This window comes from Petromyzon marinus, chromosome 23 (assembly GCF_048934315.1).
Source record: "Petromyzon marinus isolate PM22_M1 ecotype Great Lakes invasive population chromosome 23, UKy_Petmar_22M1.pri1.0, whole genome shotgun sequence".
NCBI lineage: Eukaryota > Metazoa > Chordata > Hyperoartia > Petromyzontiformes > Petromyzontidae > Petromyzon > Petromyzon marinus.
The window spans coordinates 14,351,262-14,423,350 of NC_133689.1; the positions used below are offsets into that span (position 1 = coordinate 14,351,262).

At 47.1% G+C, this 72,089-nt stretch overlaps 1 protein-coding gene across 1 annotated transcript; it reads right to left on the reverse strand.

Moving 5' to 3' along the window:
* Nucleotides 1-8,304: 8,304 nt before the first annotated feature.
* LOC116945306 (E3 ubiquitin-protein ligase TRIM17-like) lies at nt 8,305-45,278 on the reverse strand. Its single transcript, XM_076069066.1, has 6 exons — nt 43,944-45,278; nt 41,449-41,544; nt 40,818-41,051; nt 38,560-38,582; nt 13,594-13,709; nt 8,305-10,144 (listed from the first exon to the last, which is right to left on the reverse strand). Exons 1-6 carry the CDS (start codon nt 44,499-44,501, stop codon nt 9,537-9,539), a joined length of 1,635 nt encoding a protein of 544 aa, XP_075925181.1. The 5' UTR covers nt 44,502-45,278; the 3' UTR covers nt 8,305-9,536.
* Between the last annotated feature and the right edge of the window lie 26,811 nt (nt 45,279-72,089).

Below are 72,089 nucleotides of genomic sequence, written 5' to 3' on the forward strand. Positions count from 1 at the left end.
TGGAGCCCCCCCCTTTTCTTGACAGGCACCAAGGTGTGGCTACACACCCCTCGCGTCGGGGCCGGACAGGTGGGGAAGCTGACCACCTACTGGCGGGGACCCTGGACCGTGGTACGGCAGATCTCTCCCTGGACGGTATTAATCCAGGGTGGAGAGAGGGGCCGAGAAACGGTGGTTAACGTCCGCCGCTTAAAACCATGGAGGGCAGCCCCGGCGGGGGAGAACCTCGCTGCCCGAGTACCGCAAAATCCCGGTGCCCCTGCGCCACCCGTTCTCGGGGGCCTCGCGCACTACATGGGCCCCACCGGGCCCCCAGCCCCGAGGCGTCCCGGCCCCGCCAGAGGACGGCGGGGACGCCGCCCCTTAAACCCCGCTGCCGCGGAGTTTGTTCCCCAGCCCCCAGGTGCCGAGGGACAGGAGGAGCCACTGGAGTGGAGAAGGAGACCGCTGCAGGAAACCCCGAGGACGGAGCCACCTCCCCCGAGGCCAGCCACGAGATCCGGGCGGATCCCCCGGACCCCGCAGCGCTACCTCGTGGGCGCGGCCCAGGCGAGGTGCTCCAGTCAACCCGGGACGGGGACTGGCACCTCGGGGGACTATGTGATGCCGCCGCCACGGAGCCGATCGGCGGGTGGCCCACCTGCGATCTCGCCGCCGCGAGCGGCGAGGCCGACATTGCTCCACCCCACCACCTCCCCACCCCCCCCACCGGAACACACACGCACGCACTCCCCCCACCATTAGAGCGCGTGGGGAGACACCCTGGCCGACAGGTTTTCACCCAGAAGCCCTCGTAAAGGGATAATCTTCACGGTTTCCTGCGGCCAGGGAATTGGACGGTCTCCTCCAACGCTAACACACACCGTGGTGCCGTGACTTGAGTAGAAATGACATGTTCACGGTGGGGCTGCCCCGCCACCATGGTTAGTACGCACCTCACGCACACGGGTCGGCAGGGCAGGCAGGTAGGAGGGCAGAGCCACGAGCGGCGGGAAAGCAGGGTCGCCCTCCGGCTGGAGGGCCGCTGAGCAGGTAAATTTAGATGCGGACGTCGCTGAAAGCAACGGCCCGGGGGATGCTGGGATACAGATGGGCCTACCGATTGGCGGGTGATCCCAGCGAGCTGATTGGCCCGCGAGTCGGCACCAGGTAGCACCTTTGATGTAGAAAGAATAAAGCGGGTCAGGGCGAAGGGAAAAGGCTCTCTGGCTACTCGAGTCAACCCCAGGCCCGTCAACTCCCGAGTCCAGCCGCGCGAACGTCCGTCGGACGTATCGATGCGCCGAGAGGACCAGCCAGCAGTGACGACGAATCGTGAGTAAGAGAGAGAGAAAGAGGGAGTTGGGCCTTAGCTTAAGAGGAAAACCGGAGAGGGTAAAGGGGAGAAGGACAGGTAGAGTGTAGTGCCGACTATCGAGAGATAGATTGGTCCTGCCCCGCTGATCCCGACTGACTCGGTTAAATAAGGGCTCGCCGACGCGGTGGAATAAATCGTCGGCGGTTACATAACGGACTGGTGTGGTTTTTGCGAGGGTGTGGAAAGAGAGTGGAAGCGTGGGTGCGCTTGCTGTTCTCGGCGGTCGCCGCATGTGTGGAGCGGCGCCGCGTGGAGTGTGTGCGCTACCAACCGTCGGCTGCGGACTCCCACGTTGCGAGCGGATACCCATCTCGCACGCCTGCCCATCGCATAGCCCTTTAAACCCGTTTAATCCAATCCCCCCCAATCGTCGGAGTGAGCACGAACGACGTCGCTTACCCTCCGACCTTTAACCCCCCTGTTACCCGCGTGTGATTGGTGCGTGGGACTGCGCGGGCGGGGAGCGTCGCGTTTGGGTGCCGGCGAAGCGCTAGCGGGTCCCAGGGCGGTCGAGGGTGATGCCTCACCGGCAGGAAACCCGGACTCGGGGGGGGGCAGCACAGGGGGGGGAACAGGAGCGCGACGACCTTTCCCCGCCCGGGGAGGAGTGCGGCGGCGGCAGCTCCCACACTAGTGGAGAGTCTGGGAGCGTCGGTACTTCGCGGACAGGGTCGCAGACAGGAGAGATCCCGGGGGCCGGCGACCCCAACACCTCAACAGTCTGTTAAGGCTACACGGGGGATCTTTGTCGTTGTCTATGCTAGTCTGAGCTGTGCTGCCATCGAGTGATACAAAAAGATCGATGTAAGTTGTTTTTTACCGCCTTCAATACAAACAGCTGATTAATACAGAGGCTGGTTGCTATGGAAACGCGGGCCACAGTCGCTATGCATAGGGACGTGCGTGGTGACGTCACCACGCACAGCACGTGACAATTAGTGACTATCTTCTTTATTATTTCGGTAAAGTCACGTAGAATGTCTAAATCGTAGCGTGAGAGAGCAGACAGACGCCAAGCAATAATTTCAGCACCTGCGTTGACAAGGCTGGGAAAATGTAGATAACGCTCCCCCACCGCAGCTAGGATAAGACACCACACGGGCAAGCCAAGAGGAGGGAACAGAGAGAGATGCCTTGAAATTCTTTGCTAACGAAGGCATCAGCAGACCTCAGCAAACAAAGTAAGTTAAAGAAATTACAAGACAGTCACACCGAACATTGATACTAACACTATTCACCTTAAAATGACGAGGCCTGGATAGCGGGGTGAATCACAACCTGGTCGAACATAAAACTACATGATACTTGAGCGATGTTAAACCGGGGGCCAGGGAAAAAGAGAGTCTCTCGGCTGCCTTTATCTTCCTGCAGCACATGATAAGAATATGCATACGCTCAAGAGAGCACCTTCCCTTGAAATAAAATCAAACACCACGATGGGAAACTAATACAACCGACCTCGAGCCACATACAGAATCATAACTGTAAGACTATGGTGGAATAAAATGTGAACTTAAAAAAAAACCTTAACGAACGTGGACTCACGGGGAAGGTCGCACCGGAGGGAATATCGCCCCTCCCTCCAGGTTGTGCAACACAGACAGAGACGCCTGTGAGACGATTTGTAACACCTGTTGTTATGGTTTGTGGAAAGAGGAGGGCAACAGAACTGTGCCGTAAATGACGCACACAAGGACACACATACGAACGGACGCAGATACGGACACACACTCCAGACCACGACACACAGCTAAATCAATAGAAGCTCCACCTTGTGGGGAAGAGCCAAGAGGAGGGATTTTGGCATAAAAGAGGACACTACAACATTGAAACCTCAGTTCGTCAGGAACTCAGCTGAGTTCGTCCGGAACTCAGCTGAGCTACCATCAGGAGCTCAGCTGAGCTAATCAGCTGAGTTCATCAGCTCATCGGGGCTCAGCATCAGCGGAGCTCAGCTCATCAGCTGAGTTCACCAGCTTGGCTCAGCTCATCAGCAAGGAGCTCATCAGCTCAGCTGAGCTTGCCAGCTTGGCTCATCCCTGTGTGGGATCGGCCTCTGCCAATGCGGAGGAGGTCTCTGCCGCCCGCCGGAGTGGCGAGGGTCGCTGTTTAGCGACGAGGCTACGTGGTGCGAGTCGGCATCATCAAAAGTAGCATTGCAACGAACGTGTATCAACAGCCAGCAACATCACCACACGCTACCAGCAAGCTGCGTGCGCCATCTACCGACAGGTCATCACAACTACAACAACCGGTGTCAACAGCCAGCGACACCACCGCACGCTACCAGTGAGCTGCGTGCGCCATCTACCGACGGTTCATCGCAACAACAACAGCATGTCGGCTCATCAGCTCGGCTCAGCCGAGCCGAGAGAAGAATCGACCGATACGTATGACGCGCACCGCCCCCACCACACAACAGGCCAGGCGTCTTTTTGACGCAAAGAATCAACTCCGAACACTGACTATTCAACACAATTTATATCCCTCACCATACACGAGTCAGGAACCAAAAGCCAATCCCAAAACGTGAACGATCTGTGGCCGTGGAAGCATCGCTACAGATCGGGTGATAACAGTCCGTCGTTTATAAGCATATTCATAATTTTCCTCCTTAAAATTTTGTTTTGGGTTGTACTTCTAATCGCATAAATTACCAACCGATCCATCTATACGAATTAATCCTTGACCCCTTCGCCACGGAGCTACGCTCACGTGGGGGAATAGCGTATCCAACTGGCTTTCTTATCAGGCAAACTGGTCCATAATTAATTAAACGTTGGCCCAAGATAAGGATATCAGGGGAGAGAACGCCCCCCACCGCACACCCTCACTCTAAGCCATTTCGGTAATCATATAATCTGTCCGATGGATCTGTTGATATATTTGTGCCTTTGGGAATAATAACTGTTTTGATCGCCTTTTCGTATGAATATCGTCATATAATCTTTAAGTACCTTTCGTTACTGATCGCCGCACGTACTCGCATACTCTACAGAATACTCTACCGTTCCGTGACCCAATGTGCTAACAACGTGATAAGGGTTGCATATGATGAATAATGAGTGCGGTACTGCGTGAACAATTCAAGTATAATCATTTATTATAAAGTTAAGGTTTTATTTAGATTAGAATATGCATGTTTTAACGACTCTCTCTCACCAACCGAGCTCGCGTTACGCGGCAGAATTAACCATAGGTGCTGTTGTCAAAGTGAAACAACCCAGTCATTGATGAGACTGTGTTGATACTGTGTTGTAATTCCAAGCCGAGAGTTGTATCTTTTAGAGTAAAGGTTTAAATAGAAATAAATTGATTAATGCAGAAGTGGCCGTGTGATTCTTTCCTGAAATCTATGCATAAGAACTGGTTCTCGGTTGAGATATGAACTTGGTGACCTAAAATATAAACATACAAATCCACTCAATAAACGTTAAAGTGAGAATAATTGTATTATACTGATCGATAATACGAAGTTAAACAGCGAAGCCGAGTTGGCTCTGGCATACCGCATCATACTAACATAACTGCATACGATTAATTGTATTGTCCCGATTGATAACCGACCCTCGACAATGAGGCGGGGTCTGATTATCATAAAGGCTGTCATTAACATAACCAAACCCACTCGCATAAATTAATACGATTATGACTCGAATTAGCATAATTTTTATGCATAATTACACAAATTTACATAATTTCGGATAAATTATGCACATTTCAAATTTCATTTATGTTTCTTATTTCATCAAATTTTTATAACCCACACAAATACAACAGCGTCACGTGGCACCGTCTAGCTACTGTCACTACCACACCGCTGTCATCACACCAGCACCACGGTGCGTCACGTGGCACCGTCTAGCTACTGTCACTACCACACCGCTGTCATCACACCAGCACCACGGTGCGTCACGTGGCACCGTCTAGCTACTGTCACTACCGCACCGCTGTCATCACACCAGCACCACGTTGTGTCACGTGGCACCATCTAGCTACTACCACTACCACACCGCTGTCATCACACCAGCACCACGGTGCGTCACGTGGCACCGTCTAGCTACTACCACTACCACACCGCTGTCATCACACCAGCACCACGGTGTGTCACGTGGCACCATCTAGCTACTACCACTACCACACCGCTGTCATCATACCAGCACCACGGTGTGTCACGTGGCACCGTCTAGTTACTACCACTACCACACCGCTGTCATCGCACCATCACCACGGTGCGTCACGTGGCACTGTCTAGTTACCAACACGACCACACCGCTGTGATCGCACCAGCACCATGGTGCGTCACGTGGCACCGTCTAGCTACTAACACTACCACACCGCTTGTCATTACACTAGACCATATTTATTTATAAATATATATTTATATTTTTGATATTATTTTTCTCATATATTTAGTTATGAATTTATATAAATATAAATTAATGTATAAAAATATATATATACGTGAAAAATATATATAAATTGTTATAGGTATATTTATGTATATACATATACACATGTATTTATATTTTATATACATATTTAAACGTGTTCGTTTTTTGTTATATAATCATATCATTATATATGTTTTATATAAATGTTCATTCATATATAAATATATTTCGAAATATATATTTACATATACATTAATTTTCATACCTAAATATAAGCATTAAATGAAAACATAATATACAGTGAATATGCACAGATATAAATATGTATTACATAATTTGTGTGCGGCGTGTTGACAAAAAGCCTGGGGACGACTTTTATTTTTCGTTCCCAGTCCCTGTCACTGTAAAAAGTTCACACGTGGTGGTTGTGGTGGTGGTTATTATGGTGTTTGTTGTGGTGGTTGTTGTGGTGGTTGCGGTGGTGGCTGTTGTGATGGTGGTAGTGGTGGTTGTTGTGGTTGTGGTGGTTGTTGTGGTGGTTGTGGTGGTAGTGGTGTGTGGTGCCACAATAGCGAAGCCGCTCCGTCGAAACCGGGGCCGTCGCTGTGCTGCTGCGACCGAGAAGCCACCCGGCTCCCATCACAGCACTTCCTCCGCCCCCCCCCCCCAACTAAACACACACACTCAAGTAGGGCCTCATGGGGAGGAGAGGGGGGCACCTGCCCTGAGTTTTAACCCGAGAGGCCCCCTCGTGGGGGTGCTCCACGGTTTCTCAGTGTCAGGGAATTGGCACTGCGGCGCCGCGGCTTAATTAGAATTAAATGACCACGGCGAACTCACTGAGAACCGCAGTGAGGAGATGCTCAAGACACACACGGACCAGCAGACAGGTGGGGAGCGGGGCAGCGTGGGATAAGCGTCTCCACCCATGGTGCACCGCGGGCTAGCGTCTCTACCCATGATGCACCGCGGATTAACGGCCCTACCCATGATGCACCGCGGATTAACGGCCCTACCCATGATGCACCGCGGATTAACGGCCTGACCCGTGATGCACCGCGGATGGGCGCTGCGAGGGCTTTGAAAGGAGCATAAAAAGGGACGCTTTGGGGAAGCAAGGGGCCATTATTTTTTGACTGGAGATCAACAGGAGGGAGGGATCGCGGAGCCGTCACCTGACTGTTACTCGCACGTCCGTGAGACGGGGCAGAGAACAGCCAGATGCTGGTTACAGCATCATCTATCCGCGACCTCCATAGCTGCGAGGCCGGACCGTAAGTACGAGGGAGAGAGGTAAGACAAAGGGACGAAATTCGGAGAGAAAATAGAGGGCAGAGAGGTCCATTAAGTATCAGGCAGTAGCGAGATAAGTTAGACCTGTCCTGCTGGTCCGTACTGACACACACAGTCTAGTTCGATACTCGCGGGGAATAAAACCGCTAATAGGATAAAGCTGTGTCGTGGTCACTGTGAATGTGAGGAGGGCGACGGAGTGTTTGGTGTTCGCATACCGGTACGAGTGTGTACAGAGTGTTTTGTGTTCGCGCGCATACGCGGCTGTTTGCAGCGAATAAGGGAGTAGAACATGCTTAGTGTCCGTACCGGTACGATTGTTTACAGTATTGTTCAGCGCGCGCGTACCTACACGAATATCTTCGGTGGTGCCCAGCGCTCGCGTACCTGCGCAATAGCCTACAGTAGCGCTTTGCGCTCGCGCGCCTGTGTGACGGGGTGGTGGGGTGGCGGGCGCGCACTCGCGCGATTGTCTAATAGCGAATACGCAGCTGTGTAAACAGCCCGTTAAATCGGAGCAAAGTAATCGCGGCGTGTTTGTTTTTGCTTAAGCGCGTGGAGCGTGGGTGGGAGGGAATCCCACGGAGGCGCGACGCGCCTGTTTATTCCCGTGCAGGACGGGGTTTTACTTTGCGAGCGCGCTCACCGCGACACGCCGCCGTTGCACAGGGTAGCGCATCGCGAGCGCAAAGCGTACGAGCCGCTAATTAGGCTACGCAAACGCGGTCGACATCCCAGGCAGAGGTACAGGAGGGCGAGGCATTAGGGGTTGGTAGTCTGGACCTGACAGAGCAGCCGGGGGGGTAGCGGTATTAATGGAAAAGGGGGCGTCGGTGGGCAACGGCTCCGACAATTCAGTGATGGCGGCGGACGGTAGCCCCCACAGGTGGTGGTTGTTGTGGTGGTGGTTGTAGTGGTGGTGATGATTGTTGTGGCGGTGATTGTTGTTGTGGTGGTTGTTTTGGTGGATGGGACGGTGGTTGTGGTGGTGATTGTGGTGGTGGTTGTGTTGGTTGTGATCCACCAACCTCCCCGCCCCTTCTACAGTGCAGGGTCACAGCGAGGCTGCAGGTTGCCCCTCAGTGCCTCTGTTTTGTTTTTGTTGTCGCCAACGCGGGACTCCCCCAGTGGCGGGAATCCAGAATGTCATAATCTGTGTTTGTAGTGCAGCAGAAATCCGATGAGCTGTGAAGCTTTTTGTGTTCACAGATGGTGCAGTGGTGAGGGGCGGACGTGGTGGAAGCGCGTGGGGGGGTGGGGGGAGAGGGGGAGGGGTGACGTGATGACGTCACCGCGTTGGGGGAGCGTGTGTGGTGACGTCACCACGTCCATGACGCAGCAGCATACAACTTGAACAGCTCAGACATTTTTCATATTCTTAGCTCTTTAGGTAAAGTCACGTTGAAGGGAAACAATAAAATAATAAAATATATATAAAACAATCAAAATTCTCACGACGTTTCGACCATAACACAAACGGTCGTCATCAGGTGTGTCGGTTTGCATTCATTTATTTTTAAACGGTGTATTTATTTACTTATATAAAAACGTCAGCGCCACGCACAGCGATTTGGCAGTTTATTTAGGACTAGTCCATCTATGTTCTGAAAAGAGGAGGGGGGAGACGAAAAATTTATGTATGCTGTCTGAAAGCCACTGTAAGCGTGAACCATCAATTAAGACCTGAAATGGTTAATCAAATCTTTCCAATGATTGCTAAGCCAGAATCCATCTTCTCGGTTGAAATTGTCTCTGTGCTTGTATCTATATTTGTAGATATAAATAAATAATTCCACCGTTGAAAAATAACTAAATTATTGCAGACCGACACCTGATGACGACCGTTTGTGTTATGGTCGAAACGTCGTGAAAATTTTTATTGTTTTATATATATATATTATTATTTTATTGTTTCCCTTCAACGTGACTTTACCGAAAGAGCTAAGAATATGAATTACTGCAGTCACGAAAGCTTTCAATCAAAGCTCAGACATTGTTGGCGCCTTTTGTGTTTGTCGCCATCTCTTTATTTGTTTATTAATTTGTAGATTTAATTTGCTTGGCATTGGATTTGTATAGGATTTAGTCCTCGTGTTTAATTAATGAACAGCGTTGCGGGATGCAGTGAGCACGAATGACGCTGTACATAACTACATTGTTGTTGTTTGTTCGGTATTTTTATTGTAGAATGGACGATACAATCGTCACAATGCCACTGTCATACGCGGACATTTATACTTTCAAAAATCAATATTATTATTGTTGCATCTCTCCCACAACCCATGACACCACCAGTGTATAAACACATCCCAGTTCACCATTGCTAATCACCGCACCCCTACACTACAGTCACACTCCTCTGGCAGGGTGAATACATCCACGTTGGCTTCACACCCACACACAGAGCGGTACTTATTTTATCACCCCCCTATGAATGTTGTGAGGATTGTTTACGCTCAGCCCCCCTGTTGTGATGGAGAGCCACGCAACCCCTAGACACCGACAGCCACCAGCCAGTCACGGGCGTGCCACTGCGCGTGACGGTGACGAGGGTGGCGAGTGCCACTCATATCCATAATCCTCGCTGAGGCACCATCATCACACCCCACTGCCAGCCCAGGATGTAGGGGCTGAGCGAAGGTTTGGTGAAACGAATACAACGGCGCCATGGAGTCAGCGCTGTAAAACGACAGCAGCCCCGCGTCCCAGTCCAGGTGAACCCCGATTATCCGCAGAGGCTCCGACACCGACAGTGAGGTCGCTACACCGCCATGCAGGACTGAGAAGCTGTTGTCAAGTTTCTGTAGACACCAGGACACGTCACTCCCTCCCAGGCCGCACTCATCACCACTCCCTCTCCGTGGGATTGTCCCGTACGCGACTCCAACCCGACACTGCCCGGCGCTCCCCACGTCCACCTCCCAGTAGTGCTGACCCGACGAGAAGCTCTCAGAGCACAGGGCTTGGTTCCAGACATCAAAGCGGTTTGGGTGATGGGGACGACCCTGGGGGACACCGCTCCACATCACCGCCCTGAGGTTCGAGGAAATCTGGAGGTGGTCGTAGGCTGAGTTTGTGTCCAGAGTCGGTGAGCGTCCATCTGTGGTGAGGACAGCGACGACGATCGCACAACGGTCACGGCAACATTAGCGGCACGAGCAGTGCACGTGGCGTGTACACACACGCAGGTGTTCTGTTGTCTGTTGTGTTGCTGTGGTCATACCGCAGTACGTGGTACGTTGATACGTAATACAGTGATCATCACGCGTATGACAAATGCATAGAGTACTAGTATTCGTTAGTATTAGAGTACACATACTAATATTCATTAGTATTAGTGTACATATACTAATATTCGTTAGTGTTTGTGTACACATTAATATTCGTTTGTATTAGTTTAAACATACTAATATTCGCTAGTATCTGTGTACACATACTGATAATCACTCGTAAATAATAATTAGTGAATAATAATAATAATTTCACAATAATTAATTATAAATAATAACAATAGTATAACACTAATATGACCATGGGTGTGTGTGCAGTGGTAGTTAACAGGGATGCCAGCAACACGATGTTAACGCCACTTTCACACCGTGTCTCTACAAACAAGATGCCTGTACAATAGCCACCGCAGCCTCGCACACTCACATCCATACACAGACATTTTGTCACTCCGCTGCTGGATGAGCGCCTCCCTGCACCGTGTGCGTCCTGCGGGGGGATTATTTTACCATACTTCACCGCTCTCATCAGTGCGCCTTAGAGTTGGTGGGGATCGTGAACGTAGAAGCGTAGCGGTATAGTACAACAATAGTTAACGCTGCGATGCCCTCTGCTGTCCACCCCATCACAACAGTTAAAAGTTTGTTTAATTTAATTAAATAAATGTTGTTGCCCAAAGATCTGCCAAGTCCTCTGCTTTTTCCCTCGACCAGCATCGAGTCTTTGTCTGCTTCTTTAAATGTCCACACAGTGACGATATCAGCCACTTAGTTGAGCTGTTATTTGTGATTGCCAGGTCCCTTCTGAAAAAGAGCTACACAGCTCAGTGGGGCCATATCTGTTCAAATAAAATGAGTTCAGTCTATGGGTCTCTATGTATCTCTATAAGTCCCTTTTGTATCTTTATTGTTCTCTATGTGTGACTATGGATCTAGTATCTATATGGGTCTCTCTGTATCTCTGTGTCCCTATGCATCTCTATGGGTCTCCAGGTATCTCTATGAGTCTCTATGTATGTGGATGTATCCATATGTATATTTATGTGTGTCTGGATATCTCTATGCGTCTCTATGTATCTCGATATGTTCCTTGTTATATTTATTGTTCTCTATGGTGACATTGGGTCTGATATCTATATGGCTCTAGTATCTATATGGGTCTCTGTATATTTGGCTGCTGATATAAATGTCCACGTGATGACGATGATATCAGCCATTTGGTGGAGCTATCATTTGTGACAGCCAGCTCGCTTCTGAACAAGAGCTACATAGCTCAGTGGGACCCTGCACCTGGTTACGTAAAAATACGTTATATAGGTTAGAGAGCCCCACAGCCTATAGTACCTGCTATGCACGGTGGTCACCCATCCCAGCACTTGCCAAGTTCAACGCTGCTTAGCCAGGAATCGACACCACGTTGTGCAGCACGTCAGCCGCTGCCCCACCGCTCCCCCAGTGTGTACACTAACTCCGAAACATATAAACTAGTTGGTAGGCGAGTGAGTGAGTGCCAATTTAGGTAAATAGATGAGTGAGTGGGTGAGTGGGGGTGTGCGTAGGTGAGTGAGTGAGGTAGTAAAAGTGAGTGGGTGTGGGGAGTGGTAATGTAGCGGTAGGCCCACTGCGCTATGTAGCTCTTTTTCAGAAGCGACCTGGCCACACGTACTCTTTTCTCATCGAAGTGGATTTTCACGTGGAAATGCATAGCAGCCAAATACCCTAAATGCACAATTCTAAATGTGGAGGGGAAAAAACTGGAGGTCCCGGAGAAAAATCCACATATACAGGCATCGCGATTGGGATCGAACCCACGACCTTCTGTATACCAGGCAAGGTACAGTAGTTAACATATACTTAGCCACTGTGGTGTATACAACAGGGCTTGTACTGGAGCGTGTATATTACCATCTGTGTGTATGAGTACACTCGGTCTAGTCACGTGTACTCTTGATGTCATAGCTCTACAGTGCTTAACTCCTCACAGCTATGCTGCAGTGTGGCTCTCTGAGCTTTGGGCATCATTTCCATTTAAAATCGCAGTTTCTGGACGCAAAACGTCGAGCGTGCAGCAACAAGCAGTACAATACAATTTGTTGACTTGGGCGAGGTTCGTGTAGGAGCTTGGGAGCAGAGACGAGGAGGGGGGTCTACCAAGTGCAGTGGAGCGAGGGAAGATGCAGAAAGAAGATTGAGGTGACCTGCAGTGTGGTGAGTGGGTAGATGAGTGAGTGGGTAGGTGAATGAGTGAGGTAATAAGTGTGAGAGAGTGAGGTGGGGCAGTAAGATTGTGAGTGGGTGAGTCAGTGGGTGAGTGAGTATGTGAAGTAGCGAGAGTGCGTCAGTGTTTAGTCAGGGAAGTATTTTGACCGCGATTGCATCGTTTGTTGTGATTGCACTCTGAGAATCCAAAAGCTGCCTTAGTCCGGCTCTCTGAACCTCTTGTGAGTGAGAGTGATCTCGTGCTGGAGCAGTGGGTGCAGCAGCAGTTGTTGTCGTTCACTCGTGTTGCTGTGAACCGAACGACCTCAGTTTGATTACCGGCTGTGGCTAACAACGGGGCCGAGCGACATCAGAACTGGTCCTTGTCCTACCAATTCGCAAAAACACAGACACACAGTGGCCACCGTGGTGAAGTATGGTTAAGCAACCTCCATATTCGACACACTATTGGAGGCCTTCATCCAGCGGTAGTTTGACAAAGGGCTGTAAATGAAGATCTTAGACTGAAACTCTGAGACCCAGTAAATTATTTACATTCCGTTGTTCTTTTCAAGTCCGAGTTGTGAAGGCTGCCATCGCGATGATGAAACAGTTGCAGTCTCCATCCTGCACTTCGTTTTATGTTAACGTTCAATCCCAATTTGCCCGCAGTGAGCGCCCTAAGTACAAAAAGTTACTTATCATTTGGCTTACGTTCATCTTAATTCTAACCTAGCAGCCACTTTCGTCAACCAACCGTGAACCCCCTGCAACCACGCGTGATGGTCAGCATCTAAATGAGCGTGCCAGGACTGGAACGTGCTTCGTCCATAGCTTACAAAGTCGCCCTTTTTCTCTCAAGAAGCGCACTATCACGTTGCTATTGTTGTTTGCAGCTCTTGATGAGTGAGACCCTTCGTGTTGTTGACAATCTTTCACCCAGCACATCGGTACCTGTTCCATGACCTGAATGTACGCAGGTCTTCCTTGCGAAGGGGTCACACTGCATTAATGGACTCAAGCCTGGTTAAAATAAAGAACGCCCTCCAAATAGGTAGGATTTGTCGGCAATCTGGAGTTTGTAATGGAGTCTAAGGAAGATCGTCGTGGCAGAGGGATGTACCGAGAAAAGGCAGAAGTTTGGTTTGGACGCCGCCCACTGAGATGACTTTTGCGAGGTTCAGACCATGGGAGACGGGGGCTGGGTCATCCTGAGTCTCCTGGGAGACGGAGCTCCTCCTGCACTCACAGCACAGGACACACACAGAGTCTAATGAGGGTCCATGTCTCTCTACACACACAGCATGAGACACAAAAAGGTCTAATGAGGGTTCATGTCTCTCTACATATGGACAACACAGGCAGCCCTCGACTTGCGAACGCCCGTACTTACATACCAGCTTCGATTACATTTAAAAAAAGAACTTTGACTTAGAGAGCAAACTCGCAGTTACAAACTGATCCGCAGAACTATTTTGTTCAGAGGAGCGATCCTCCGCCAGATGCAATGAGCCGGCCTCGTGGTGGGAGTGTTTGCGTCTGTACGGACATTGCATTTGTGCGAAAATTGTGTGTGAAAGTGTGGGGGGTACAGCTGGTGCATTTACAAGTCATCTCAATCAGCCAACCCATGGCACCTGGGTCTGTCTCGAGACCTATCAGCGAGCCTTCAATATTTCACGTGGTCTCAAAGTGTACTTCGCCTGGCACAGGCGCCGTGGTGATATCACCGTCACTTAGTGGTGAATAGCGGGTATTAGTATTGGTGTGTGGAGCGGTAGTGTAGCGGTAGTGTAGCGGTGAGTGTGCTACAAACGCAGCGACCCGAGTTCGATTCTTGCTATCAGCCAACACCAGTACTTGGTGTGGGGACTAAACATTGCCACCGGGGAGACAAGCAGTGGGCAGTGACGCTGGCTACCCACCCCCTCGTGTGCCACAGTGGCGGCCATCTTGGGCGCTGCTCGCTGAGAGTACTTTCCCAATACATCCTGTGAAAGCTATACATGGATTGTTGTCGTTGGGGTGTGGGTGTCTTTGTGTGTGTGCATGCGCGCATGCCCGGTGTGTGTGTACAATTGTGGTGACTCATTGGCCCCCTTCCGAAAAACAAGCTAACATCAAAGTAAGTGAACCTAGTACTTTTCCACACTTATGTGACTTTATTTTATATTTTATTATAATATACAGTATTTTTTATTATCGTGTTAGATGAAAATGTACAATATTGCTTTATTATGAGTTTGAAAATGTTTCCGTTTTTGTTGAACCGTAACACATTATATTACAGACCGTGTCGGCATTTAAATACGGTGCATTATTGTTTTCCGTCTTACGATCCGTTCCACTTACAAAGGCTTACACATATGGGATACTAGCTTTACTACCCGGCTTCACCCGGGACTTGGATTCACCACGCCCGTCCGCCTTTGTCTCCCCAGTGGCGATGTTCACACACCACACCAGTTACTCGTTTGAGGTTGAGTCGACCTAGGGGACGTCCAGGACCGGTGGGCGTGAGAGGAAATCGAACTCGGATCGCCGGGTTCGTAGCGCAGCGCGCTAACCACTACACTACAACGAGTTACGCTTCCACATGCGCGGGTCACATGACAGATTTGACGTCACAGCTCACTTACCGTGCAAAAAAGTACATGAGATCCCCCCCCCCCCCCAAAAAAAGTGTATTTTTATAATTTTTCCATGGTGTACAGTCTGAAAAGTACCCACATGGCAAATTTCAAGTTTGTTGCATGTCGGGAAGTACGCTAAACATTTTGAACAGACCGAGAATAAAATAATAAATTGATAAAATAAAATAACACAATAATATTCTCACGACGTTTCGGCCACAACACAAGCGGCCTTCATCAGGTGAAGGGAGCGAGACTGTCTGGTAGGACAGCGCTGGAGTGAGAGAGCCACGTTCAGATCACGGCTTTTAAGCTGTGTGAGAGGAACAAAGAGCCTTAGAGTCGCGGCATCTCTTCAGAAAGGTGAGAGACTCGATTAGTTGAGCCTTCTTATCCCGAAGTCTGTTGAATGATCTTAAGGATGTGTGGAATCCCTCCCCGTAGAGGCGGTTAAATTTCCATTTAAAGCTTTCGTGACTGCAATGATTCATCTTCTTTGGTTCTTTCGGTAAAGTCACGTAGAATGAGAATAAAATAATAAATTGATAAAATAAAATAACACAATAATATTCTCACGACGTTTCGGCCACAACACAAGCGGCCTTCATCAGGTGAAGGGAGCGAGACTGTCTGGTAGGACAGCGCTGGAGTGAGAGAGCCACGTTCAGATCACGGCTTTTAAGCTGTGTGAGAGGAACAAAGAGCCTTAGAGTCGCGGCATCTCTTCAGAAAGGTGAGAGACTCGATTAGTTGAGCCTTCTTATCCCGAAGTCTGTTGAATGATCTTAAGGATGTGTGGAATCCCTCCCCGTAGAGGCGGTTAAATTTCGATTTAAAGCTTTCGTGACTGCAATGATTCATCTTCTTTGGTTCTTTCGGTAAAGTCACGTAGAATGAGAATAAAATAATAAATTGATAAAATAAAATAACACAATAATATTCTCACGACGTTTCGGCCACAACACAAGCGGCCTTCATCAGGTGAAGGGAGCGAGACTGTCTGGTAGGACAGCGCTGGAGTGAGAGAGCCACGTTCAGATCACGGCTTTTAAGCTGTGTGAGAGGAACAAAGAGCCTTAGAGTCGCAGCATCTCTTCAGAAAGGTGAGAGACTCGATTAGTTGAGCCTTCTTATCCCGAAGTCTGTTGAATGATCTTAAGGATGTGTGGAATCCCTCCCCGTAGAGGCGGTTAAATTTCGATTTAAAGCTTTCGTGACTGCAATGATTCATCTTCTTTGGTTCTTTCGGTAAAGTCACGTAGAATGAGAATAAAATAATAAATTGATAAAATAAAATAACACAATAATATTCTCACGACGTTTCGGCCACAACACAAGCGGCCTTCATCAGGTGAAGGGAGCGAGACTGTCTGGTAGGACAGCGCTGGAGTGAGAGAGCCACGTTCAGATCACGGCTTTTAAGCTGTGTGAGAGGAACAAAGAGCCTTAGAGTCGCGGCATCTCTTCAGAAAGGTGAGAGACTCGATTAGTTGAGCCTTCTTATCCCGAAGTCTGTTGAATGATCTTAAGGATGTGTGGAATCCCTCCCCGTAGAGGCGGTTAAATTTCGATTTAAAGCTTTCGTGACTGCAATGATTCATCTTCTTTGGTTCTTTCGGTAAAGTCACGTAGAATGAGAATAAAATAATAAATTGATAAAATAAAATAACACAATAATATTCTCACGACGTTTCGGCCACAACACAAGCGGCCTTCATCAGGTGAAGGGAGCGAGACTGTCTGGTAGGACAGCGCTGGAGTGAGAGAGCCACGTTCAGATCACGGCTTTTAAGCTGTGTGAGAGGAACAAAGAGCCTTAGAGTCGCGGCATCTCTTCAGAAAGGTGAGAGACTCGATTAGTTGAGCCTTCTTATCCCGAAGTCTGTTGAATGATCTTAAGGATGTGTGGAATCCCTCCCCGTAGAGGCAGTTAAATTTCGATTTAAAGCTTTCGTGACTGCAATGATTCATCTTCTTTGGTTCTTTCGGTAAAGTCACGTAGAATGAGAATAAAATAATAAATTGATAAAATAAAATAACACAATAATATTCTCACGACGTTTTGGCCACAACACAAGCGGCCTTCATCAGGTGAAGGGAGCGAGACTGTCTGGTAGGACAGCGCTGGAGTGAGAGAGCCACGTTCAGATCACGGCTTTTAAGCTGTGTGAGAGGAACAAAGAGCCTTAGAGTCGCGGCATCTCTTCAGAAAGGTGAGAGACTCGATTCGTTGAGCCTTCTTATCCCGAAGTCTGTTGAATGATCTTAAGGATGTGTGGAATCCCTCCCCGTAGAGGTGGTTAAATTTCGATTTAAAGCTTTCGTGACTGCAATGATTCATCTTCTTTGGTTCTTTCGGTAAAGTCACGTAGAATGAGAATAAAATAATAAATTGATCAAATAAAATAACACAATAATATTCTCACGACGTTTCGGCCACAACACAAGCGGCCTTCATCAGGTGAAGGGAGCGAGACTGTCTGGTAGGACAGCGCTGGAGTGAGAGCCACGTTCAGATCACGGCTTTTAAGCTGTGTGAGAGGAACAAAGAGCCTTAGAGTCGCGGCATCTCTTCAGAAAGGTGAGAGACTCGATTAGTTGAGCCTTCTTATCCCGAAGTCTGTTGAATGATCTTAAGGATGTGTGGAATCCCTCCCCGTAGAGGCGGTTAAATTTCGATTTAAAGCTTTCGTGACTGCAATGATTCATCTTCTTTGGTTCTTTCGGTAAAGTCACGTAGAATGAGAATAAAATAATAAATTGATAAAATAAAATAACACAATAATATTCTCACGACGTTTCGGCCACAACACAAGCGGCCTTCATCAGGTGAAGGGAGCGAGACTGTCTGGTAGGACAGCGCTGGAGTGAGAGAGCCACGTTCAGATCACGGCTTTTAAGCTGTGTGAGAGGAACAAAGAGCCTTAGAGTCGCGGCATCTCTTCAGAAAGGTGAGAGACTCGATTAGTTGAGCCTTCTTATCCCGAAGTCTGTTGAATGATCTTAAGGATGTGTGGAATCCCTCCCCGTAGAGGCGGTTAAATTTCGATTTAAAGCTTTCGTGACTGCAATGATTCATCTTCTTTGGTTCTTTCGGTAAAGTCACGTAGAATGAGAATAAAATAATAAATTGATAAAATAAAATAACACAATAATATTCTCACGACGTTTCGGCCACAACACAAGCGGCCTTCATCAGGTGAAGGGAGCGAGACTGTCTGGTAGGACAGCGCTGGAGTGAGAGAGCCACGTTCAGATCACGGCTTTTAAGCTGTGTGAGAGGAACAAAGAGCCTTAGAGTCGCGGCATCTCTTCAGAAAGGTGAGAGACTCGATTAGTTGAGCCTTCTTATCCCGAAGTCTGTTGAATGATCTTAAGGATGTGTGGAATCCCTCCCCGTAGAGGCGGTTAAATTTCGATTTAAAGCTTTCGTGACTGCAATGATTCACCTTTCTGAAGAGATGCCACGACTCTAAGGCTCTTTGTTCCTCTCACACAGCTTAAAAGCCGTGATCTGAACGTGGCTCTCTCACTCCAGCGCTGTCCTACCAGACAGTCTCGCTCCCTTCACCTGATGAAGGCCGCTTGTGTTGTGGCCGAAACGTCGTGAGAATATTATTGTGTTATTTTATTTTATCAATTTATTATTTTATTCTCATTCTACGTGACTTTACCGAAAGAACCAAAGAAGATGAATCATTGCAGTCACGAAAGCTTTAAATCGAAATTTAACCGCCTCTACGGGGAGGGATTCCACACATCCTTAAGATCATTCAACAGACTTCGGGATAAGAAGGCTCAACTAATCGAGTCTCTCACCTTTCTGAAGAGATGCCGCGACTCTAAGGCTCTTTGTTCCTCTCACACAGCTTAAAAGCCGTGATCTGAACGTGGCTCTCTCACTCCAGCGCTGTCCTACCAGACAGTCTCGCTCCCTTCACCTGATGAAGGCCGCTTGTGTTGTGGCCGAAACGTCGTGAGAATATTATTGTGTTATTTTATTTTATCAATTTATTATTTTATTCTCATTCTACGTGACTTTACCGAAAGAACCAAAGAAGATGAATCATTGCAGTCACGAAAGCTTTAAATCGAAATTTAACCGCCTCTACGGGGAGGGATTCCACACATCCTTAAGATCATTCAACAGACTTCGGGATAAGAAGGCTCAACTAATCGAGTCTCTCACCTTTCTGAAGAGATGCCGCGACTCTAAGGCTCTTTGTTCCTCTCACACAGCTTAAAAGCCATGATCTGAACGTGGCTCTCTCACTCCAGCGCTGTCCTACCAGACAGTCTCGCTCCCTTCACCTGATGAAGGCCGCTTGTGTTGTGGCCGAAACGTCGTGAGAATATTATTGTGTTATTTTATTTTATCAATTTATTATTTTATTCTCATTCTACGTGACTTTACCGAAAGAACCAAAGAAGATGAATCATTGCAGTCACGAAAGCTTTAAATCGAAATTTAACCGCCTCTACGGGGAAGGATTCCACACATCCTTAAGATCATTCAACAGACTTCGGGATAAGAAGGCTCAACTAATCGAGTCTCTCACCTTTCTGAAGAGATGCCGCGACTCTAAGGCTCTTTGTTCCTCTCACACAGCTTAAAAGCCATGATCTGAACGTGGCTCTCTCACTCCAGCGCTGTCCTACCAGACAGTCTCGCTCCCTTCACCTGATGAAGGCCGCTTGTGTTGTGGCCGAAACGTCGTGAGAATATTATTGTGTTATTTTATTTTATCAATTTATTATTTTATTCTCATTCTACGTGACTTTACCGAAAGAACCAAAGAAGATGAATCATTGCAGTCACGAAAGCTTTAAATCGAAATTTAACCGCCTCTACGGGGAGGGATTCCACACATCCTTAAGATCATTCAACAGACTTCGGGATAAGAAGGCTCAACTAATCGAGTCTCTCACCTTTCTGAAGAGATGCCGCGACTCTAAGGCTCTTTGTTCCTCTCACACAGCTTAAAAGCCATGATCTGAACGTGGCTCTCTCACTCCAGCGCTGTCCTACCAGACAGTCTCGCTCCCTTCACCTGATGAAGGCCGCTTGTGTTGTGGCCGAAACGTCGTGAGAATATTATTGTGTTATTTTATTTTATCAATTTATTATTTTATTCTCATTCTACGTGACTTTACCGAAAGAACCAAAGAAGATGAATCATTGCAGTCACGAAAGCTTTAAATCGAAATTTAACCGCCTCTACGGGGAGGGATTCCACACATCCTTAAGATCATTCAACAGACTTCGGGATAAGAAGGCTCAACTAATCGAGTCTCTCACCTTTCTGAAGAGATGCCGCGACTCTAAGGCTCTTTGTTCCTCTCACACAGCTTAAAAGCCATGATCTGAACGTGGCTCTCTCACTCCAGCGCTGTCCTACCAGACAGTCTCGCTCCCTTCACCTGATGAAGGCCGCTTGTGTTGTGGCCGAAACGTCGTGAGAATATTATTGTGTTATTTTATTTTATCAATTTATTATTTTATTCTCATTCTACGTGACTTTACCGAAAGAACCAAAGAAGATGAATCATTGCAGTCACGAAAGCTTTAAATCGAAATTTAACCGCCTCTACGGGGAGGGATTCCACACATCCTTAAGATCATTCAACAGACTTCGGGATAAGAAGGCTCAACTAATCGAGTCTCTCACCTTTCTGAAGAGATGCCGCGACTCTAAGGCTCTTTGTTCCTCTCACACAGCTTAAAAGCCGTGATCTGAACGTGGCTCTCTCACTCCAGCGCTGTCCTACCAGACAGTCTCGCTCCCTTCACCTGATGAAGGCCGCTTGTGTTGTGGCCGAAACGTCGTGAGAATATTATTGTGTTATTTTATTTTATCAATTTATTATTTTATTCTCATTCTACGTGACTTTACCGAAAGAACCAAAGAAGATGAATCATTGCAGTCACGAAAGCTTTAAATCGAAATTTAACCGCCTCTACGGGGAGGGATTCCACACATCCTTAAGATCATTCAACAGACTTCGGGATAAGAAGGCTCAACTAATCGAGTCTCTCACCTTTCTGAAGAGATGCCGCGACTCTAAGGCTCTTTGTTCCTCTCACACAGCTTAAAAGCCGTGATCTGAACGTGGCTCTCTCACTCCAGCGCTGTCCTACCAGACAGTCTCGCTCCCTTCACCTGATGAAGGCCGCTTGTGTTGTGGCCGAAACGTCGTGAGAATATTATTGTGTTATTTTATTTTATCAATTTATTATTTTATTCTCATTCTACGTGACTTTACCGAAAGAACCAAAGAAGATGAATCATTGCAGTCACGAAAGCTTTAAATCGAAATTTAACCGCCTCTACGGGGAGGGATTCCACACATCCTTAAGATCATTCAACAGACTTCGGGATAAGAAGGCTCAACTAATCGAGTCTCTCACCTTTCTGAAGAGATGCCGCGACTCTAAGGCTCTTTGTTCCTCTCACACAGCTTAAAAGCCATGATCTGAACGTGGCTCTCTCACTCCAGCGCTGTCCTACCAGACAGTCTCGCTCCCTTCACCTGATGAAGGCCGCTTGTGTTGTGGCCGAAACGTCGTGAGAATATTATTGTGTTATTTTATTTTATCAATTTATTATTTTATTCTCATTCTACGTGACTTTACCGAAAGAACCAAAGAAGATGAATCATTGCAGTCACGAAAGCTTTAAATCGAAATTTAACCGCCTCTACGGGGAAGGATTCCACACATCCTTAAGATCATTCAACAGACTTCGGGATAAGAAGGCTCAACTAATCGAGTCTCTCACCTTTCTGAAGAGATGCCGCGACTCTAAGGCTCTTTGTTCCTCTCACACAGCTTAAAAGCCATGATCTGAACGTGGCTCTCTCACTCCAGCGCTGTCCTACCAGACAGTCTCGCTCCCTTCACCTGATGAAGGCCGCTTGTGTTGTGGCCGAAACGTCGTGAGAATATTATTGTGTTATTTTATTTTATCAATTTATTATTTTATTCTCATTCTACGTGACTTTACCGAAAGAACCAAAGAAGATGAATCATTGCAGTCACGAAAGCTTTAAATCGAAATTTAACCGCCTCTACGGGGAGGGATTCCACACATCCTTAAGATCATTCAACAGACTTCGGGATAAGAAGGCTCAACTAATCGAGTCTCTCACCTTTCTGAAGAGATGCCGCGACTCTAAGGCTCTTTGTTCCTCTCACACAGCTTAAAAGCCGTGATCTGAACGTGGCTCTCTCACTCCAGCGCTGTCCTACCAGACAGTCTCGCTCCCTTCACCTGATGAAGGCCGCTTGTGTTGTGGCCGAAACGTCGTGAGAATATTATTGTGTTATTTTATTTTATCAATTTATTATTTTATTCTCATTCTACGTGACTTTACCGAAAGAACCAAAGAAGATGAATCATTGCAGTCACGAAAGCTTTAAATCGAAATTTAACCGCCTCTACGGGGAGGGATTCCACACATCCTTAAGATCATTCAACAGACTTCGGGATAAGAAGGCTCAACTAATCGAGTCTCTCACCTTTCTGAAGAGATGCCGCGACTCTAAGGCTCTTTGTTCCTCTCACACAGCTTAAAAGCCGTGATTTGAACGTGGCTCTCTCACTCCAGCGCTGTCCTACCAGACAGTCTCGCTCCCTTCACCTGATGAAGGCCGCTTGTGTTGTGGCCGAAACGTCGTGAGAATATTATTGTGTTATTTTATTTTATCAATTTATTATTTTATTCTCATTCTACGTGACTTTACCGAAAGAACCAAAGAAGATGAATCATTGCAGTCACGAAAGCTTTAAATCGAAATTTAACCGCCTCTACGGGGAGGGATTCCACACATCCTTAAGATCATTCAACAGACTTCGGGATAAGAAGGCTCAACTAATCGAGTCTCTCACCTTTCTGAAGAGATGCCGCGACTCTAAGGCTCTTTGTTCCTCTCACACAGCTTAAAAGCCGTGATCTGAACGTGGCTCTCTCACTCCAGCGCTGTCCTACCAGACAGTCTCGCTCCCTTCACCTGATGAAGGCCGCTTGTGTTGTGGCCGAAACGTCGTGAGAATATTATTGTGTTATTTTATTTTATCAATTTATTATTTTATTCTCATTCTACGTGACTTTACCGAAAGAACCAAAGAAGATGAATCATTGCAGTCACGAAAGCTTTAAATCGAAATTTAACCGCCTCTACGGGGAGGGATTCCACACATCCTTAAGATCATTCAACAGACTTCGGGATAAGAAGGCTCAACTAATCGAGTCTCTCACCTTTCTGAAGAGATGCCGCGACTCTAAGGCTCTTTGTTCCTCTCACACAGCTTAAAAGCCGTGATCTGAACGTGGCTCTCTCACTCCAGCGCTGTCCTACCAGACAGTCTCGCTCCCTTCACCTGATGAAGGCCGCTTGTGTTGTGGCCGAAACGTCGTGAGAATATTATTGTGTTATTTTATTTTATCAATTTATTATTTTATTCTCATTCTACGTGACTTTACCGAAAGAACCAAAGAAGATGAATCATTGCAGTCACGAAAGCTTTAAATCGAAATTTAACCGCCTCTACGGGGAGGGATTCCACACATCCTTAAGATCATTCAACAGACTTCGGGATAAGAAGGCTCAACTAATCGAGTCTCTCACCTTTCTGAAGAGATGCCGCGACTCTAAGGCTCTTTGTTCCTCTCACACAGCTTAAAAGCCGTGATCTGAACGTGGCTCTCTCACTCCAGCGCTGTCCTACCAGACAGTCTCGCTCCCTTCACCTGATGAAGGCCGCTTGTGTTGTGGCCGAAACGTCGTGAGAATATTATTGTGTTATTTTATTTTATCAATTTATTATTTTATTCTCATTCTACGTGACTTTACCGAAAGAACCAAAGAAGATGAATCATTGCAGTCACGAAAGCTTTAAATCGAAATTTAACCGCCTCTACGGGGAGGGATTCCACACATCCTTAAGATCATTCAACAGACTTCGGGATAAGAAGGCTCAACTAATCGAGTCTCTCACCTTTCTGAAGAGATGCCGCGACTCTAAGGCTCTTTGTTCCTCTCACACAGCTTAAAAGCCGTGATTTGAACGTGGCTCTCTCACTCCAGCGCTGTCCTACCAGACAGTCTCGCTCCCTTCACCTGATGAAGGCCGCTTGTGTTGTGGCCGAAACGTCGTGAGAATATTATTGTGTTATTTTATTTTATCAATTTATTATTTTATTCTCATTCTACGTGACTTTACCGAAAGAACCAAAGAAGATGAATCATTGCAGTCACGAAAGCTTTAAATCGAAATTTAACCGCCTCTACGGGGAGGGATTCCACACATCCTTAAGATCATTCAACAGACTTCGGGATAAGAAGGCTCAACTAATCGAGTCTCTCACCTTTCTGAAGAGATGCCGCGACTCTAAGGCTCTTTGTTCCTCTCACACAGCTTAAAAGCCATGATCTGAACGTGGCTCTCTCACTCCAGCGCTGTCCTACCAGACAGTCTCGCTCCCTTCACCTGATGAAGGCCGCTTGTGTTGTGGCCGAAACGTCGTGAGAATATTATTGTGTTATTTTATTTTATCAATTTATTATTTTATTCTCATTCTACGTGACTTTACCGAAAGAACCAAAGAAGATGAATCATTGCAGTCACGAAAGCTTTAAATCGAAATTTAACCGCCTCTACGGGGAGGGATTCCACACATCCTTAAGATCATTCAACAGACTTCGGGATAAGAAGGCTCAACTAATCGAGTCTCTCACCTTTCTGAAGAGATGCCGCGACTCTAAGGCTCTTTGTTCCTCTCACACAGCTTAAAAGCCGTGATCTGAACGTGGCTCTCTCACTCCAGCGCTGTCCTACCAGACAGTCTCGCTCCCTTCACCTGATGAAGGCCGCTTGTGTTGTGGCCGAAACGTCGTGAGAATATTATTGTGTTATTTTATTTTATCAATTTATTATTTTATTCTCATTCTACGTGACTTTACCGAAAGAACCAAAGAAGATGAATCATTGCAGTCACGAAAGCTTTAAATCGAAATTTTGAACAGACACACAGAATCACAAATTTGCCTTTTATAGATGTAGTGGAGTAGATAATGCGATTAGGAATTGGCCATGTACAGTACATACAGACAGACAAGGAGAACGGGTCACACGAGGACGAACAGGTGGTCGAGTCGCAAGTGCCGTAAACAAACCCAAGTAATTAAGGGAGTCGTGGCACGAGGGCTGTGATTGGTCGAGAGGCTGTTAGCGTTAAGTGGTGGGGTCAGAATGTCTGATGAGGGGGACAAGTGCTGGCTGGCGGGAAACGGCCAGCGAGCCACGTGGCAATTAATTAAGGCTAATGCGAGAGGGGATAAAACGCGAGGTGGTTTGAACGGAGGAGAGTTGCTGTTGGAGAGTTGCTTTTGGAGAGTTGCTGCTGGGAAGTTGTTGCTGGGCAGTTGTTGGCGAGAGGTGAAGAGATACGGAGAAGACAGCTGGAAATGAACATTATGAGACCTCCTTTGCCAGAAACAAGATATAGGAATAGGTTTTACCCTTTTAACTCAAGGCAACTCTGATAATAATAATGTTAATGCTCACCCCGAGCCCTCAATGCTCTGATAGTGCGCTGTTTTTGAGTTGTACGCCTTTTGGCGTCTTCTGGTCCAACACCAATGGAGACTAGGCTCTAAGAAAAGCTGTCTCGGGTGTGGACCAATCAAATTCAAGGACAGTGCATATTATTATCAGAGTTGTCTTTTTTGTTTGCATTTTGACTGCTTGTGTTGTGGTTTTTGAAAACATGATGCCTTGAATAAAGGTGTCAGTTTTTGTGCCAGTTAAAAGGGTAAAACCTATTCCTATATCTTGTTTCTGGCAAATGAGGTCTCATAACGTTAATGCTCACCCCGAGCCCTCAATGCTCTGATAGTGTGCTGTTTTTTAGTTGTACGCCTTTTGGCGTCTTCTGGTCCAACAACAATGGAGACTAGTCTCTAAGAAAAGCTGTCTCGGGTGTGGACTAATCAAATTCAAGGACAGTGCATATTATTATCAGAATTGTCTTTTTTGTTTGCATTTTGACTGCTTGTGTTGTGGTTATTGCAAACATGATGCCTTGAATAATGGTGTCAGTTTTTGTGCCAGTTAAAAGGGTAAAACCTATTCTTATATCTTGTTTCTGGCAAAGGAGGTCTCATAATGTTAATGCTCACCCAGAGCCCTCAATGCTCTGAGAGTGCGCTGTTTTTGAGTTGTACGCCTTTTGGCGTCTTCTGGTCCAACACCAATGGAGACTAGGCTCTAAGAAAAGCTGTCTCGGGTGTGGACCAATCAAATTCAAGGACAGTGCATATTATTATCAGAGTTGTCTTTTTTGTTTGCATTTTGACTGCTTGTGTTGTGGTTATTGCAAACATGATGCCTTGAATAAAGGTGTCAGTTTTTGTGCCAGTTAAAAGGGTAAAACCTATTCCTATAACTTGTTTCTGGCAAAAGGAGGTCTCATAATGTTAATGCTCACCCCGAGCCCTCAATGCTCTGATAGTGCGCTGTTTTTTAGTTGTATGCCTTTTGGCGTCTTCTGGTCCAACACCAATGGAGACTGGGCTCTAAGAAAAGCTGTCTCTAGTGTGGAACAATCAAATTAAAGGACAGGGCATATTATTATCAGAGTTGTCTTTTATGTTTGCATTTTGACTGCTTGTGTTGTGGTTATTGCAAACATGATGCCTTGAATAAAGGTGTCGGTTTTTGTGCCCGTTAAAAGGGTAAAACCTATTCTTATATCTTGTTTCTGGCAAATGAGGTCTCATAATGTTAATGCTCACCCCCCGAGCCCTCAATGCTCTGATAGTGTGCTGTTTTTGAGTTGTACGCCTTTTGGCGTCTTCTGGTCCAACACCAATGGAGACTAGGCTCTAAGAAAAGCTGTCTCGGGTGTGGACCAATCAAATTCAAGGACAGTGCATATTATTATCAAAGTTGTCTTTTTTGTTTGCATTTGACTGCTTGTGTTGTGGTTATTGCAAACATGATGCCTTGAATAAAGGTGTCAGTTTTTGTGCCAGTTAAAAGGGTAAAACCTATTCCTATATCTTGTTTCTGGCAAAGGAGGTCTCATAATGTTAATGCTCACCCCGAGCCCTCAATGCTCTGAGAGTGCGCTGTTTTTGAGTTGTACGCCTTTTGGAGTCTTCTGGTCCAACAACAATGGAGACTAGGCTCTAAGAAAAGCTGTCTCGGGTGTGGACCAATCAAATTCAAGGACTGTGCATATTATTATCAGAGTTGTCTTTTTTGTTTGCATTTTGACTGCTTGTGTTGTGGTTATTGCAAACATGATGCCTTGAATAAAGGTGTCAGTTTTTGTGCCAGTTAAAAGGGTAAAGCCTATTCCTATATCTTGTTTCTGGCAAAGGAGGTCTCATAATGTTAATGCTCACCCCGAGCCCTCAATGCTCTGATAGTGCGCTGTTTTTGAGTTGTACGCCTTTTGGCGTCTTCTGGTCCAACACCAATGGAGACTAGGCTCTAAGAAAAGCTGTCTCGGGTGTGGACCAATCAAATTCAAGGACAGTGCATATTATTATCAGAGTTGTCTTTTTTGTTTGCATTTTGACTGCTTGTGTTGTGGTTATTGCAAACATGATGCCTTGAATAAAGGTGTCAGTTTTTGTGCCAGTTAAAAGGGTAAAACCTATTCCTATATCTTGTTTCTGGCAAAGGAGGTCTCATAAAGATAATGCTCACCCCGAGCCCTCAATGTTCTGATAGTGCGCTGTTTTTGAGTTGTACGCCTTTTGGCGTCTTCTGGTCCAACACCAATGGAGACTAGGCTCTAAGAAAAGCTGTCTCGGGTGTGGACCAATCAAATTCAAGGACAGTGCATATTATTATCAGAATTGTCTTTTTTGTTTGCATTTTGACTGCTTGTGTTGTGGTTATTGCAAACATGATTCCTTGAATAAAGGTGTCAGTTTTTGTGCCAGTTAAAAGGGTAAAACCTATTCTTATATCTTGTTTCTGGCAAAGGAGGTCTCATAATGTTAATGCTCACCCCGAGCCCTCAATGCTCTGAGAGTGCGCTGTTTTTGAGTTGTACGCCTTTTGGAGTCTTCTAGTCCAACAACAATGGAGACTAGGCTCTAAGAAAAGCTGTCTCGGGTGTGGACCAATCAAATTCAAGGACTGTGCATATTAATATCAGCGTTGTCTTTTTTGTTTGCATTTTGACTGCTTGTGTTGTGGTTATTGCAAACATGATGCCTTGAATAAAGGTGTCAGTTTTTGTGCCAGTTAAAAGGGTAAAGCCTATTCCTATATCTTGTTTCTGGCAAAGGAGGTCTCATAATGTTAATGCTCAAGCCGAGCCCTCAATGCTCTGATAGTGCGCTGTTTTAGAGTTGTACGCCTTTTGGCGTCTTCTGGTCCAACACCAATGGAGACTAGGCTCTAAGAAAAGCTGTCTCGGGTGTGGACCAATCAAATTCAAGGACAGTGCATATTATTATCAGAGTTGTCTTTTTTGTTTGCATTTTGACTGCTTGTGTTGTGGTTATTGCAAACATGATGGCTTGAATAAAGGTGTCAGTTTTTGTGCCAATTAAAAGGGTAAAACCTATTCCTATATCTTGTTTCTGGCAAAAGAGGTCTCATAAAGATAATGCTCACCCCGAGCCCTCAATGTTCTGATAGTGCGCTGTTTTTGAGTTGTACGCCTTTTGGCGTCTTCTGGTCCAACAACAATGGAGACTAGGCTCTAAGAAAAGCTGTCTCGGGTGTGGACCAATCAAATTCAAGGACTGTGCATATTATTATCAGAGTTGTCTTTTTTGTTTGCATTTTGACTGCGTGTGTTGTGGTTATTGCAAACATGATGCCTTGAATAAAGGTGTCAGTTTTTGTGCCAGTTAAAAGGGTAAAGCCTATTCCTATATCTTGTTTCTGACAAAGGAGGTCTCATAATGTTAATGCTCACCCCGAGCCCTCAATGCTCTGATAGTGCGCTGTTTTTGAGTTGTACGCCTTTTGGCGTCTTCTGGTCCAACACCAATGGAGACTAGGCTCTAAGAAAAGCTGTCTCGGGTGTGGACCAATCAAATTCAAGGACAGTGCATATTATTATCAGAATTGTCTTTTTTGTTTGCATTTTGACTGCTTGTGTTGTGGTTATTGCAAACATGATTCCTTGAATAAAGGTGTCAGTTTTTGTGCCAGTAAAGAGGGTAAAACCTATTCTTATATCTTGTTTCTGGCAAAGGAGGTCTCATAATGTTAATGCTCACCCCGAGCCCTCAATGCTCTGAGAGTGCGCTGTTTGTGAGTTGTACGCCTTTTGGAGTCTTCTGGTCCAACAACAATGGAGACTAGGCTCTAAGAAAAGCTGTCTCGGGTGTGGACCAATCAAATTCAAGGACTGTGCATATTATTATCAGAGTTGTCTTTTTTGTTTGCATTTGACTGCTTGTGTTGTGGTTATTGCAAACATGATGCCTTGAATAAAGGTGTCAGTTTTTGTGCCAGTTAAAAGGGTAAAACCTATTCCTATATCTTGTTTCTGGCAAAGGAGGTCTCATAATGTTAATGCTCACCCCCCGAGCCCTCAATGCTCTGATAGTGCGCTGTTTTTGAGTTGTACGCCTTTTGGCGTCTTCTGGTCCAACACCAATGGAGACTAGGCTCTAAGAAAAGCTGTCTCGGGTGTGGACCAATCAAATTCAAGGACAGTGCATATTATTATCAGAATTGTCTTTTTTGTTTGCATTTTGACTGCTTGTGTTGTGGTTATTGCAAACATGATTCCTTGAATAAAGGTGTCAGTTTTTTTGCCAGTTAAAAGGGTAAAACCTATTCTTATATGTTCTTTCTGGCAAAGGAGGTCTCATAATGTTAATGCTCACCCGAGCCCTCAATGCTCTGAGAGTTCGCTGTTTTTGAGTTGTTCGCCTTTTGGAGTCTTCTGGTCCAATAACAATGGAGACTAGGCTCTAAGAAAAGCTGTCTCGGGTGTGGACCAATCAAATTCAAGGACTGTGCATATTATTATCAGAGTTGTCTTTTTTGTTTGCATTTTGACTGCTTGTGTTGTGGTTATTGCAAACATGATGCCTTGAATAAAGGTGTCAGTTTTTGTGCCAGTTAAAAGGGTAAAGCCTATTCCTATATCTTGTTTCTGGCAAAGGAGGTCTCATAATGTTAATGCTCACCCCGAGCCCTCAATGCTCTGATAGTGCGCTGTTTTTGAGTTGTACGCCTTTTGGCGTCTTCTGGTCCAACACCAATGGAGACTAGGCTCTAAGAAAAGCTGTCTCGGGTGTGGACCAATCAAATTCAAGGACAGTGCATATTATTATCAGAATTGTCTTTTTTGTTTGCATTTTGACTGCTTGTGTTGTGGTTATTGCAAACATGATTCCTTGAATAAAGGTGTCAGTTTTTGTGCCAGTAAAAAGGGTAAAACCTATTCTTATATCTTGTTTCTGGCAAAGGAGGTATCATAATGTTAATGCTCACCCCGAGCCCTCAATGCTCTGAGAGTGCGCTGTTTTTGAGTTGTACGCCTTTTGGAGTCTTCTGGTCCAACAACAATGGAGACTAGGCTCTAAGAAAAGCTGTCTCGGGTGTGGACCAATCAAATTCAAGGACTGTGCATATTATTATCAGAGTTGTCTTTTTTGTTTGCATTTGACTGCTTGTGTTGTGGTTATTGCAAACATGATGCCTTGAATAAAGGTGTCAGTTTTTGTGCCAGTTAAAAGGGTAAAACCTATTCCTATATCTTGTTTCTGGCAAAGGAGGTCTCATAATGTTAATGCTCACCCCCCGAGCCCTCAATGCTCTGATAGTGCGCTGTTTTTGAGTTGTACGCCTTTTGGCGTCTTCTGGTCCAACACCAATGGAGACTAGGCTCTAAGAAAAGCTGTCTCGGGTGTGGACCAATCAAATTCAAGGACAGTGCATATTATTATCAGAGTTTTCTTTTTTGTTTGCATTTTGACTGCTTGTGTTGTGGTTATTGCAAAAATGATGCCTTGAATAAAGGTGTCAGTTTTTGTGCCAGTTAAAAGGGTAAAGCCTATTCCTATATCTTGTTTCTGGCAAAGGAGGTCTCATAATGTTAATGCTCACCCCGAGCCCTCAATGCTCTGATAGTGCGCTGTTTTTGAGTTGTCTGCCTTTTGGCGTCGTCTGGTCCAACACCAATGGAGACTAGGCTCTAAGAAAAGCTGTCTCGGGTGTGGACCAATCAAATTCAAGGACAGTGCATATTATTTTCAGAGTTGTCTTTTTTGTTTGCATTTTGACTGCTTGTGTTGTGGTAATTGCAAACATGATGCCTTGAATTAAGGTGTCAGTTTTTGTGCCAGTTAAAAGGGTAAAACCTATTCCTATATCTTTTTTCTGGCAAAGGAGGTCTCATAATGTAAATGCTCACCCTGAGCCCTCAATGCTCTGATAGTGCGCTGTTTTTGAGTTGTACGCCTTTTGGCGTCTTCTGGTCCAACACCAATGGAGACTAGGCTCTAAGAAAAGCTTTCTCGGGTGTGGACCAATCAAATTCAAGGACAGTGCATATTATCAGAGTTGTCTTTATTTTTGCATTTTGACTGCTTGTGTTGTGGTTATTGCAAACATAATGCCTTGAATAAAGGTGTCAGTTTTTGTGCCATTTAAAAGGGTACAACCTATTCCTACAGCTGGAAATGTTAGGGAAGAATAGATAGAGAGCCGGACCCCAAAGACAGTAAATAGCGATAGGGAGAGTCAGCGTTAGCGGAGATAGATAGAGTCACTGTGTGTGAATAGATGGAAGTCACTGCGTGTGAAGAGATAGCGGGGATACTGTGTGTGAGGAGATAGACGACGAACCACTGTGTGTGGAAGAGATAGAAGACGAACCACTGTGTGTGGAAGAGATGAAAGACGAACAACTGTGTGTGGAAAAGATAGAAGACAAACCACTGTTCGTGGAAGGGTAGACACTGTGTGTGAAGAGATAGGCAAAGAAACACTGTGTGTGGAAGGGGATGCACGGACTATGCTGAAGTAAATCGGAGTGTCCGAGTTGGCGGAGCACGGAGAGAATTACTGTGTGTACAGAACGATGGAATAAAAGTGACGGCGGAAAAAGAGACGGTTGTCATCCGAGTGAATTCATGGCACTACATTTGGTGTCAGAAAAAGTACGGAACACGCCACGATGTCAAGGAAAGCGGCAAAGAAAAGAAATGTGCCAGTGGACTCGGGCGGCGACAGCGACAATGACGATTTGCAGCCTGGCCAGTTGGCCGGCAGTACTCCGGACGGTGACAGCGGTTCGGGTGGTGGTGAAGGCCCGGGATCGCCGGAGGATTGGCGAGTCTTCATGACCCAGTGGGAGGCAAGAATGGAGAAGTTGTCGGAGGAATTCCAGAACTTCTTGACGGAGAACCGCATTCAACCACCCGTACCGGGTCCACCACTGGAGGTTGCCGCTCAGCCGGAGCGGTTGGAAGAAGATGACGACGAAGACGACCAGTCGGAGGGACCACCACGACGGCTACACATACAACGATTTGAGGCCAAGGTGGGAGATTGGACAGCATTCATACGAAGATTCCGTGCGGCTTACGAGTCCCTGAAGTGGACGGAGAGTGCCGCGTTACGAGCACTGCCGACGGCATTGGATGATGACTCCTTGGCAACTTTTAACGGACTCCCTGCCGCTGTCAGAAAAACATTGGACGGTGCTATTGCGGCAATGAGGAAGGTCTACGAGCCGCGGTCGGTCACCAAACGTCGATTTCAACAGAGGAAACGGGAGGCCATAGAGTCCTCCCTGGCATTTCGCAGCGCCTTGCTCGCCCTCGCCCAGGTTACGTACCCGGCGATGGACGAGGAGGGCTGGGACTCCCTGCTGCAAGAGAAGATGTTACAGCTGGCAAAGGAACTGAAAGTCGTCTTGTCGCTCCCGGACAAGGATGATGACGACGACGTGTCATCGTTGCTGATCGCCAGGAACATACAAGTCAACCTTGATATACGAGACGAACCAGTGGCGGCGGTAGCGCAGCCGTCGCTGACGAACCCTGCCGGGGCTGCGAGCATGGTGGCGGTGGTGGTGGACGAGGCGCCGCCGATGGCAGCGGCGGCCGGAGTGTCAACTGGAGACCGACGGTGTCGTCCCGGGGCATATGGAGACGGCGTGCATCGGACATGCTACGAGTGCGGGCGGAGGGGTCATCTTGCCCGCGACTGCTGGAGACGAAGAGGTGGTCCTCCGTGGACGCCGAACAACTACGGCGGGCGGTTCCCCCAAGACCAAGGATCCCGGGTGAGTCGAGATGCATTCAATACACGGCCGCCCTATCCACATCACTCATCCGCGTCATCTCAACCGTATTCATCGAGTTCGGATAGTACGCATGGCCGGGATACGTGGGGCGCGTTGGTACATCGTGTGTTGGGGGCCGCGCCGGGATCGTCGGATGTGATGGCATGTATTCAAGGTGTTATGGTACAGGTTATTGTAGATACTGGGGCGTCGGCGACTCTCATTTCGTTGCAAACTTTTCGGTCGCTGCCGACGTCGCCTGGATCATTGGGGCCGGTGGAAGGGCCATGCGGAGTGGCAAACGGGGGTAGTTTGGACATTATGGGCTGCGTGGTTGCGACAATTCTAATTGGGGAGGTTATTGTGACAGGAAGTGTTTTGGTTTCAACGGCCTTGGCGGTACCGTGTTTGTTGGGCACGGATTTTTTGCAAAAGATGCCAATTAAGATTTCAGTGGAAAAAGGTTGTTTGGAATTACTGTCGGAAAAATGTATGAAATTTTGGGGACGCCTTCGAAATTTGCGGTAGCGAACGCTGTGGTGCAGGCCGTGGTGAGCCGCACCGTGCGCGTCCCGCCTGCATCGCAAATATTGGTACCGCTACGGTTAAAGAAGGAATTGCCTTGGGATGAGCTACAGGAGGGAGTGCTGTTGACACCCTCAAATGCTGTGTCGAGAATGCCCACCGTGGTAGGAGCTTTGACTATAATACCAACTTATTGTGATCCCTTCATTCAAATTGTAAACGCAGAGCACAAAGAGGTTGTTATTCAAGGGGGCACTACGTTGGCGCACGCAACGGGTGCGCCGGGTCCAGAAACAAAAACATGTTTTGCTACGGGGCAGGATGAAATTTTGTCAAGGGAGGAGGACGATCCGGAATGGTTAAAGGATCTTTACGAACAAAACCCAGAGTTATCGCCTGTGCAACGGTCGAGGTTGCATGCATTTCTAGTGGAATTTAAGGATGTGTTCAGTTCAGGGAAATACGACGTGGGTCGAACGACGTTGTTGCAGCATCGTATTGACACGGGGAACGCACACCCGATCAGGTTAAATTCGTATTGTGTAAGTCCACTTGAGAAAGAATGTATTCGGCGAACCGTTGACCAAATGCTAGAGCAAGATATTATCGCCCCATCGTCCAGCCCGTGGGGAGCTCCTATTGTCCTCGTTAAAAAACGTGACGGAACCATGCGATTTTGTGTTGACTATCGGAATTTAAATAAAGTTTCGGTGGCGGAAGCATACCCGCTTCCACGAATTGATGATTCGCTGGACGCCCTGTCCGGCGCCATAATCTTTTCGACCCTCGATTTGTTGTCGGGCTTTTGGCAATTGCCCCTGGATAAAGAGTCAAGACCTAAAACGGCATTTTGGACACCACAAGGATTGCATCAATTTAATGTGCTCCCGATGGGACTCCACTCAGCGCCGGTGACCTTCCAGCGATTAATGGAACTCGTGTTGTCGGGCCTGCAGTGGGAGTCATGTTTGATGTATTTAGATGATGTGATTGTTTTCAGTAGGAATTTCGTTTCGATGAACATTTGCAACGGCTGCGCGCCGTTTTTGGCAGAGTGCGGTGCACTGGATTGAAATTTAAACCACAGAAGTGCCAATTGGTGAGAACATCAGTGAAGTATTTGGGGCACGTCGTTAGTGCGTCAGGAGTGGCCACTGATCCGGAAAAGCAGGGGAAGTGTGTAGCTTTGTGGGCTTTGCGTCGTATTATCGGCGGTTCGTTAAGGATTTTGCCACGATTGCTCGACCATTGCATAGGCTGACCGGGAAAGGTGTAAAGTTTCAATGGGGGATTGCTGAACAGAAATCGTTTGAAGCGTTGCGGGCCGCACTGGCAGACGCACTGCCGTTGGGATACCCGGATTTTACGAAGCAGTTTATACTTGACACGGATGCCTGTGATACGGGCATAGGCGCGGTTTTGTCACAAATGGTTGATGGTGTCGAGAGAGTGGTGGCATATGGCAGCCGGGTGTTATCGCCGGTGGAGCAAAAATACTGTGTGACGCGTAGGGAATTATTGGCGATTGTCCATTTTGTGCACCAGTACTGACCGTATTTATACGGCAGAGAATTTTTGATCCGCACTGATCACGCGGCGCTACAATACTCGCTGCGCGTGGATCAGCCATCGGGGCAAATGGCTCGCTGGATTGAGACCCTCCAGGAGTATTCTTTCACGATCCAGCATAGGAAAGGGACGCACCACGTAAACGCGGATGCTTTGTCGAGGTTGCAGCGACCGGCTGAGACATGTCGGTGCAAAGAGGGCTCGCTGCGTTGCGGCCCGCCGCTGCAGGAGGTTCCGCAAACGGTCACTGCAGCAGGTTCGGAGGTGCCAGGGATAGTCCTTGGAGCAGAAATTGGACTGTTGGGGTTGTCATTGAAGCAGTGGAAGCAACTGCAGGTGGAAGATTCCTCGCTGACCAGAATGAGGCTGCGTGCCTCTCGTTCAAGGGGATCGGAGGATCGCCCATTTTTGATGTTAACGGAGGGGTTGCTTGTTCGCTGGGATGTGGAAGCACAAAAATTTTGTATTATTGTCCCGACCGTGTTGCGGGGGAAACTGATTAACGAGGTACATGAGAAATTGCTGCATCTGGGGGAGAAGAAGACCGCGTTGACGGTGGGGAGTGAATTTTACTGGCCGGGAATGTTTAACGATGTGAAACAGCATGTAAAAGCGTGCCAGGAATGTGCACGGAGGAAAGCGCTGGCACGGCCATATCGTGTCCCTTTGCAATCGATTCAAGTTTCGAGAGTGAACGAAATTGTGGCACTGGATATTTAGGGTCCGTTTCCCGTCACCCCCCGAGGGCACAGATATTTGCTCGTCGGGGTGGAATACTTAACTCGTTGGCCGATGGCATGGCCGCTAGTAGACCAGTCAGCGACGTCGATCGCTGAGGCTTTCTTGAATGGATACGTACTAGATAAGGGGGCCCCGGAACATTTGCTTACTGACCAAGGAAGAAATTTTTCATCGAAATTAATTAAGGACGTGTGTAACTCGCTGGGGACCAAAAAGATTCGGACGTCCCCGTACCACCCGCAGACTGACGGGATAGTCGAGCGGCTGCATAGGACGCTGACGTCCATGCTTTGTCACCAAGTAAACACCGTTCAAGATGATTGGGATCTGCATGTTGCAGTGACGCTGGCCGCATATAGATTGGCCCCGCATGCCTCAACGGGGTACTCGCCATTTTTTCTGATGTATGGACGGGAACCGGAAGCGCCGGCTATTGTGAAATTGGGAATTCGAAAACGGGAGAAATTTACGACGGTGCCTGCTCCGATGCAGGTGGCTTTGGACCGTCTAAGGGAAGCCCAAGAAGCTGCATTGCAAAATACGGCACGACGACAAGCCGCTAACGAAAGATTGTTCGGCAGGCAGCGGCCGCGAGAGCTGTGGAGTGTTGGAGATAAAGCCTGGTTGCACTGCCCCATGCGGTGGGAATGTCCCAGAAATTTCACCACCCCTGGCAGGGGCCCGTTGATATTGTGGAGGTTTTACGGGATCAGAGTGTGCGAATAAAATTTGGTCGTCGGACATGGTTTGTTCACCCGTCGCGTCTGAAGAAATTTGTGTTACCATATGATGCGTCATTCCCCATCCGAGAGCGGCCTGTATTGGATGTGTCCGACGAACCTGTGGAGAGGTCACAAGTGCGCGTGTCCCAGAGATCTGCCCCCCGTGTGCCTGCAGGATCGCCCTTTTTGGGCAGGGTTACCGACCGGACGCCGATTGAACGGCCACAGATCCGGACCAATGGCCGTCCCGACCATGAACGACGGACAGCCCCACCAGCTGAGTGTCGCGGGGACAGGGATGGGCGCAGGGTTCATTGGCAAGACGAGCAAGGGCCTCCCTTACCGAAGAGATTCCCGTGCAGGGGAGATGGACCGGCAGCGGGAACCCGTTCCAGGAGGAAAACAATACATTGACTTTGGGAGTTGGGAATTCTGTATAAAGGTGTTGTGTGCGCGTCGTTGCGTGATTGTACAAAATGGTTGTATATTGCAAGTGCGTTATGTATATATGTTGTCATCGTTCCGTCCTCTTCACTCCACTACTCTAATTCGAGTATATCGTAGCCGGGGACGGCTAGGTTCTTTCATCACGGGGGGGGGGGGGGGGGGTGATGTAGTGGAGTAAACAATACGCATAGAAATTGGCCATATACAGTACATACAGACAGTCAAGGAGAACGGGTCACATGAGGTCGAACAGGTGGTCGAGTCGCGGGTGGCATAAACAAACCCAAGTAATTAAGGGAGTCGTGGCACGAGGGCTGTGATTGGTCGAGAGGCTGTTAGCGTTAAGTGGTGGCGTCGGAATGTTTGATGAGGGGGACAGGTGCGGGCTGGCGGGAAACGGCCAGCGAGCCACGTGGCAATTAATTAAGGCTAATGCGAGAGGGGATAAAACGCGAGGTGGTTTGAACGGAGGAGAGTTGCTGTTGGAGAGTTGCTGTTGGAGAGTTGCTGCTGGGAAGTTGTTGCTGGGCAGTTGTTGGCGAGAGGTGAAGAGATACCGAGAAGACAGCTGGAAATGTTAGAGAAGAATAGATAGAGAGCCGGACCCCAAAGACAGTAAATAGCGATAGGGAGAGTCAGCGTTAGCGGAGATAGATAGAGTCACTGTGTGTGAATGGATGGAAGTCACTGCGTGTAAAGAGATAGCGGCAATACTGTGTGTGAGGAGATAGGCGACGAACCACTGTGTGTGGAAGAGATAGAAGACGAACCACTGTGTGTGGAAGAGATAGAAGACGAACAACTGTGTGTGGAAGAGATAGAAGACGAACCACTGTGTGTGGAAGAGATAGAAGACGAACCACTGTTCGTGGAAGGGTAGACACTGTGTGTGAAGAGATAGGCGAAGAAACACTGTGTGTGGAAGGGGATGCACGGACGATGCTGAAGTAAATCGGAGTGTCCGAGTTGGCGGAGCACGGAGATAATTACTGTGTGTACGGAACGATGGAATAAAAGTGACGGTGGAAAAAGAGACGGTTGTCGTCCGAGTGAATTCACGGCACTACATATATATGGAGATAACTTATTAGGAACCACATCATGACCGTTTTCTGTTTTGTCCACCAGGTGGCAGACAGAGCTCGAGTTTGAGTCTGGGTTGGTACTGACCTGAGACTCTCAAGCAGGGGATCCTGAAAAACACAAACCCGCATTTCACATTAACATTGACATCCTAAACAGATGCCCCACCTCCACACAGTCGCGTGCTGTTTACAGTGGAGCGTGACATCAGGAAATTAACAAATACCTGCACACCGATAATGGTAAAAAACAGGGTTCGTTTAACTAGACACGGACGGACGTCTAAACATACCAAAACCGCTCTTTACAGGCCTAGTCTAGCACCTACACGAGTGGTTTAAAAACGTCAACAGCTCTTGTTGTTGAGCTCTGAATGAACCAAAGAAAACTGTTTTTAATTTACCAGGTAAGACCACCAGTTACTCGTTTGTCGCTCTTTTTCAGAAATGACATGGCCACAAATTGCAGCTCAACGAATTGGCTTATCACGTGGACATTTATAGGAGCAGCCAAATACTTTAAACGCGTGATATTGATTCTATATACAGTGAGGGAAAAAAGCATTTGATCCCCTGCTGATTTTGTACGTTTGCCCACTGACAAAGAAATGATCAGTCTATAATTTTAATGGTAGGTTTTTATTAACGATGAGAGACAGAATAACAACCACAAAATTCAGAAAAACGTATGTCAAAAATGTTATAAAATGATTTGCATTTTAATGAGGGAAATAAGTATTTGACCCCCTCTCAATCAGAAATTTTTCTGGCTCCCAGGTGTCTTTAATAGAGGTAACGAGCAGAGATTAGGAGCACACTCTTAAAGGGAGTGCTCCTAATCTCAGCTTGTTACCTATATAAAAGACACCTGTCCACAGAAGCAATCAATCAATCAGATTCCAAACTCTCCACCATGGCCAAGACCAAAGAGCTCTCCAAGGATATCAGGGACAAGATTGTAGACCTACACAAGACTGGAATGGGCTACAAGACCATTGCCAAGCAGCTTGGTGAGAAGGTGACAACAGTAGTTGCGATTATTCGCAAATGGAAGAAGCACAAAATAACTGTCAATCTCCCTCGCCTTGGGGCTCCATGCAAGATCTCACCTCGTGGAGTTGCAATGATCATGAGAACGGTGAGGAATCAGCCCAAAACTACACGCGAGGATCTTACCAATGATCTCAAGGCAGCAGGGACTATAGTCACCAAGCAAACAATTGGTAACACACTACGCTGTGAAGGACTGAAATCATGCAGCGCCCGCAAGGTCCCCCTGCTCAAGAAAGCACATATACATGCCCGTCTGACGTTTTCCAATGAACATCTGAATGATTCAGAGGACAACTGGGTGAAAGTGTTGTGGTCATATGAGACCAAAATGGAGCTCTTTGGCATCAACTCAACTCGCCGTATTTGGAGGAGGAGGAATGCTGCCTATGACCCCAAGAACACCATCCCCACCCTCAAACATGGAGGTGGTAACATTATGCTTTGGGGGTGTTTTTCTGCTAATCGGACAGGACAACTTCACCGCATCAAAGGGACGATGGACGGGGCCATGTACTGTCAAATCTTGGGTGAGAACATCCTTCCCTCAGCCAGGGCATTGAAAATGGGTCGTGGATAGGTATTCCATCATGACAATGACCTAAAACACACGGCCAAAGCAACAAAGGAGTAGCTCAAGAAGAAGCATATTAAGGTCCTGGAGTGGCCTAGCCAGTCTCCAGACCTTAATCCCATAGAATATCTGTGGAGGGAGCTGAAGGTTCGAGTTGCCAAACGTCAGCCTCGACACCTTAATGACTTGGAGAAGATCTGCAAAGAGGAGTGGGACAAATCCCTCCTGAGATGTGTGCAATTCTGGTGGCCAACTACAAGAAACATCTGACCTCTGATTGCCAACAAGGGTTTTGCCACCAAGTACTGAGTCATGTTTTGCAGAGGGGTCAAATACTTATTTCTCTCATTAAAACGCAAATCAATTTATAACATTTTTGACATGCGTTTTTCTGGATTTTGTTGTTGTTATTCTGTTTCTCACTGTTCAAATAAACCTACCATTAAAATTATAGACTGATCATTTCTTTGTCAGTGGGCAAAGTACAAAATCAGCAGGGGGATCAGATACATTTTTCCCTCATTGTATGGAGCAAAAAAAACTGGAGGACACAGAGAAAAATCTACGTGACCACGGGGGGGGGGGGGGAGAGAGAGAAACGCAAACTCTAAATTTACAGCAGGCATCATCAAGATCGGGGTCGAACCCACGATCTCCTGCATACCAGGCGAAGTAGTTAATATATCCTGGACACCACGGCGAGTGAATGGAGGTGGTGCCACCTGCAGGAAGGAGAGCGGGTCCTGCACGGTGAGTGCGGCGAGCAGCTGGTTGATCTCCTGCTCCAGGCCGCGTGCTCTGCTCTCGTAGCGAGCGATGTCCGCCTGGATGCGGGACAGCACGGAGCGGCCCTCCTCGTCCACGCGCTCCAGCGCCTCCCTCTCCTCCTCTCTCAGCTGCTCCCTCCGGCGGTCAAACTCTCGGCTGATCCGCGCCTTGGTCCCACGCAGAGACTCCTACGCAGAGATACAATGGTGTGCTATTGAAACGCAACACAATACAGTGCGATGTGACTTCATAAAGGACTTCGACATGGCCACGTCTCATTACTCCGTACAAAAAGGCAGGTGACTTAATTTTTGAGAACGTCGAGTAATGAAATGCATGAAAGGAGGAGATTTAGTGAGGGTATTCATGGGCACTCATGCCAAATGCTAAGTACCCGTATAGTTTGCGTGTTTGTACCTGCATGTGTCTGTGTGTCTCTCTCTACCTGCACGTGTCTGTGTGTCTCTCTGTACCTGCACGTGACTGTGTGTTTCTCTGTATCTGCACGGGTCTGTGTGTCTCTCTGTACCTGCATGTGTCTGTGTGTCTCTCTGTATCTGCACGTGTCTGTGTGTCTCTCTGTACCTGCACGTGTTTGAAGGTACCCTTGAGCTGCTGTGTCCGTGATTCTGCCGTAGTCTTCTTCTCCTCTCTCTCCGTCTTCTCGAGTCTCAATGCCTCCTATACACGAGGTAGACAAATTCGCCATGTTTGGTACTCCCATCATTATCCTCATCATCATTTAACCCGGAGCCTTGCAGGCAGGTTTTGTGGATCGCCCAGCGATAATCATCACCGTTTGCATCTTCCAACCTCCCAGGTTGTGAGGTGGTCTTCAGGAGGCAGCACAACAGTCGTATCTGAGGTAGGTGGCTGGATTACAGCGCAGTGTATTAAGGAGTCCAAACTCCCACACTTGTGTTTTCTCCAGTTTTTCCCAACAATGGAATCTCACGGAACCGATCACCATGACCCCCCAAAATACCTACAGCACACATTGTGCATGACAGTGCGGGAAACACCAAAACTTAAATCCGAAATATTACAGGAAACCAAGCTGAGTGCCAGAGCGGTATTAGGGTACAGACAGCTCTGGTGCTAATATTGCTGCTGCTCGGGTATGTTTGGGACAAGTGAACTCCGGGGAAGGCGAGACATGTGACCAGATTCGCAGCATGCTAACAACTACACCACTACTCCCCAAATCAGGAACAACCGCACACTCATATCACAGTTTAAAAATTTCTAGAAATGCAGCGTATGTGATAATAGTAATTTTAAGAATATTGCTACAAGTAAATCTGTGCAGATTAAGTTTAACAAGTAGGCTTTGGCGACCAATACTATTCATAAAGTGTTAGGTCGTGTACATATAAATGTGTCGTTAAACCCGCCATCACACGACTCAGTCAATTAGTAAGGTTCGTTACGAAAACACAACGTGCCAATTAGTGACTAGTTCAGCACATCGGTGTGTTGGAAAGTAAACCCACAACATTTACAATTCGAGTACCATGACGTTTTGCTTCATTACTAATTACAACCAGCATCATCACGCGACAGCCAGAATTGAATATGCAGAATAACATTGTCAGTAGCAGCAAACAAAATAATGTCAATATTAACACTATCATATTAACACTTTAATGATATAAAGAATATTACCAGCAGCAAAAACGACAACAGAAACAACAAACACATTCATAGTCATGATGGTGATGATTGACTTGAATATCCTTTATTGTGATGTTTGACTTAAGCTGTCCCCATTTGATTGCCTCTGGCAGGGCCAGACACTGGCAGGATTAAGCGCTGTGAACGTGGAACTCTGCCCACGCCAAGTTCGCCCAGTCTGCTGCCTGTGTGCATTTAGTCCCGCACTCTGTTGCCCCATTTCACCTGCTAATAAAAGCGTGACAGGCTAAATGTTCTGGTGGTTGGCCAAGCTTCACCGTGGTAGCGCTCAACCACAATCCACTGTTTTGTTGTGGAATGCCAATACACGGCGTCTATGTTAGATGCAGGGTGGAATTTTAGGTACCAAACATTGCAACAAAATCAAATCTAAATCTGGCCTATGGACCATAAAACCGTGCCTGGCGGCCTGTCTCTACCACTGGGATGGCTTCTGATTTGCCTCTTTTAAGTTCACGGTCAGTGCACTTTTGAACCTTCTCACGTTTGAAGAATCTCGCGTCAGTCTACATTTCTATCCACTCATCATTGCTACTCACAAGTACGAATCTTATAATGCCAAGTATATTTTACAACTTTGCCAGCCATATCACAAACAGCTTTATCTTGTAACTAAACCATGGAACACCCTGCTTTGCTATCAATTCAAATCAACATTGCCATCGTACGTGTCTCTGCTGTTTAACGTGTGCCAGTTTGACAATCCGTCAGTTTAACATGTAGGCTTTCGCGACCAATATTATTCATAATAAAGGTTTTTTAGGGTTAGATCGCGTTTATTTATAAATGTGTCGTAACCCTCCACCACCCGGCACGGCCAATCAGCAAAAAATAAGTGTCACGTTGACAAAAAGACAAATAATTCACTACTTTAGCCTACCGGTGTGTTGAAGAGTGAATCCACATTTACAGTTTGAGTACGACGTTTCGCTGGTAAATACATCCAGCATCATCGGGCAATTCGCCAGAATGGTAAAGCCCTCGCTTGCTCTATATAAAACCGGGAGCAAGCGAGGGCTTTACCATTCTGGCGAATTGCCCGATGATGCTGGATGTATTTACCAGCGAAAAAACTGTAAATGTGGATTCACTCTTCAACACACTGGTGGGCTAAAGTAGTGAATTATTTGTCTTTTTGTCAACGTGACACTTTTTTTTTGCTGATTGGCCGTGTCGGGTGGTGGAGGGTTACGACACATTTATAAATTGACAATCCGTGTTGCCCAAAGTGATTTGATTGACCGTCACAATGCTGACACGATAGGAGTTACCTAATAATATGCAAATCTAAGTGATAAAATACAAACTCTCTATCTAAAGAAGACACGCAGAATGCTGCAGTCACACTGAGGAATTTTGGATTATAGCATTGATTTATATCTCACCTGTTTTGTCCGTTGTGCATTTTCCAATGGAATGACCTCATGCTCTCTATGTTCCCCAGCGATGGTACAGACTGTGCAGACCAGGCTGTCATCCTGTTCACAGTACAGAATGAGCTCCTGTCTGTGCTGCTGGCAGCGTCGCTCCTCCAGGTTCGCGATGGGAGCCACCAGGAGGTGTTCTCTTAACCTGGGATTCTCCAAGTGAGGCCTTGCGTGCGTTGCACAGTAAGACATCTCACATCTCAGGCAGGTCTTCACTGCAGGAATCTGGCCACCACTGCAGATGTCACACACAATGGCCTCGGCCATCCCGACTCCAACTCTGAGCTGCTCCGCCAGGTTGGCGAGGACCACGTTCCTCCTCAGCTGGGGTCGCACAGGGAAGGTCACTTGGCACTGCGGGCAGCTGAAGCTGCTCGCCGTCTCCCAGGCGGCCTCCAGGCACCGGAGGCAGAACGAGTGTCCACAGCTCAGTGTGGAGGGGCAGACGAACGTGTCCAGGCATATGGAGCAGCACAGCTCACTATCCACACTCTTACTGGGAGTCGCGCTCGCCATGACCCATGGCTTCACTGGGATCGCTCACTTTGTGGCTCAGAGAGAAGCTGGACCAGGACCTCTCTCTTATAACAACGGTGGAGAAGGAAGTAAACTGCTAAATATATATTTTAACTGTCATTGACATCTGGAGACACTCCCTAGAATCTGAACTCGTGCCCCTAGGTGCGCAAACAGCAGCCTCTAGGTGACCATGGCTACTGTACGCACGTCCCAAGATCATACAGTTTTCTTGTCAATATAAATCAGAGGAACTCAGCTGCGATAGCTTTATTGTGAGATTAGTAAAGAGAGATAAACTCATTGTTCCACAGCTTAGGGAGTGGTGTCTGTAACGTTAGCGCTGAACTACAAAACCATCAGAGACCCGAGTTCGATTCTCACTCACGTCCATCAACACCACAATTGGTAACGATTATCTGAATCTGTCCTTGGCCTCATCCCTTAGGGTCAACTGAGCCTCAAATTTGTACTTTGTGCGGTGTGTCGTAAACATCGCCACCCTCGAACACATAGGCGGCCGGGCATGGTGCTGGCCACCAAACCCATCGTGAGCCATTCCAGCCTTCATAGGTGCTTGATGAGGCTATTTCGATGATCTTCTTTGGTTCTTTCGGTAAAGTCACGTAGAATGAAAATAAAATAATAAATTGATAAAATAAAATAACACAATAAAATTATCACGACGTTTCGGCCACAACACAAGCGGCCTTCATCAGGTGAAGGGACGAGACTGTCTGGAGGACAGCGCTGGAGCGAACAAAGCCACGCTCAGATCGCGACCTTTAAGCTGTGTGAGAAGAGTAACTGGGTATACACTACACTATATAATGAATACTATATAGTAAACCAATAAAAAATATGTATAAATTACCTCAATGTTATCAATAAACTCTAAATATTCTCCAATCAGCTAAGCTACCAACAATAAGTCGTTATATTTCACAATGCTATATGGCGAAAAAAATGGGTGGATTCTTACCCTCAACTTTAGCACCACGGATAGCTACGAGCCCCGTTCACACGGACGAGTTCATCCGTGGTCGGAAAGGAGGAGGGGGAGAGAGACAGCTGCGAGGCGCTGTTATACTCCATGTTGTAAACCATACCATTAATAGTAGTGTGAGAGGTATTAAGAGTCAATGCCGGCGAAAGAGCTGCGGTCTGAAGGTCATCGTAAAATTCAATTAATTAAGAACGGAAATGGTTTAAAACATCTTTCCAATGGTTACTAAGCCAGAATCCATCTTCTCGGTTGAAATTGTCTCTGTGCTTGTATATGTGAATGGCCTCATGAACGAATCTCTCATGGTAACCGGTTGGTTTCCAAAGAACCTCCGTCTTGGAGAAGTCAATGTCATGTGAGCCCACAGAATTATAACAGTGATCTGCCACGGCAGAGGAGTTCATTATACCGTGTTTCAAGTGTCGGTCATCAGGTTGGAATGCATGGTCTGCTGCTGAGGCAAACAGTTTTAAAGGTTTGAAATGGGTGTACCCCAAGGGTAATAAAAAAGTGGCTTGGGCTAGTGACGTTAATGTGACAAATTTGCATGTAACTCTAAGATAGGAGAGCAGCCTCCTCGACCAGGGCACGGAAGTGGCTATGTTAATGTGAAAGATTAGCATGTTAATGTATAATCGAAGAGTGGTGCAATCCAAAGCGGCCTCCTAGACGAGGGCACGGAAGTGGCTATGTTAATGTGAGAGATTAGCAGGTTAATGAAAAATCGAAGAGTGGTGCAATCCAAAGGCGTGAGTACAACCCAACGGGTGCAATCCAAAGGGCCACGTAGTTTTACCCGGCCTGCTCACCATCATGAACGTCCTTAATCATCGTGAGTAGAGGGTCAGGGACTCCGAAAGAACGAAGAACAACCCAGAGCCCAGGCCTACTGATGGTATAATAGGCCTTGACCAGGTCAATAAAGCAGACATGTAGATCTTGTTGGAATTCCCTACACCTCTACTGTAGCAAACGGACAGAAAATATGGCATCTGTGCAGGACCGCCCTTTCCTGAAACCACATTGGGGCTCCGCAAGCCTCTCCTCAGCGTGCCTGGCACGGTGATGTTGAACAATTCTTGCCAGGACCTTTCCCGGAACGTTGAGGAGTGAGATGCCCCTGTAGTTGTTACAGTCTGTGTGGTCCCCCTTCGTAAAAAGGGGGACCACAAGGGCATCCTTCAAATACTGTGGAACCCTTCCAGTGGTCCAGACTGTTGTTATGATGTCATATAGGGCAGTTTGTGCACAAATGCCACCCTCTCTCAGCATTTTGCTCGGGAGATGATTTCTACCCGATGCGTTTCCTGGTCTCAGAGACTGGATCACCTTTAGTACTTCCTCAACAGATGGCACCTCAGCCAGCCACTCACAATATTTGAGGCACAGCAGCCTCAGCAGGGTCATCCCCACTTTGTCCCATGATGTTTTCCATGTCGACGGATTTCCCCTACCCCAGAACTTCACAGAAATGCTCAGCAAATCTGCAAACCTGTTCCTGGGGGTCGGAGATTGGATCACCATTTTTTCCCCTAATGATGGTAATAGCAGTGGTGCATGGAGGTTACTTTTTTAATGGATTTAAATAGGGATTTGTGATCACTGGCCATTGAGGTGGACTCCATCTCCCCTCCAATCCGTGACCACCACCCATCCTTGGCTCATGGCTCTCCGAACCTCCGAGCGAAAACTGCGGTAAGCCTCTTCATTCTCAGACGTGGGATGCTGTAGACGATTAGAGTGGGCCTGTCGCTTTTTCCCAGCCATCCAGAACACCTTCCCTGTCAGCCAGGGTGTCTGGGGAGGTCTGTACCACGTACCCAAGCAGCCATTGCAGCTTCCTGAGTCACAGTCCTAAATCTCACCCATTTACTCTCGACATCTGGAGGAGTGGGGGACGATACCTACCTCAGCTGCAAGCGATGATGACATTCTTGCTTGCAACTTTCATCAGCTAGCTGAGATCAGGCCACCTTACATTTGAATGGGGTCCTGTGTGTACACCCACCACCGGAGTGGAAGAATGGCAGGCGCATCTTACAGATGACAAATCTATGGTCAGAGGGCAGATCAGCTCCACGGTAGGTCCCGGTGTCAAGGACATGGGCCCGCATCCGCTGTTCCATCATTATGTAGTACAGCAGATGTTCTTGTTTGGACGTGGTATGCATCCATGATGCTGTGTGGATGCGCGGATGCCGGAACAGCGTGTTGGTAATTACAAGCCCATGGGCTGCATACAAATCTAGCAGCCTCCTACCGTTGTTATTGAGCTGATCTGGCCCATGCCTTCCAATCACCCCAGACCAAGTGCCAGCATCATGACCAACTCGGGCATTGAAGTCACCAAACAAGATGAGTCTATCCCGAGGGGCCACTTTAGCTAGCACCTGTGACAGGAGGTCACAGAAGACATCTAACTCATCATCCTTGCCTGCATCCCTCCGCGGATGTTCGTCTTTGGTGGGGGCATAAGTAACCACAAGGTCAGCCATAAAGTAGCATGGAACTTACAGCTTCCCACACCTCACCACCGCGCTCCCATGCTCCCTTCATTAATTTGTTCAGAAGAAGAGCCACTCCCTGGTGTATGGTAGTCTCCTGCCCCGAGAAGAGCACTGTCCACCCCTCATGGTGGCAGGAGCCAGAGCCGGTCCACCGGACCTCCTGAATACGACAGAGATCCAGGTGGTACCGGTCCAACTCCCGACAGAGGAGTGGCAGACTCTCCTCTGAAGTGAGCGTTCGAAAATTCCACGTGGCCATCTATAGTGGCTTTTTGTTGTTTCTGGAGGAGCCCCGAGGGTAAAGATTCAATCTCCTGGCTCCGCCAAATGGGGTTTGGCCAGGAAACGTCATAGACGCCTGTCCCCGGGGGCCTCCGGCACAAGCGTATTTGTGAGGGACCACCACCACATGCACCAACACCACCATATGCACCACATGCACCACAACATGCACCACCACATGCACCACCACCACCATATGCACCACATGCACCACAACATGCACCACCACATGCACCACCACATCACTCTGCAAGCACCCAGTCTCACGGGAACTCGAAAGCCAATCAGGATCGGGCATGTTTCATTCTCGGATGGGAAACTGCCGGGGCACGTAAGTGCTGTGGGCTTCCACTCCGCTGAGGTGTCCAGGAGGTGGCACTGGTGGGAGTTGACCCTTGACCCTGAATGTCACCCGGCCGTGGGGTGGCATGCTGGCTCTTCCACCGGGTTTTTCCGGCTTATTCCCACGAGAAGCTGATCACTTGAGAAGAGCACCACAGTGCCGCAGTGGCGAGGAGATGTTGACTGCCTCGCCTGGTATGCAGGAGGTCGTGGGTTCGATCCAGACCCTGACGCCTGCTAATATTTGGAGTTTGCGTGTCTCTCTCATCATCATCACGGTGGCTAGGAGATGTTAACTCCCTCAACTGGTATTCAGGAAGTTGTGGGTTCGATCCAGACCCTGACACCTGCTGTATATTTGTAGTTTGCGTGTCTCTCTCCCCGTGATCGCGTGTATTTTTCTCCGGTTTTACCCTCCACATTTTGAATAAACACCACGCGTTTAGAGTATTTGGCTGCTGCTATATATTTCCACGTGACAATGATGATAAGCCACTTGGTGGGGATATCATTCGTGATAGCCAGGTAACTTCTGACAAAAAAGCTGCATTGCTCAGTGGGACATACCTAGTAAAAAAGTGCAAATGATAGTTTAGTTTTATTTTAGTTTAGAGGCTCTTGATTCTGGGTAAATAATCGGCATTACAACTCTTGGCGTAGAACGGTTGCGCAGTGGCTAGTGCGGTGCCCTACCCCACCGTCGCTGGCTAATCTTGAGTTCGACTTCCTGGGCCAGTTCTGATTTAAAAGTATGAAGCTCCAGTGGCTTGCTAATATTGAAAGGGAAAAGCTTTCCAGACAGCCGCGGTAGCACATCTGAAAGCGCGGCATGACGCGGTGATCACACTTCTTTGTTCGACACTTTAGCCAGAAGCCTACACCACCACAACCGCCGGATGACCAGACGACTGGAGTGTCGCGTGACGATAGTTTATGTTTATGCTTCTCTCTGACAAGATCGCCAGCGAGGTGAAGCGGTTCGTTCGTGACGGCCGCTTGTCGTCAGTAACGAGCGCGGGCGGAGGGGCGGAGGCAAAGCAGAGCAGACGCGGCTGTCATCCGTGCGATGGCGCTCGTTGATTCCTTCCAGCTGTCGTGCTCTCCTTGCCGTGTCGGGCAATGCGCATGTGGGGGGTGGTGGGGGGGTGGTTGGGGGGGTGGTGGCAAGGGGTTGTGCGTGGGGGGTTTACCAGTCTGCGGGTGGCCGGTGTCACCGCCGTTCGTTTGGAGCAACGCAGGCGTGGGGAGAGCGACGCTGTGACGCTGTGCAAGTAAGCGCAGAAACTGCCGGTACAATCCCCTAAGCACCGCGGCTGCTCTTTGTCTCGGAGCAGGGGACGGTCACCGTTAAAACGGGCTTTGAGCAAACCGCTGGGACCGGCTGACGACGGTGGAGGTGGGAGTGGCAAGCGATGTGTCTGTCGGTGGACAAAAACCGTGGAGCGTTTTCGCCGTGGTGCGAGCTCGTCGGTACGGCGTGCGGGCACTGACCGCTCGCGCGGCGATGATGAGCATCATCTGTGGGGGGGATGTTCCCTCGTGACACTGTGGGTGGTTGCTGCACTTGGTGACCCCTCCCCCCACCTTTCTTCACATAGGTGTGTACCACAACAACAACAAATCAACGCTTTACTCAACAAAAATTACCGCCCTGAACGGAGGCGATTCGGCAGACCGTGGGGGCACGAGAGACGGGGACGTTTACTTGAAGCATCGTTATTGTTGCTGCGATACGAGGAATCCATTCGGACGTCTAAAAGAGCAGCGCGGCTCTTCTGTGTTGCTCAGAAACGCTCCGAGGAAATAGATTTCACAATACTACCTCCAGGATCCCCGTATTTCTTCAAGTGATGTTCCAGTCAACGCAAAGAAGGGCCCACACAAGCGGACACCATGTCGGAGGGATAGACATGCCTCCCTCTCATTCATTCATTCATTCCTTCCTTCCTCTGTACCCCCAATGCTAGACGGAGACATCTCTCACCCCCTTTCGTTAATTCGTTCCCATTGGCCAATCCACTGCTGGATGGATGGACAACCTTTCCATGTGCCGTGTTGATCGCGGAGGGAGTTGTTTGACCATACTTCACCACCCTGGTTAGGATATACGGAGCGTAGGCATACAGCACAGCAATGGAGTTTGCCACACTATCCTCTGCTGCCCAGAATGTGGTCCCTGTACAGACTATAGCACCCAAAAGGCCTCCACCTACCTCATCCTACCTCCTCCTCCCCCTCCTCTCTCGCTCCTCTAACCCCAACCCGAACCCAACCACAACCCCAACCTGAACCCATCGTCAAAGCCTTGATGTCCCACTCGGATTTATTTGTTTGCACTTATCCAGGCTGAAAATCCTGCTTAGCTTCCTGGGATCTGAAGAGAGCCCAGGTGCTTTCTGGGCAATTTTCGCCATGGTGCCCCCTCCCTCGTTTATCCGTCTGTCTGTCGCGGAGTTCTTTCGCGGTCAGCATCGCAATTCGCAGACCGGTTTCCTTCCCGGGCGACATCGGCGGGCAAATTTTTGGTTGCGTGCCCTCCACCACCTGATGCGGGATCCGTGCGACAACTGAGCACACCGCCATCATCACACAACGCAAGGATGAAAGCAGCAGCGTACGCGATATCATCAACTACCACGGTGGCTGGGAGATGTTAACTACCTCGCCTGGTATAAAAGAGGTCGTGGGATCGATCCCGACCCTGACGCCTGTTGTCTATTTGGAGTTTGCGTGTCTCTCACTCTCTACCCATGGTTCCTTATATACTGAACATGCTTCTGTGTGTGACTCCAGTGTGTGTTTATGTGCAGTACCGTACATGCTTCTGTGTGTCTCCAGGCTGTATCTTCGTGTGTAGTACTTTGCATGCTTCTCTATGTCTCTAATACTGCGCCTCACATGAAATAAATCTCAAGTTAGCAGCACAAACAGGTAGATGATATGTTTGCCGAGTAAGGAAGTGATAAGATAAGGTGTACGATATTCAACACAATCGTGTATAAAGTTTGCAACAACAAAGTAAATTAACAGACAACTTTTTGAGACGTCTGTTTTTTTGGCCACATCATTTGAGTTTTTCATATGCAATCTGAAAATAACGTCTTCGATTCAGTCTTCAATTTATTATTCGTAGGTGTACTATTGATATGTATACGTAAGTTGTTCCAGAGCGAAGAGGATCTCATAACGCCCACGGCTCATCCAGCATCTCCACTACCCGGCAAGATTGCTATGTTTGCAAAAATTATATTGATATGTGGCCAATGAAATTATCAAATGTTTGACCAATCATGTTGTTTTCATTCTTCTTTTTAATATTGCATATGGGATGTTGTTTGTCTCTTAAATGTGATTCATAAATATTTAAATATTAGTTTTAATATTCCTTGAGAAACATTTAGTATTTGCAGATGTGCAGTTGCCTGGGTGAAAAGTGGGCTAGGTATTGCCCAATCCTGGCCAGCTGGCTCCACAAAATTAAAAAGCTAACGAACATAGAGACTCATAGAGATGCATAAGATGCATAGAGAGAGAAACATAGAGACTCATATAGATTCATAGATACTAATAGAGGAATATAGAGACTCATAGGGATACACAAAGATAGAAATACATACTCATAGAGAGACATATAAACTCATAGCAAGACATAGAGACTCAGAGACGTTTTGTCCAATACTAGCCAGCTGGCCAAAAAATCTAGTCAGCTAACACCAATATACAACGTGCTTCTCCCAAACTATGTATAACTTCTGCAGCTACAGTTCTTTTGGAAATTGAGTGGCCTGTTTCAGGTGACTGCCGTTTAATTACACCACTGTGACATCATGAACTGCCAGCGAATGGGCATTTTGGTCTAAATCGGTCATTTCCATGGATTTGCAATTCTGGCTCTGACGACTTTTGATATGTTGGTTAAGTATTTCATTTAAATGGACGCCCACTGCAAATTGGTCAGTTGGTGCTTTCTCCTTAATGGTTTTGCTTCGTGTAAATATCAGACTATATTATTATTGTATTGCTACTAATAAGGTTAAAATATATATATACACACATATCTTAGCTGGGTTGGTTTTGTTGATTTGCAAGCGAGTGTGGTTCGTAGTATAGTTTGCATATTTTCTTGTTATTGATAGCGTGGCGCCATGCAGCACTTCGTTCTGCTCTGTCTTTGATGTTGCTTTTACATATTTCTATCTTATCTTAACGCAATTTATTTAGCACCTTAACCAATGTGTTTTATTGAGAGCTAACATTGGTACATAATGAATGTAATGTTGTGGATGAGGTAAATTAAATCAATGGTCAAATCTTTGATGCGAGAATTTAGTGAAAGCCAAATTTATGACAGTAAATTATGATGAATTGATTGAATGAATGGGGGAATGAGTGATAGCCATGTCATGAGAATTTGCAGAGACCCATCACGGCTCTCAGGCCACGCGGTGTTCCCGGCCCACAGCGTGGAGGTGATGGAGGTTCAGCTGCCCACGATTGTTCTTTCTCTAGTGTACAGTACTGTATTCATGTACAGTATTGTAAACGCTATATTCTTTCTTTTTCTTTCACTCTATACATTTACCATACAATATATATTTAATACGAGAAAATATTATTCATAGTTTACATTCAAAATACTTAATGTTTAATGTCTGGGTTTATCTCATGAAAGGAAATGAGAGGGGTATCGTATTACGAACCACGAACCAAACTCGAGTGTTCCCATTGTCGTTCAGTTTGCCTATCGCAGATTTGCCAATGACAGATATTTTTTTTAAAGAACGTAACCTTCGCAATAGGCAAGGATTTGCAGTACGCGATGTCGCCAGCAAGCAATAACTCTGGAGGGACAAAATTCAAAGTCCTCCCTGATCAAACAAAAATGGAAGAGGTTGGTTGAGTTCATTTGGGGTTTTACATCAACAATAAATGACGAACATTTACAGTCTTGTGTAATAGTTAACTTTGCGGTTTTTTCCTTAATCGACAAGAGTACTTCTCTTGTAACCCTCACAAACAGCTCAGCCTAGCTCAGTCCTGTATTTCAGTAGGGTACACGTATTGGACACCCACTGTGAACCAGTTAACTATATACAACATTTAAACTTGTTGGTTGGCATCTATTTAATAATTTTCTCGTCTAGTCATCTTCATTAAGAACATACATGCACTTGCAATACGAGTCTAACATGTGACATTTTTCACGTCAGTTCTATAACCACGTTGAAATAGAAGGAAGATTGAGGCATCATGCCACGATTGAGGCATTTAATGTCTGTAGACTCTTCATAAATTAAATATAAGAGTGTATGCTCTTAGTTTAAATTCATCATCAGACATGCTTAATCTGCTGCTGGATGTAGACCTCTTTAATCTGCGGCCAAATCTCACAACACTTGCATTGTCATAATCTACCGAGCAGCTCTACACGAACTGATTTCATCGCTCCATCTCCTTTGTTGTCTTTCTCTTGGATGCGATTCATTCCGAAGCTGCATCATTGTTATTCATCTTTACAATCAGCCGTCAACATGTGGCATCAAAAATACATCAACTAAACTATTTTATATTACCAGGTAAAGTCCACCGAGCTAAGTAACTCTTTTCTGAACCGGTCCAGGACTTCCTCTTGGTCAACTCAGCCTCAAATGATGACCTGTTGTGGTGTGTAAACATTATCATTGGGGAGACAAAGCCAACGGGCGTGGTTCTGGCCACCCAACCCCTGGTGTGTTGTGCCGGTCATCATAGGTACTCTCTAATAGCACTTGCCCCAACAGTCTGTTAATGCTATGAGGGGACCTTTGTCTTAGTCTTGATTGACTGTAGTGTGGGTTGGTGGGTGGGATGGGTGGCATTGTGCACTAAGATCAGTGGTGATTATCTCTTAAATGAGTGCCTCATGCGATGTGTAAAACATCCACACGAGTGAGATAAACCTGGCCTGGCATTGCGTGTTCCTCATATCCCCCATAGCCTTTTAATGTGCTCGTTCACAACAATAGCCTCACCTGTCGATGAAGATTACATGGGGGATCATTGTCTTTGTAAATCTATGCACTGGTGGATGTGTCCTTGTATGTCTCTTTGTTTGCAAAAGCATGAACGCACACACCCATTCCATGTTGAGTTCGAAATTTGTAGCTCGCCCCGATCTAAATGGTGATATTTGTCCAACTCCATTAATGAGTGATTGTACTTGCGGGAGGCAACCCTTGTACCCAGACAAATTTAACGTGATGTAGCAGGTGAAGATGAATCCTCTTGCTGTACTGCCATCTGCTGACAAGCCAGGGTATGGTGAACTCAGTGACCAGGGGAAGGGAGTGTGCCACCTGGCTTACAGGGGATCCCTCCATCAATGGAATCCATTGCTGGATTTCAGGCACACATCGCCACAGCTCGTGCTATGCAGGTACAGTCCAGTAGATTGTTGGAGGGCAAAAACAGGGTGGTTGGAAAGTCTGTAGAGACGTTTATGAATGACAACAAAATAACCAAAGGCTTTAGCTGGTGGAGTTTAAAGGGTTAAAATGTCGAGAGAGATCAGTAAAGTTGGGTATTTATGCTATGGACGGAGCTATTCATCTACGAGCCACCCATTTCAATGCTCGCAGTTACTCAGAATAAATAATTTAGTGTCCACAGGCCGTGCGGATCATGGGGGTTGTTTGGCCATACTTCACCACTCCGACCAGTGCGGCTTGGTGGTAGACGTGGGATCAATAGACAGAGGTTCATGTTGCAGTAAAACATTGGATTATTCTGCTCTACCGTCTTTAACTAACATCAACGACCAGCCTAGCCAACTGAAACAGAACTGACAGAGGCAAGGCACATATAGGGCAACACAAAAGGTTTAACGAACCTGCTTCATGTGCAACATCTGGCTACTTTGCAGCCTCAGATATTTTTGATTTTCACAAATATTCGTGATCCATCAAACCCCCCACCTCCACTAACATGGCTTCCACTCAGGTGGGCTCCACCGAGTGACGCTGATCAAAATGGTGGTGAAGCATCTTCAGTCTGTGCACGTGAAGATTATTACGAATTGTAAGAACATTACGATTTTTAATAATCTTCATAGTTTTTCAAAACAACTAAACACATTCATAAATAACAGCACCATTAAAGAAAATGCATTCATACACATAAAACGCAACGTTTATAGCAATTGACATTATTTTTATATCCATTTGGTATATGCTCTCAAGAAGAGCCATTGCGTTTTCTATTATCTGGCTGTTTTTGAGCAAATTTTTTAGAGTTTGTCATCTTGTACACAACTCCCAATGTAGTATCATTAAAAAAAATCTAAACCTACAAGTTATACAGGAAGTTTGTTTCACGTTGAGGACTGACAGCCAGCTTAAAGCTTAATGTACCTGCGATCTTTGGAGACCAACTCGAAGTGGAATGATTCAGGAAATACTGTCACAAGGCTCAGCAAAGTTCAGCGTCTTATCTCTTGAATATCTACAGTGAAAATAGTTTAAGCACGAGTTATCATTAAATTTTGCACTCTAAACAGAAACAAATAAATTACTTCTGGGTAACCCTTGTATCGCTGCATGTTTCCAAGAGTCACTGCATTGGAGAGATCTTAATTACCTCGCCTGGTATACAGGAGGCTATGGGTTCGATCGCGACCGTAACGCCTGCTGTATATTTTCAGTTATCGCGTCTCTCTTCCCGTTGTCTCGTAGATTTCTCTCTGGGTCCTCCGTTTTTCCCTCCGCATTTAGAATCAATTTGCATTCAGGTGATTTGGCTGCTGCTACAAATATCCATTTGAAAAGCCACTCCGTTGAGCTGTTATTTGTGATAACCAGGTCACATGTGAAAAATAGCGACTTCTCTCAGTGAGCCTTACCTAGCAAAATAAAAATAGATTTAGTTTGCATCATGCCACAATCTACCACTCTGCTCAACCCCACCTCTCCCCATGGCCTATTGAGCCAGCACTGAATACAATACGTACTTAAAACAATCCTCAAATTTATAGTTAACCTACGTTTCCTATTCAAAACCGCTATTATATGGAAATGAAACAATATTTAGGTGTGCTAATAAATACATCTTCATATCTCATTATATTGAGGCAGATAATACCGTACTAATCACGAATATATAAAACATAAATGCTTCTCCTATCTGAATCAGCCACTGCAGTCATCTCGACCAAGACTCAGAACCAACTCGGCTCGCGACAAACGCTCAACCCGAAGGCAGATATTTTGTTAATATTAACCATTAACATTTAAAAAATTTAATTGACTTCATATTCAACAAGCTACACGAATAACAACCTCTATATTTTATTCCATTCGAAAGGTTGTAACCGCCGTCCGATTGATATATGCACATTATCAACGCCGTTATTTGTAAATAAATAAATAAAACTAAATGGAGTCCCCGACGCCATTTTGTATTTATACTTTTGGCGAATGAGGCAACATTGAAGACTTAAAATCGTTGGCGGAGTTTGACTTCTATATTTGTACCTCACATTAGGAATCACGGGTGCACTTTATTTATTTGTATTGTTAGTCATGAAAATAAATTAATAAAGGTGTCCAGTTGTTTCAGGGGGTGGGGGCGTTGTCTCCCGGTGCCCCCCCCCTCCTCCCCACCCAAACTGGGCCCACGCTGAAAGTGAACTTCTGGCACCGTCACCGCTGGCCAAGAGACACCGCATCGACACTCACGGCCACAGACCACCACCACTACTTCCAACAACAACCGCCAATCACCACTAAGTGGCGGTGACGTCACCACGACGCTTGTGCCAGGCTATGTGCACCCTGAGGCCACATGAAGTGGCCTCAGGGTGCACACTACCACCACCATCACTAACGCCACTACAACCACCACCACGCTCAATGCCGACCAACGGGGTGGAGCTGACGAGTTCTCTGCTGTTGTATCTAGGCCCCTTTTCCATCTTAATGTTAACAGGTAATTTTCCAATACATATAGATACATGTTTCTATTGTTTTTTTTTTATAATAATGAATAAAAACACCAAACCAGGCCTCCGCATGGCATGTGGAGGTTATCTTTATCATGACCCACTAACACGATTTTGACATTAAGAGCCCTCCCAGGGTCAGAGGGAGCAGATAGAGAGCAGAGCACAGCGGATTGCAAGGGGCTGACGTAAACACACCAAGCCCGGGTCACTGGGAGTTTGCGTTAGCCTAGATATAGTTCAGTAAAAAAGCTGATTGGTTCTACATTACTATTAAAGTAACTTAAAGTCGGAATTTAACGACAGGGTAGGCTAAAGTTATTGATCTTCACACCCACTTCAATTGAACCCAGCCAATAGCTACGTCAATGTAACCATCAACCGTCTATTGGTTTAATATTAAATCTATTTTCATATTTTAATAATTTTATACGACTTGACCCAAAGCCTATAACAATCAGGTTTTCCGAAGTCAACATGAATGTTCTAACCCAGACATGAGCGAATAATGAGCAGAGTGGATATAAGGTTGGAGAACAAAGGAAAATAAGCGCATCAAACTGCAAACGTAGGCAAAAAGCCAGGAACAACCAACCAACCTAACAACAGCAAGCCGGGGCTAGACAGGACATCAAATTAGATAAATCCCGGGGTCAGAGGTCACAGACCAAGGGCTGAGAGGCAGACGAAAACCAGAACTGACTCCAGGGTTAACCCGCCCTCACCTACACGGAGTGACGGAAATTAATGAGGCCTTGAATTGGCGGCATCAGCGAAAACAGCGGTCACCACGCGCTAGAGAGAGTGAGGGCCAAAGAGTGTAGAGAGAGTGAAAAGAGAATAAGGGCGGGACCTTAGAGTGTCAACGCATTTCAGCGAAAATACCAGGCTTACTGGTATTAAAATTACTGCAGTCACGAAAGCTTTAAATCAAAATTTAATACCAGGCTAATAAAATTCACAGTGCATTATTTCCTACTTAACATTCGTGTTGGCACCATTCACCGAGGCTTACACAAAACATAAACTGCATAATGACTTGGGCGGTGTTAAACCCAAGGTGGGAAAGAAAGGGATATTCCGGCCGTCTTTGTATCCCCACAGCGCGGGGTAGGAGTGTGTATACGCTCGGGGAGAAAACCTTCCCTTGACATTAAGTACAATACCACAACGGAAGCTAACCCAGACCTTGGGTTACATACAGAGCATAACTGTGAAACTGTGAGGGATAAATGTTAACTTTAAAAACCTTAACCGTTTTTGGTGCGTCGGTGAAAGTCGGAGGGAATATCGCCCCTCCCTCCAGGTTGTGTACCCAGACAGAGAGGCGCCTTCGAGACAATTTATAACATTTGATTGTTTTACTTGTGGGTTTTATGGAAGGAGGGTGACAACGGAATATACTGTAGGTGATGTACACAAGAACACACACTGACACACACTGACACACACACGGACGCAGATACATACGGACAAACCCTGACACAGCAAAAATCGGAAGAAACCCCGCCTTGTGGGCAGGGTCCGAGTGAAGGGATTTTTGGGCATAAAAAGAGGATCCTGAACATTGAAACCTCAGTTCGACCGGGGGGTCGACTCAGGAGCGAGCTGCGACCAGCGGGTCGGCTCGTCTCGTCCGCAGTTCATCGGAACTCAGCTGAGTTCGATCGGCTCACCGGAGCCGGCCATCGGGGGCTCGACTCATCGGAGCAGCTCCCCATCTCATCTGCAGGCGGGCAAGACCCGCTTGACAGCTCAACTCGCCCCTGCGTGGGTCTGCCTCTGCCGACGCGGAGGTCTCTGCTGCCGCCGGGGTGGTGAGGGTCGCTGTTTGGTGACGAGGCTGCGTGCACACCGTGCATCGCTAGCCGAGTGCGCACCCCGGGTCAACACTCAACCACCGTGCACGCTGCGAGCGAGCTGTGGCGCCATCTACCGACCGCGTCCTGACCTGCAGCTGCGTATCGACGACATCCGAATCCGTTCAACACGGTGACCACCGAATCGACTGATACGTATGACGCGCACCGCCCCCTCACCACACGACAAGCAGGTGTCTGTTTGACACAAAGTTCGACTCCGAACACTGACTATTCAAATAATTCATGTCACTCAAACATACACGGGTCCTTAAACCAGAAGCCAACACTCAAGTCTATTGGTCATCAGTGGCTGTGAAGGCGTCACAACGAGACCGAGTGTTCATACATATGTCGTTATAAGCATATCCATAGTTGTCCTCTTTACTATTTAGTGGGCTGTACTCTTCATAATAAAGGTTTTTGGGTTAGATCACGTTTATTTATAAATGTGTCGTAACCCTCCACCACCCGACACGGCCAATCAGCAAAAAAAAAAGTGTCACGTTGACAAAAGACAAATAATTCACTACTTCAGCCCACCGGTGTGTTGAAGAGTTAATCCACATTTACAGTTTGAGTACGACGTTTCGCTGGTAAATACTTCCAGCATCATCGGGCAATTCGCCAGAATGGTAAAGCCCTCGCTTGCTCCCGGTTTTATATAGAGCAGCACGGTGACGTCATCACTTAACTCATCAGGTGCAGTGATTAGAGGCGGAGGGGGGGGTAATGTAATTATATAATCGATTAGTAATCAGTCATTGGTTATGATTAGTAATGAGTTGTAGATTAGTAATTCTTTAAATCAAAATGTAATGTGTATTATTTAATAATACGCTTCCAGGCCGCACTAAGCCGGTAGCTGTCAGAGCGATTAAAGTTATTCTTGTTCCTCTCAATTTCAATGGATTCTCTAATTAGTCTTTGCCAGTAATAATTAGTTTTACACACCACTGCAACATTGTCAAAATCAATTGAGTGTCCTTGTTGACAAGCATGTTCTGCCACTGCCGACAGTTGTGTTTGAGATAATTTAATATTTCTCTGATGTTCTTTTAGTCTTACGCTGATGTTACGTCCCGTCTGCCCAATGTAGCAGCTGCCACATGAACAATTAATCCGATATACACCTTCTGTTGATAGTTTAGGTAATGCGTCTTTAGTGCAAGATACTAGTTTTTGAATTTTGTGTACTGTACCAAATCTTACTGTAATGTTTTGCTTTTGCAAAACGCGGGCTAATTTGTCAGTTACTCCTGAGATATATGGAATTGTTATTGTTTTAACAATCTGGTCGCTTTCAGTAGTATTGCTTTGCGATCGTGATTTGGCATTCAGTGCTCTGTTAATTTGAGCATTATTGTAGCCATTCTGTCGTAGTGCGTCTTTAACGTGTTTAATCTCTCTCACTAGACTCTCACCATCTGACACCGTTTTCGCCCGATGTACGAGCGTCTTGATAAGAGAGGATTTTTGAGCTGGATGATGATGTGATTCTGCATTCAGATAGGCATCAGTGTGCGTTTGCTTTCTGTAAACGCTGTGTGTTATTTTACCGTTTAGGCCATGTCCAAGCAAAATATCTAGGAATGGGAGTGTGTTATTCACCTCCATTTCCATGGTGAACTGGATGGCCGGGTTTTGTGCATTGAGATGATTTAGAAAATCATTAAGTGTATCTTTACCATGTGGCCAGACAACCAAAGTGTCATCCACATACCTAAACCAAAAGGATGGTTTTAATGTGCTCGAGGCAAGTGCTCTTATTTCAAAGTTTTCCATGTACAAATTTGCTATAGCAGGGGATAAAGGAGAACCCATTGCTGCTCCTTCCTTTTGTTTAAAGAAATCCCCTCTCCATAAGAAGTAAGTGTTATTTAAACAATGGCCAGCAAGTTTCGGAATATCTTTTTGTAAACCGGTATTCTTTACTAGTGTATCAAGTAATTTAAGCGATTCGTCCACTGGAACCTTAGTGAATAGAGAAATAACATCAAAACTTACCAGAATATCATCAGGAGTAAGTTTAATATATTTAATCACATTCACAAGATGTTCTGAATTTTTTATGAATGAAGATGTCTTACCGATGTAGGGCTGTATTTGTTTGGTTATATATTTTGCTAATTGATATGTGGCAGAGCCAATTGTACTGACTATGGGTCGTAATGGGATGCCGATTTTATGAATTTTTGGTAGCCCATAGAGTCTAGGTGGTTTTGAGGCCCTTGGCTTAATTAGGTATTGCTCATTTTTAGGGATTAATGAATTTGCAATTATTGCAATGGTCTTACGTTCTAAAGTATTAGTTGGATCTCGTTTAATTTTAATGTAGGTACTTTCCTCTAGTAAATTTCTAATTTTATTATCATAATCGGCTCGTGACATCACTACAGTAGTGCGGCCTTTATCAGCTGCTAGGATTTGGATATCCTTATTTACACGCAGCTCTCTTAAGGCTTTTGCCTCGTTAGAGCTAATATTTACTTTTGGAACTTTGCTATTCTCAATTATTTTAGCAACCTCATGTCTAGTCATCTCTGCCTCATTATGTGGAAGGAGTCTAACTGCTGATTCTACCTCAGCAATTATCTCATCCACTGGAATTGTGCTTGGGGTAACGGCAAAGTTAAGGCCTTTAGAAAGGATAGAGACCATGTCACCGGTTAATACAGTGTTGGTCAAGTTCAGTACAGTTTTGTTTTTACATTTTTTTTGGTTTTCAGTAGGGATTTGTTTATTTTGTAGTCTAGAAAATTTATTAATTTGGTTAGTTTTTGTTAGTTTAAACACATTATCAGCCGATTGTTGTGTTATGTTATCGATTATATTCCAATAATGCATAGATACACTATTGCTTATATCTAAGTGTAACTGCTTTAGCGATTCCGAAATGTAAGATAATTCACTCCTATTGTGCTGTATTCTCTCTATTAATAATAATTCGCTAGCTTTGTGTAGTATTTGGTTAGCTTTAGAAGATTTATGTGATGTGTTATTTTAACTGCGTTTGGTATTACCTTTGAATCTCTGCACCTTTTGAGGAACGCCAGTGAAGATATCAATTTCATCCGCTTAATGCGCTGTACTCTTAATCGCATAAATATTCAACAGATCCATCAATACGAATTTACTTTTGACACCTTCTCCCGTAGAGCCATGCTCTTGTGGGGAAGGGTGTGTCCCACCAGATCCTCATCAGGTGATCTGGTCCACAATTAATAAAAATTTGGTATCAGGTGAGGTCTTCAGGAGAAAGGAGCACCCCATTGCATGCCCTTACTCCAAGCCATTATGTAGTCAGATAATCTGCCGATGTATCTGTTGAGATTTGTGCCTTTAAGAATAATAACTGTTTTAATTGTTTTTCTTATCGTTGTATAATCTTTAAAGTACCTTTCGTTCGTAATCGCCGCACGTACTCGCGTACTCTACAGAATAATCACCTGTTCTGTGACCCAGTGTGCTAACAACGTGATAAGGGTTGCATATGATCGATGATCAATAACGAGTGCGGTACTGCAGGAATAATTCAGTGGCTGCTGTTCATCACACCTGTGCTGGTGAGAAAGGCCTGCTGTTGTGGGGCCTGCTGTTCATCACACCCGTGCTGGTGAGAGAGGCCTGCTGTTCAGTACACCCGTGTTGAGGGGCCTGCTGTTCTGCACACCCTTGCTGGTGAGAGAGGCCTGCTGTTGAGGGGCCTGCTGTTCAGCACACCCGTGCTGGTGAGAGGGGCCTGCTTTTCAGCACACCCGTGCTGGTGAGAGGGGCCTGCTGTTCAGCACACCCGTGCTGGTGAGAGAGGCCTGCTGTTCAGCACACCCGTGTTGAGGGGCCTGCTCTTCAGCACACCCGTGCTGGTGAGAGGGGCCTGCTGTTCATCACATCCGTGTTGGTGAGAGGGGCCTGCTGTTCAGCACACCCGTGCTGGTGAGAGAGGCCTGCTGTTGAGGGGCCTGCCGTTCGGCACACCCGTGCTGGTGAGAGGGGCCTGCTTTTTAGCACACCCGTGCTGGTGAGAGGGGCCTGCTGTTCAGCACACCCGTGCTGGTGAGAGAGGCCTGCTGTTCAGCACACCCGTGTTGAGGGGCCTGCTGTTCAGCACACCCGTGCTGGTGAGAGGGGCCTGCTGTTCATCACATCCGTGTTGGTGAGAGGGGCCTGCTGTTCAACACACCCGTGCTGGTGAGAGAGGCCTGCTGTTCAGCACACCCGTGTTGAGGGGCCTGCTTTTCAGCACACGCGTGTTGGTGAGAGAGGCCTGCTGTTCAGCACACCCGTGCTGGTGAGAGAGGCCTGCTGTTCAGCACACCCGTGTTGAGGGACATGCTGTTCAGCACACCCGTGCTGGTGAGAGGGGCCTGCTGTTGAGGGGCCTACTGTTCAGCACACCCGTGTTGGTGAGAGAGGCCTGCTGTTCAGCACATCCGTGCTGGTGAGAGAGGCCTGCTGTTCAGCACACCCGTGTTGAGGGGCCTACTGTTCAGCACACTCGTGCTGGTGAGAGGGGCCTGCTGTTCAACACACCCGTGCTGGTGAAAGGGGTCTACTGTTCAGCACACCCGTGCTGGTGAGAGGGGCTTGCTGTTCAACACACCCGTGCTGGTGAGAGGAGCCTGCTGTTCAACACACCCGTGCTGGTGAGAGTGGCCTGCTGTTCAACACACCCATGCTGGTGAGAGGGGCCTGCTGTTCATCACACCCGTGCTGGTGAGAGGGGCCTGCTGTTCAGCATACCCGTGCTGGTGAGAGAGGCCTACTATTCATCACACCCGTGCTGGTGAGAGGGGCGTGCTGTTCATCACACCCGTGTTGGTGAGAGGGGCCTGCTGTTCACTCCCATGCTGGTGAGAGAGGCCTACTGTTCATCACACCCGTGTTGGTGAGAGGGGCCTGCTGTTCACCACTCCCATGCTGGTGAGAGGGGCCTACTGTTCAACACACCAGTGCTGGTGAGAGAGTCCTGCTGTTCAGCACACCCGTGCTGGTGCGAAGATGGCGCTGATGATGGTAGCCTCAGCCGGTCGGTGTGCCCTGTTTTGTCTTGTTTTGTCTGTCAATTCAGTGTTTTGCCAAGATTTTCGGAGTTCTCTAACAAGAGACGAACTTTTAAATATCAGGGAAACAACTCCTGTGGATTTAATTCCTACTTTTCTGCTTCCAGCGGCAGAATTAGTAGGCATTCTAGTCAATGCCGCGCTAGGCTTTGCTCAAGCAACGAAACGCCACCCAAGGGGTAAACGGTCGGGGGCTCTAGTACGGCTACGCAGACGCGGGATCCGAACAGTGCTTCCGAGCTTTTTCCTCTCCAACGTACGTTCACTGTACAACAAAATGGATGAACTTCAGCTACTGATGGTAAAAAACAAAGACTTTCTTTCAGCTTCTGCATTGTGCTTCACGGAAACATGGCTGTGTGATTTGATTCCGGACACTTCGCTACAACTAGCAGGATTCCATCTTGTAAGATCGGATCGTGACATAGCACTCTCCGGCAAGACGAAAGGCGGTGGTATTTGTTTTTACATTAACAGTGGCTGGTGTGTAGATGTCACAGTGATTCTGCAACATTGTTCTCCAATCCTTGAATCAATTTTTATAACCTGTAAACCGTTTTACTCGCCTCGCGAGTTCGCGTCGCTCATTTTGGTCGGAGTTTATTTGCCGCCTTGTCCTCAGGTTAAAGAGGCCCAACGCATGCTCGCCGATCAGATTCTGAGTGTGGAGCGAGCAAATCCAGATTCGTTGGTTATCGTACTTGGCGACTTTAACAAAGGTAATCTCAGCCACGAACTCCCCAAATACATACAATTCATTAAATGCCCAACCAGAGAAAGGAACACTCTGGATCACTGCTACACTACAGTCAGTAGAGCCTACCACGCCGTCCCCCGAGCAGCACTAGGACACTCTGACCATGCCATGGTCCACCTGATTCCTGCATACAGGCAGAAACTAAAACTCTGTAAACCTGCTGTGAGGACATCTAAACAGTGGACCAGTGAGGCTGTGGAAGATTTGCGGGCGTGCTTAGACTGTACTGACTGGGATATGTTCACGACTGCTACCAATAGTCTGGATGAACTCACAGAGGCTGTGACGTCCTACATCAGCTTCTGTGAGGACTGCTGTATCCCAACACGTACCAGGGTGAACTTTAACAACAATAAGCCCTGGTTCTCAGCAAAGCTCAGAAGGTTGAGGTTGGAGAAGGAGGAAGCGTTTAGGAGTGGAGATAGAGACAGATTCAAGGAGTCGAAGAACAGGTTTAGCAAAGCGGTGAGAGAGGCTAAACGACTGTACTCAGAGAGATTAAAACACCAGTTCTCTACAAACGACGCTGCTTCTGTCTGGAGAGGGCTCAGGCAGATCACCAACTACAAACCCAGAGCCCCCCACACCACTAACGACTCCCGCCTAGCCAACGACCTGAACGAGTTCTACTGTAGATTTGAAAGACAATTGGACTGTCCTGAACCACCCCTTCCAACCCAAGAGGCCCCATCCCCCACCAATACTACAGAGACGACTATCTCCTTTCAGGAGGGAGAAGTTAATATACTTTTCAAGAGGCAGAATCCACGCAAAGCAGCCGGGCCGGACTCTGTCTCTCCAGCCACCCTCAGGCACTGCGCTGACCAGCTGTCTCCGGTGTTCACCAACATCTTTAACACCTCCCTGGAGACATGCCATGTACCAGCCTGTCTCAAGTCCTCCACCATCATCCCTGTGCCCAAAAAGCTAAGGCCAACAGGACTAAATGATTACAGACCGGTCGCCCTTACATCTGTGGTAATGAAGTCTTTTGAGCGCCTGGTCCTGGCACACCTCAAAGCCATCACAGACCCTCTGCTGGACACCCTTCAGTTTGCCTACAGAGCCAACAGGTCTGTGGACGATGCAGTTAACATGGCCCTCCACTTCACCCTACAGCATCTGGACGCCCCAGCATCCTACGCCAGGATCCTGTTTGTGGACTTCAGCTCTGCCTTCAACACCATCATCCCTGCCCTGCTTCAGGACAAGCTCTTCCAGCTGAACGTGCCATACACCACCTGTAAATGGATCACAGACTTCCTGTCTGACAGGAAGCAGTGCGTTAAGCTGGGAACACAAGTCTCTGACTCCAGGTCCATCAGCACCGGAACTCCTCAGGGCTGCGTCCTTTCCCCTCTGCTCTTCTCCCTGTATACCAACAGCTGCACCTCCAATCATCTGTCCGTCAAACTATTGAAGTTTGCGGATGACACCACCCTCATTGGGCTGATCTCTGGTGGGGATGAGTCTGACTATAGGTGGGAAGCTGACAATCTGGTGACCTGGTGTAGCCAGAACAACTTAGAGCTAAATGCTCTAAAGACAGTTGAGATGGTTGTGGACGTCAGGAAGAATACAGCACCACTCACCCCCATCACCCTGTTAGACTCCCCAGTCAAAATTGTAGAGTCCTTCCGCTTCCTGGGCACTATTCTCTCCCGGGACCTCAAGTGGGAATTGAACATCAGCTCCCTCACCAAGAAAGCTCAACAGAGGATGTACTTTCTACGGCAGCTGAAGAAATTCAACCTGCCAAAGACAATGATGGTGCAATTCTATACAGCGATCATTGAATCCATCCTCACCTCCTCCATAACCGTCTGGTACGCTGCTGCCACTGCCAAGGACAAGAGCAGACTGCAGCGTATCATCCACACTGCTGAGAAGGTAATTGCCTGCAATCTACCAACCCTCGAGGACCTGCACACGACAAGGTCCATGAGGCGAGCGAGGAAGATTATGGCCGATTTCTCCCACCCTGGACACTCTCTGTTTCAGCTACTCCCCTCCGGCAGAAGGCTTCGGTCCATCAGGACCAAAACCTCACGCCATAAAAACAGTTTCTTCCCATCTGCTGCTTGCCTGTTAAACAAGGCCAAGGGCTAACACTGTTTTTAACATTTGCTCTACATAACGACACCTTGCTGATATTAACTATGTTACCCTATTTGTATTTTTTATTTTTAAATTATATCTTAAAGCTATTTAATATGTTCGATATTTATTTAATTTTATATACTTCAGCCCCTTGGTGTTAGACTTTTAACCCTTATTATAGTAAGACTTGTTTAAACCTTATTTAAGATTTTAGATTCCTATATGTTGAATGTATGCACCATCCTGCCAAAGTAAATTCCGTGTCGGTGTGAACTTACATGGCGAATAAATCCCTTTCTGATTATAAGTTACGGTTTTTGTTTAGTGTAGCATTTGCATGTTCTACTAACTCTTTCCTTCTCTAACCACCATCGCTTCATGCGGGGTCCATGTGTTATCAAAGTGAAATCGTACAGTCATTGATGATTCTGTCTTGATGCTGTGTGGATACCGTGTTGAAGTTCCGAGATTGAGAGTTCACATACATATTATAGTTAAGGTTTAATTAAAAACAAATTGATTAATACAGAAGTGGTCGTGTGATTCTTTCCTGGAAGTTTTGCATAAATCTGTATCCTGCGACGAGATATGAACTCGGGAACCTAAACTATAAACACACCAATACACGCTCATTAAACGTTAATTAAAGCTAATGATATGAACTTGGGACCTAAAATATGAACACTCGGGGAGTGTTGAAGCGAGAATCATTGTATTATGCTGATCAATAATACGAAGTTAGACAACGAGGCCGAATGGACACTAGCGTAACTGCACACGATTGATTGCGTTATCCTGATTGATAACCCCACCTCGTCAACGAGGCGGGGCCTGATTATCATGAAGGCTATCATTAACACAACCATACCCACTCGTATAAATTAATACGATTACCTCTCTAATTAGCATAGTTACACGCATAATTACACGAATTAGCATAATTTCGGATTAATTATGCAAATTTCGAATTTCATTTAATTTTAATTATTTTTCATCAATTTTCACACACCCACATATACAACAACACCCACAGACTCACAGACACACCTCACACAGACACACACAGAGACCCACAGACTCACCACACAGATACACATAGAGACCCACAGACTCACCTCACACAGAGACCCACAGACTAACCTCACACAGACACACACAGAGACCCACACACTCACCACACAGATACCCACACACTCACCACACACAGACACAAAAACTCACCACACAGAGACCCACAAACCCACCACACAGAGACCCACAGACTCACCACACAGATACCCAAACACTCACCGCAATGAGACCCACAGACTCACCACACAGAGAACCACAAACTCACCACACAGAGACCCACAAACTCACCACACAGAGACCCACAGACTCATCACACAGAGATCTACAAACTTAACTTCACACAGAGACCCACACACTCACCACACACACACAGAGACCCACAAACTCACCACACACAGAGACCCACAAACTCACCTCACACAGAGACCCCCAAACTCAATTCACACAGAGACCCACACAATCACTACACAGAGATCCACAAACTCACCTCACACAGACACCCAAACTCCCCTCACACAGACACCCGCAGACTCACAGACTCACCTCACACAGAGACACACAGACTCACCACACAGACACACACAGAGACCCACAGACTCACCACACACAGACACGCACACTCACCTCACAGACACCTACATACTCACCACAGACACACAAAGAGACCCACAGACTCACCTCACACAGACACACACAGAGACCCACAGACTCACCTCAGACAGAGACCCACAGACTCACCAGACACAGACACCCACACTCAAACCACACAGACACCCATAGACTCAACACACACACAGACACACACAGATTCACTTCAGACAGACACACACAGAGAACTACAGACTCACCACACAAAGATACACACAAACTCACCTGACACAGACACAGACAGAGACCTACAGACTCACCTCACACAGACACCCACACTCAAACCACACAGACACCCACAGACTCACAGACACACCTCACACAGAGACACACAGAAACCCACAGACTCACCTCACAAAGAGACCCACAGACTCACCACACACAGACACCCACACTCACCACACAGACACCCACAGACTCACCACACAGACACCCACAGACTCACCACACAGACACACACAGAGACCCACAGACTCACCAAACACAGACACCCACACTCACCTCACACAGACACCCACAGACTCACAGACACACCTCACACAGACACACACAGAGACCCACAGACTCACCACACAGATACACATAGAGACCCACAGACTCACCTCACACAGACACACACAAACTCACCTCACACAGACACAGACAGAGACCCACAGACTCACCTCACACAGACACCCACACTCAAACCACACAGACACCCACAGCCTAACAGACACACCTCACACAGAGACACACAGATACCCACAGACTCACCTCACAAAGAGACCCACAGACTCACCACACACAGACACCCACACTCACCACACAGACACCCACAGACTCACCACACAGACACCGACAGATTCACCACACAGACACACACAGAGACCCACAGACTCACCACACACAGACACCCACACTCACCTCACACAGACACCCACAGACTCACAGACACACCTCACACAGACACACACAGAGACCCACAGACTCACCACACAGATACACATAGAGACCCACAGACTCACCTCACACAGAGACCCACAGACTAACCTCACACAGACACACACAGAGACCCACACACGCAATAAACACAGATACCCACACACTCACCACACTGAGACCCACACACTCACCACACACAGACACACAAAGTCACCACACAGACCAACAAACTCACCACACAGAGACCCACAGACTCATCACACAGAGATCTACAAACTTACCTCACACAGAGACCCACAAACTCCCTTCACACAGAGTCCCAAAAACTCACCACACAAAGACCCACAAACTCATCTCACACAGAGACACACAAACTTACCTCACACAGAGACCCACAGACTCACCACACACAGACACCCACAGACTAACCTCATACAGACACAAACAGAGACCCACACACTCACCACACAGAGACCCACAGACTCACCACACAGATACCCACAGACTCACCACACAGATACCCACACACTCACCACACAGATACCCACACACTCACCACACTGAGACCCACACACACACGACACAGAGATCCACAGACTCATCACACAGAGACCCACAAACTCACCACACAGATACCCACACACTCACCACAATGTGACCCACAGACTCACCATACAGAGATCCACAAACTCACCACACAGAGTCCCACAAACTCACCACACAGAGACCCACAGACTCATCACAGAGAGACCCACACACTCACCACACAGAGGCCCACAAACTCACCTTACACAGAGACACACAAACTTACCTCACACAGAGACCCACAGACTCAGCACGCACAGACACACACAGAGAACCACAAAGTCACCACAAAGAGACCCGCCTTCTCACCACACAGAGACCCACACACTCACCATACAGAGACACCCACACTAACCTCACAGACACCCACAGACTCACCACACAGACATACACAGAGACCCACAGACTCACCTCACGCAGACACACACAGAGACCCACAGACTCACCTCATACAGACATTCACAGACCCACCACACACAGACACCCACACAGACACCAACAGACTCACAACACGCAGACACCCACAGACTCACCACACACATACACACACAGAGGCCCACAGACTTACCTCACACAGACACACACAGAGACCCACAGACTCACCTCACACAGAGACCCACAGACTCACCACACACCGACACCCACACTCAAACCACACAGACATCCACAGACTTACCTCACACAGAGACATACAGACTCACCACACAGACACAGACAGAGACCCACAGACTCACCTGACACACAGACCCATAGACTCACCACACACCGACACCCCGCTGAAACCACACAAACACCCACAGACTCACCACACACAGACACACACAGAGACCCACAGGCTAACTACACACAGACACACACAGAGAACCACACACTCACCACACAGATACACATAGAGACCCACAGACTCACCGCACAGATACCAACACAATCACTACACTGAAAACCACATACACACCAAAAACAGACGCACAAACTCACCACACACAGACCCACAGACTCACCACACAGAGAACCACAAACTCACCACACAGAGACCTACAAACTCACCACACAGAGACCCACAGACACATCACACAGAGATCTACCAACTTACCTCACACAGAGACCCAAAAACTCACTTCACACAGAGACCAACACATTCACCACACACAGACACACACAGAGACCCACAAACTCACCTCACACAGAGACCCACAAACTCACCTCACACAGAGAACCACAAACTTAATTCACACAGAGACCCACACAATTACCACACAGAGATCCACAAACTCACCTCACACAGACACCCAAACTCCCCTCACACAGACACCCACAGACTCACAGACTCAACACACAGAGAACCACAAACTCACCACACAGAGACCCACAAACTCACTTCACACAGAGACCCACGCACGGACAACACGCAGAGACCCACACATTCACCACACAGAGATCCACAAACTCACATCACACAGACACCCAAACTCC

Bases quoted from the DNA above. Each gene is read 5' to 3' on its own strand.
- LOC116945306 (XM_076069066.1), bottom strand. From the start codon at position 44,501: ATGGCGAGCGCGACTCCCAGTAAGAGTGTGGATAGTGAGCTGTGCTGC. The intron at 13,710-38,559 runs GTCAGTACCAAC...CTGTGAGTGCAG, and splicing joins CCCCTGCTTGAGAGTCTCAG to GAGGAGCTCCGTCTCCCAGG. The intron at 10,145-13,593 runs GTACATCCCTCT...TCCTCACCACAG, and splicing joins CAAACTTCTGCCTTTTCTCG to ATGGACGCTCACCGACTCTG.